The 72,089-nt window shown below is 42.4% G+C and overlaps 5 protein-coding genes across 5 annotated transcripts in view; 1 reads left to right on the top strand and 4 right to left on the bottom strand.

Annotated features, from left to right (window-relative positions):
* Window positions 1–21,705: 21,705 nt before the first annotated feature.
* Window positions 21,706–25,449, bottom strand: LOC306795915 (protein phosphatase 1 regulatory subunit 3E). Its single transcript, XM_079294622.1, has one exon. It carries the CDS (start codon window positions 25,432–25,434, stop codon window positions 24,511–24,513), a length of 924 nt encoding a protein of 307 aa, XP_079150748.1. The 5' UTR covers window positions 25,435–25,449; the 3' UTR covers window positions 21,706–24,510.
* Window positions 25,450–29,040: 3,591 nt separating this feature from the next.
* Window positions 29,041–36,378, bottom strand: atmin (ATM interactor). The gene is made up of 4 exons (XM_079287116.1): window positions 36,084–36,378; window positions 33,330–33,455; window positions 32,852–33,051; window positions 29,041–32,744 (listed from the first exon to the last, which is right to left on the bottom strand). The coding sequence occupies exons 1-4, from the start codon at window positions 36,360–36,362 to the stop codon at window positions 30,974–30,976; spliced, it is 2,376 nt and encodes a 791-aa protein (XP_079143242.1). The 5' UTR covers window positions 36,363–36,378; the 3' UTR covers window positions 29,041–30,973.
* An 8,596-nt stretch (window positions 36,379–44,974) lies between these two features.
* Window positions 44,975–49,108, bottom strand: cenpn (centromere protein N). Its single transcript, XM_079290589.1, has 10 exons — window positions 48,851–49,108; window positions 48,577–48,622; window positions 48,393–48,452; window positions 48,076–48,149; window positions 47,773–47,946; window positions 47,567–47,668; window positions 46,961–47,015; window positions 46,682–46,791; window positions 46,425–46,548; window positions 44,975–46,084 (listed from the first exon to the last, which is right to left on the bottom strand). Exons 1-10 carry the CDS (start codon window positions 49,019–49,021, stop codon window positions 45,963–45,965), a joined length of 1,038 nt encoding a protein of 345 aa, XP_079146715.1. The 5' UTR covers window positions 49,022–49,108; the 3' UTR covers window positions 44,975–45,962.
* Window positions 49,109–50,127: 1,019 nt separating this feature from the next.
* Window positions 50,128–52,149, top strand: cmc2 (C-x(9)-C motif containing 2). Its single transcript, XM_079283107.1, has 4 exons — window positions 50,128–50,379; window positions 51,106–51,223; window positions 51,313–51,384; window positions 51,508–52,149. Exons 2-4 carry the CDS (start codon window positions 51,143–51,145, stop codon window positions 51,589–51,591), a joined length of 237 nt encoding a protein of 78 aa, XP_079139233.1. The 5' UTR covers window positions 50,128–50,379; window positions 51,106–51,142; the 3' UTR covers window positions 51,592–52,149.
* Window positions 52,150–55,863: 3,714 nt separating this feature from the next.
* LOC306789291 (chromodomain Y-like protein 2) overlaps window positions 55,864–72,089 on the bottom strand; it is a 23,193-nt gene continuing 6,967 nt past the window's right edge. The window contains exons 2-7 of the mRNA XM_079285169.1: window positions 68,425–69,031; window positions 62,899–63,116; window positions 57,193–57,365; window positions 56,883–57,093; window positions 56,583–56,726; window positions 55,864–56,310 (exon numbers count right to left, since the gene is read on the bottom strand). Coding sequence (XP_079141295.1) covers window positions 56,152–56,310; window positions 56,583–56,726; window positions 56,883–57,093; window positions 57,193–57,365; window positions 62,899–63,116; window positions 68,425–69,031 — 1,512 coding nt within the window. The 3' untranslated portion in view covers window positions 55,864–56,151. The remainder of the gene's footprint in view (window positions 56,311–56,582; window positions 56,727–56,882; window positions 57,094–57,192; window positions 57,366–62,898; window positions 63,117–68,424; window positions 69,032–72,089) is intronic.

Raw genomic sequence — 72,089 nt, 5'->3', positions numbered from 1 at the left:
AAAGTGTTCAGAAGTGTTCAAAGTGTTTGTGTTCAAGTGTTAGTGGTCTACCGAGAGCAGCTTGTTGTGCAGCCTGACAGCAGCGGGGAGAAAGGACTTGCGGTACCTCTCCCTCAGACACCGGGGGTGAATCAGCCGGTGGCTGAAGGAGCTGTGCAGAGCTGCCAGAGTGTGCTGCATGGGGTGGGAGGCGTGGCTCATCAGGGATGAGAGCTTTGCCATCCTCCTCCTGTCTCCCACCACCTCCACAGTATCCAGTGGACACCCCAGCACACTGCTGGCCTTCCTCACCAGTTTGTCCAGTCTCCTCCTGTCAGCTGCCGCGATGCTGCTGCTCCAGAAGACCACCATATGCGGCCAGTCAGAATGAGGCCAGTCAGAATGAGGCTCATGCGGGCAAAGAGCAGGACTGAAAGAGAGCAAGTAAAAAGAGCGTATGAGAGGAAAGACAATAAGAGAGAGCTAGAGCTTGAAAGATAGAGCTTCTTTCTGGTTTTTCTTGCTTTCTTGGTGCAGTGGTTCCCAAGGGCCAAGACTAATCTGAGCGTTCACAAGATGATGAAGTTTATTCTAATGAAAACAAACAACACATTTTCGTTAAACAAAATGTATAAAAACAATGTTGATATCTTTAGATTTTTCTCTTTTTTTGTCAAATACTGGCTTCTTAAAAATGAACTCATGTCCATATGATCATAAGCTGTGATGTGGGATCACAAGTCCCGACACTCCCTCATTTTAATCGGTCACACATCAGAATATTTGGGAACCACTATGTCTGCTCATGTAGCGTATATTATGCTCGTCAATATACCCTTTGTATCTGTTTTCTTATGAGCTTATCATTCAGTATCTGTATCATTTGAGTCCCTGCCTATAGTTCCGATAGAGGCAGGTCATACATTTTAGTTTGATGTTAATGAAACACCAGAGACGTAAAGTACACACACACACACACAATGCAGCACAAACACATTGATGATATGAAAAAGCTCAAGCTGATAATATGAATATGGAGTGTTTGATGTCATTTATGTAACTGTGTTCAGACTCCAGATTGATGGAACCTGAGGATCTGAGTGCACATTCTCATGGTGCCGTATGCAAATCTCATGTTAGTTGAGATATCTGACGCATAGCTCTTCATACTTTGTATGGAAATTGGTCTGCTCTGACAGACCCGATGGGCTGAGGAGAGTGGAAGGGGAGACAGGATTGAAGGGGAGGGATGTGTGTGTGTGTGTGTGTGTGTGTGTGTGTGTGTGTGTGTGTGTTGTGGTGGTTAGCGAGGGGAGAAGGGGAGTACAGTGGGAGAGTGATCTGAATAAAATCCTCTTGTTGAGTAGTGTATAGGGCCTCCAGGAGGTTTGTTGGAGGGAGGTGATGACAGGGGCAGGAGGAGGGCATGGGCAGGACGCTGTGGGTGTATCATAGAGTGAAGCCCCTCCCACTGTCGTGGAGGATGTCCTGGCCAAACTCAATAGACAGTTGGTTGACAGTGGAGGGTCCTCAGTTGATTACGCTTCACCTGGGCGGTTGGGCTATATAAACTGGCCCCTGTGCTTCCGCCTGCCTCTCCTCTCCTGAAGCTGGCATCCACTCTGCATCACTTAAACTTTCAAAAATACAAAGCCTGCATGCTTGAGCGCACACAAAACTGCCACACAGACACAATGAACCTACGGATGTGTATTGTCACAGTCCGGCTCAGAGATTGAGACAAAACAGGGAGACAACGAGCTGGCTGCTAAAAGGAAGCAATTTAATTTGAACAAACATAAGTAACCCAATTTGACATAGCACTCAAACATAAACCTGTGTTAAGCCAGTGACACCAAGGATCTCCCTCCCAGAGAGCCAGGCTGCCAAATGAAGAAAGCCTTTTTAAGGCGAGAGCCACACCAGCACAGATGTGGCTCATCCAGCTGATGATGCTCCAATCAGCACCTGCAACAGATTAACCAAAACAGGGACACCTAGTATATGAGAGGAGGAGGGTCGTCACAGTTTATGGAAGTGCTCAAAGGTTTAGCCCATGTGTTCCTTGTTTGTTCTTGATATTTCAGGGTTGTGACAGATACAGCAGGTCATAAATACAGCTGATTCCTCCACAGGTTATATACTACCACTGGACTGTCTGGAGTCAAAAAGCATGAGGTGCATGTGCAGTATCAGCTTACAGTATGCCATCCTGTATGTGTCTGGGCTTTCGGGCCGTCTGGGAGGCATTATTTTACACCACAGGACTCCAAACTTCACCAGAGATCTCCTAGGAATTGGACATGTCAGAGAGAGTATACCTGTAAGATGAACTACTTCTTTCAGTTTTAACCAAAGTAAAACACACGATATGAACAGATGTGGTATCATATAAAAATATTAAGTCATCATGCTCAAACTGGAAAATAATTTACAAAAAATAATCACTTGGACAAAGCTTAGTTTTAACAAACTGCTTGTAGGCCAACAGCTGTGATGGTGTGATATCATGTATTAATCAGAAGTGTCAATGCTAAAACCTGCCCTGTACTGATTAAAATACGAAGACTAATAAGACCCTTAATGTGCTTAATGCGGGGAAAGCAGAAGTAAAGATTCAAGATTTTAAACGATTCCATGAAGGAGCTCTATCCAAAAGCAGACTCCAAAGTCAGTATTTACAGAAGTTATAGCTGAAGCCACTCTGCAGATCATGTTTGATAAGGTCTGGTGTTCAAAGGGCTGAAACTCTTCGATCAGATCCAACTGATGTTATGACTCTGATTTCTTCACAGAGACAGGTGCAGTAGAGCCACACAACACTGTGTCTATCCAGTGGCCTTCTGACCTCGACTTCATTATGGTCCTTCCATGAAGGTCCTTCCTCTGATACTGTGAAATGTGCATTTTATAAGACGTTCAACTACACCTAACACAGATGTTTTCTCTCATTTTGCCTGATTAGCCCTCTCCCCCAGGACTGTGTGGACTTATATCAACAGGAGAGATGTGAGAGCAGGAACACTGCCGAGTCCTCTTTGTGTCAGTGAATGTTTTTAATGTCTATTGTTTCTTTAGAGGTTTAAAAGCATCTGATACCTTTTGATGCCAGAAATAACAGCCGCGCAGAGCTGCCAACCACAGCTCTACATCCTGCCAGGCAGGAAGTGAGGGTGTACATGGCCATTTCAGGGAGGTGACACAGGAAGTAAACCAAGCCAAAGTGTCAGCAGTTCAGTTCCTTGACAGGGAGTCAATTCTGTGGATGAGAAACACATTTGCAAACAGTAAACAATGTTGAAATAAAAAAATAACCGAGCTTTTCAAGGTTGTGGGTTCTATCAAGGATGACTTATCTAAAATGTGACATTACATTACTGTCATTTAGCAGACGCTTTTATCCAAAGCGACTTATAATTCAGATTCTATCACACCGTAGGCACAGCTAGGGAGACATTTTAGCGGTTAAGTGTCTTGCTCAAGGACACATCGTCATGCGACTGGCCAGAACCGGAGATTGAACCGCCGATTCTCTGATTGAAGGACGGCCCTGCTCGCCACTTAGCAACGGTCGCCTACACTAGTTAACTGCAACATGATGCCACTCAAAATCTATGTCAAAAATATATATATATGGTATTATCCAGCAGTGACGCACGGAAGAGAGACAGAGGGAGAGAGCGAGAGAGAGAGAGAGAGAGAGAGAGAGCTCAATCTCTGGAGAGAAGCCTGGACTTTCTCCATGTTGTTTATTTATTCATTTATTTCTGCAGGATCCCTTCCCTCTCTCCAAGGTCAGAGGTGAAACTAAGGAATGTGTTTCCTCAGAACAAAAAAAAGTAACACGTCCAGTTCATAGAGTGTAGACTGGGCCACAGTTCAGTCGGTTTTAGAAATTACAGGTGGCAAAGCTGTGAGCTCAATTGCGTTGATTTCAAGGCATAATCTGACCCTATCTTCAGTAAAATCAGTGTCAGAAAGGATACTCTCCACCACAAGTATCGGTGAACAGGAAATGCAAAATAGAAAAGACTGTGGGCCAAATTTTAGATAAAATAGAGTCATGTGACATGTGTGGGTGAGGGAGCTTCTACTTTCTCTTGTAGCAAACCTCATCACAGCTTTAGTTGACCCCTAAACCCTTTCCCAGAGATGCATAGCCTGGCTGGAGCCTGTGAGTGTGTGTGTCCTCACTGACACAGGGTTGACCTGGACCTTCACCTGTACTTGTTAGTCAGTCACGAGTCCCCACCCGGGCCTGAGGCTCCAGGCCCCTCCCATCAGAGACCTTGAAAAGTCTCGACATAGTTCTGATGAGCATTCCTCCCGTCTCAGGTCACGGAGACCCAACGGAAGAAGGCTCCACCAGTGGGAAGGAGAAGAACATTTAGGAGGGGAGAGGAGGCGACGAGGAGAGAAGCAGAGACCAGAAGAGAGAGACGTGGATGTGTGGAGAAGGAAGTGATAAGAGGCCCTGATGGTGTGTTTCTCTGCTGGGTCATCAGTGAACCACATGGAACTGAAGTGACACCTGTTCTCTGTTGCAGATGTTAACAAACTGTCCTTGACTTTGTCGTCCTCTCGGTTACAGTGTCCTGCTTGTAATCAAAGCAACTTTAGAAATAGAAATGTAATAACTGGTTTGCTTTTTACAAACTGTAGTGGTTTGAATTTTGTCAGGATGTAGTTTTAGGAAGAGATGGACATTCAAAATCACACAAACACACACACACACACACACACACACACACACACACACACACACACACACACACACACACACACACACACACACACACACACACACTCTGTAGTAGCCCTCCAGTCTCCTTTGCCTCCCTGCCCCTGCTTTCTGACACATCACCGTCTTTCACCTCAGCAGCGGCAGCTAATAACCAAAAAAGTAATGACGAGGATGAAAACACAGGACATCAGGGGCGAGAGGAAAGGCCAGCCGAATCCGGGGATGGTGCTGCTCGTAAAGAGACGCCTGGAATAATGGGAAAGGAATGTGGTGTAACGACTCCCCAGGGACTGGCCCAGCCAAAGGCCTCTGGCTCGGAAACAACAAACGGGAACGCTTGAGGAGCGCAGGGTGCACACATAAGGGCTTTAACAGCACCCCCCCTCCCTCCCCCCATCCACACACAGATCCACACAAACACACACTCACCCCCACCCCCCCTTCCTGTGCCGACCTACTGGAGTCGGCTGCTGTTGTTGGCTGCCTGCCACCTTCGGAAGAAGCTCGCCCTCAGCCTCTCCCTCCTTCCCCTCTCTTCACTCCCTCTCTCGCTGCGAACGAGCTGCCAGGGAAATGCTGATGACATGACATCTTCAGAGAGGTCCCTGGAAAAAGTGATGACCGCCCACCCTCGTCCCTATCACATAATCCTATTCAATGTCCACCACCCCACCTTCTAGTCTATGCAGCACTCAATCTCCACCCCATCTCCCTCTTGCTGTCTCTCCATCTCCCTCTATCACCTTTCTGTCTTTGAATGTGTATGTGTGTGTGTGTGTGTGTGTGTGTGGGGCTGAGCATGTGTTTATGCGTGGGTGTGTGGTCGTGTATGTCTCTTGGTATAGCAGCTAGATCACCCCGGTCAGGAGTAAATGCATTTATTCTGAACCCCTGGCAGACACACATTTACGCACATACAGTTGCAGCTGTCGTTTTCTTCCCAGGTTCTGCCCTTTAACCCGCGTAATCCTGTGTGTGTGTGTATGTATGTGTGTGTGTGTGTGTGTGGCTGTGTGTGTGTGTGCGTCTGTGAGTGAATATTCAAGCCAGGTAGGAAAGTCTTCTGTTCATTTTGCTCTGGTAAACAAAGGTGCTTTCTCATACATTAGGTACCTGACATACACACAACTTGCAAAAGGGTTCTTAAATTCCCTGCACGCACGCACGCACACACACACACACACACACACACACACACACACACACACACACACACACACACACACGCACACACACACACACACACACGCACACACGCACACACGCACACACGCACACACGCACACACGCACACACGCACACACGCACACACGCACACACGCGCACACACACACACACACACACACACACACACACACACACACACACACACACACACACACACACACACACACACACACACACACACACACACGAGCACACTACACACAACATCTCCTGGATTCCTGGGGTGCGTTGGTCACGCGAGGAGCAGTGTGAGTGCTGAGTGTGAGCCAGTAGTCAGATGAAGAGAAAAAGTTCAGACGGGAGGACGGATGGAGGCAGACTGGGCCGCTGCGTTTGGGTCAGAGACATCTTTACATTCAGTACGTTGACTCACTTCTTGGTCCCTGTTGCCTGAGCCATTCAACCATCACGAACTCTGAAATTCCAGATGACAGCGAGCAAACATATATTTTTGGAATATACATGTGATAAATGATGTGCTGGCTCTTCCATATACAATAGTGTTTCTCTTTAATGTGGTAAATGTTACAATACTTTATTTGTCTTTCAGTGTGCATTTCCCAGAGATTACTTCATAGTTCTGGTGTTGTACTTTGTATTTCCAGTGGCGTGGCTCGAGGAATGTCAGCTAAACAGTCCACAGACTGAAATATCTCAACAAGTACTGGATGAATTGCCATGACATTCAGCAAAGACATTCATTGTGCCCTGACGATAAATCCTACGACTTTGGTGATCCCATGACTTTTCATCTAGCACCATCAGCAGGTCAAAGCTTTCACTCATTCAGTGAAATATATCAACATATACTGGAGGGATTAGTGCAAAATTGTGTTCAGATATTCATGGTTCCTAGACGACAAATCCCAATTACTTTGGTGATCCCCTGACTCTTTTTTTAGTACCACGGTGAGGTTTACATTCGTGGTTTTAAGTAAAAGGTCTTTACAGCTATTGGATGAATTCCCATTAGATTGGGTTCATACTGCAAAACTAATGACATTCAGCCTCAGCTGTCCTTTGTGTTTAACAAATATCAGCATACTAACACACTAAACTAACACGGTGAACTTGGTCAACATTATAATTGCCATTGTGAGCATGTTAGCATGCTGATTGTAAGCATTTAGCTCAAAGAGGCACACTGTCTGATTGCAGCTCACATACTTGGCTATAGACTCTTACTGTTGTTTCTTGATTAAATCAATTTAAAAAAATGTTTTGCTACAAGTTATCATGGTTTCTGTTGCTCATCTGAAATATCTATACATACAACCCTTTGTTGCTGCTTCTGCAAAGTGCATCACCTAAATGTAGGGGTGCAAAACATGTTATGTATTTGTTTGAGAATGACGTGTTACTGCTTTAGAATTTTGAATAAGTCACTTTTCCCCTTTCCTTCAAGTTCCTTTTTTTATGCTGAGCCTATAAAGTAGAACATTCAAAGACATCAAGTGCCCAGCATTATGCCTCTCCAGAGAGCAAATCTTTTCCTCTCCTCTCCTTTTCTCCCGCTCTCCCCCATGACAACCGCTTTCACAATCCCCCTTTCCCGAGCCATCCTGGGCGAAGGGCCAGAGAGTTGTGCTTGAGAGCAAAAGAGCCCGTCTTTCTTCTTCTTTCTTTCTCTCAGACAACACAATTCCATCACATTGAAACGTCAGTCTTCAGCATACTTCTTTTTCCTCAAGGCACTCTTTGCAGGCAAGATCATACAATAGACATTATTAGACAGTGGATCAAAGGTTATCTGTGGCAGTAGAGTAACATAAGAATAAAAGCATGTTGATCAAAATCATTTTCAGTAAGATAAGAGCCAACCAGAGCATCATTTTACAGGATTGATGTTGAATTTCCATGAGACGGCTCAACTAAATTCAACATATACATCCCTTATTTTTCTGTTTATACCCACTTTGTACAACAGGGCTCATATCTCTTCTGATAAATACACTTGCAAATAGAAACCGGCACAATTGTTTACTTTGGACGATAAGAGAAGTAGACAGATTTGGACACAGATCTCGTTTACGCCACTAGATGACTACCATATTGAAAAGTACTGTATTGTGTGCTGGACGGTGTATGTGTGTGTTGTCAAAACGGTCTGTGATGGATAAAGTGTGCTGTGTTGTATTTGTTCCAGAGTCAATGTCGTAACACTGTTAGTGTAACTGACTCATTTGGGCTCTGGCTTTGTCCGCCACATCCAGGAATTAGCTGCTGTGTTTTGCTATGTCCGTGTGTATTTATGTGATATGAATCATAAGTGTGATTGTGCGTGTGTCTGAGTCTGCATCTATTTCTGTTTGCACAAGGAAGTGTGTGTGTGTGTGTGTGTGTGTGTGCATTGCTCATCCCCAGATGTGCCGAGCAGGTGGCCATATTACTCTCCTCTGAGCTGAACGGCATGCAGGGGAGGCCACTCACCACAGAGCATGTATTAATTCTCATGTATCACCATCTACCTGACGACAGAAAGAGCACAGAATCAAAAAGCAGCCTCTGTGCATTTAATCAGGTTTCACCCTGTTTGTACATACAAGTCTGCGTGTTCTCGTGCGCGCGTGATTGAGCACATGTGTGTTGATCATGATGCCTCACCTCAGCTCTCCCACAGGTTCCCAGCAGCTTCCCGAGGATGAAAGCGAGTGAAACCCCAGACTAGTGGGGCTCCACAGCCAATTAGGATTGTTTATTTAGCCAGCCACGGCCGCCTAGCAGAACAGGAGCACACAGCCAGCCACACAGCCCTGCATTGGAAACCTCTCCCTCCCTCTTTCTCTCTCCCTCTTTTTCCACTCTTTTAAACTCCTTTGGCTCCATCTCCCCTCTTGCTTCTCTCTACCCTTTGCCCTTTTTCTGCAACTTGTATGACACTCCAGTCAGATGCAACCTTTCCAGGATGTTCCAGAGGTTCTAAGCTGATAATAGGTATCAATAACTCTGAGATTATGTGGTTTGTTTACTCAGCTGTTTCTTTATTTGCTTAAAGATGCAACTGTTGCTCCTAGCATTTGCACCCATAATCAAGTCCTCACACAGTACCTACAACACACACATACATGCACACACAGACTGGATAAGTTATTTTCTCTCTCAAACTCTCTGATATTCATCATCTGGTAACATAATAGGCTAGTTGTGGTTGGGCCTGTCATACATTGTTGCATTTCCAAGCCGTCCAGCATCTGCATTTATCCAATCTTCTATTGTTGGGGTCAGATCATGACAGTGCTGTGGCTTCTCAGTGTCTGAGTTTTAATGATTTCTGACCAGCATAAATCCTCCAGCCTTTTCTCTGATGTTGTCACGATACCACACATCCATGTTCACGCACACACACATATACACTTATCGCAACCTCACCCCTCACCCTCTACTTCTCCCTCCAGGTTTCCTATGTCCCTTCACACGCGCCATCAGCCAGCATCCTCTCCCTCATCCAACACCATAATCAAGGCTCTACCTCTTCTCCCCTTCCCCTCTTCTCCCTCTTTAACCCCATGTCTCTTACTCTCTTTCTCCCAATGCCGCTCTTTTTTTTCCTTTTCTTCTCATCAGCGCAAACTTCCCATGATGGATTGGCTCACTGACTGATGCCTGAGGGTTTTTTTTATGTTGTGTGTGCATTGGGGTGTGCTTTTAGGGGTATTGGACAGAGGCCATGTGCTGAGGAGAGAGACAGGGGTGAGCAGGCGACATGATATCCCACTAAGATACATTAAGCTTGCATTGGATACCTTCACAGGGTAAAGTAAAGTAATTAATGAATTAACTACTCCAATCAAACATCTAACGCACGCATACACTCAAACACAGGGATTGGGTTTGAGGTGTTTTTTCTTGAAAAGATCAGCTGGTTGCTCTTAGTCTTCTTCAACTTCCCCTCTACTGAAAACACCCGGAGGGTTCCAAGTGTTTATACGTATACACAAACGTGCACACAGTTACACCTACATGCATGCGTGCATGCATTTGCGCACACACAGGGCGCCTGGGGCTTGTACTTCCAGGAGAGTGGAAAATGTAAAAGGATCGTTGTGTGCTTCTGCCTGCTGTGCCAGGGCTCCTGGATAGGTGGGGAAGTACCTGTTTACTCCGGCACACAGTCAGTAACCCAATCAGTGTGTCAGACAGGCTCTAAGGGGCCAAATGGGCTGTGCAACCCTCACTGGGCAGCAGGCCAACTTGAGAGAGTTCACTCCAAGGTCACGGAGCAGAATAACAAAACCCTCCAGGTAAGAGGGTCAGCATGCAAGCCGGACATAAGCGCGAGGCACGTTCAGTGCATTGAATACCTTTTCATAGAGCTGGTAACGAAATTACTGAGTAAAGAGGAGAGACACACAGTTTGACAGTTTGAATGAGTTAGTTCACTCACAGAGTAGCTCAGTGCAGGGATAAAGGTCTGTTCACTGACTCATCCTATGTGGGGGCCTGTGGTTTGGGCCTGTCGTGACCACAGTGTGTGTTTGTGTGTGTGTGCCTTCTAACTCTTCTTCCACCATCACTCAACAACGTGGGTATGACTGTGGAGAGGCAAAGATCATGGAAACCAACATCATTCGACAAGACCTGACAGCACTTTGATGAGTAAACCTGGTCGGAGGAGAAAATAGACATTTTAAATATTTATTAATGCGTCAGTTTTGTTCAATAATTATGATATTCTCTCTCCTCTCTGTCATTATTTGCCAACTGGCATCCAAAATTAATTTTGTATTTGAACAGCTATACTCGTAGATTTCAGTGGGAAACATTTGTCTAGATTTAATTTGTAAACTATCCCAAAACCTTCTATAAACCTTGGAACATTTGAGTAAAATTCTATAAAATAATAGATTTAAAGATCTTAAAATAGCTTCCGTATTTAATTGGTCAATAAAGTACAGTCATGTTACCGTAATACTTAATGAATTCACCATCTATGAACTAAATAACACGATCCAAGATCTAACCCTAACCCGGAAAAAAATATTGTGACCTCTGTTACCATTCTGGGCTCATGTAAAAAGATAAAAGTTGCCTTCCATCCAACATGCAACATGTTGACAAACAGAGGGCCTGATCTCTCTATTCTCTGGGTTGGTTAGACAGGTAATATGGTCACGCACAATCAATCTGTTCAATTCACTGCCTGTGTGAAACATCTTTGAAAAGAAAAAATACTGTCTGGACACTGTTTGGTACATCGCCAACCAAACAGTCTCTCTGACTTACTGTCAGGTTGGCCGGGCTGTTGCTGGCCTGCAGACTGGCAGGGCTATTGTTTTCATTTCCCTTCCATTAAACACAGCCATGGGAGAAATGAGAGGGAAAGTAGGAGAGGAGGGGTGGTGAACCATCTTGGGAGGATCTGTTGCTACTAGACAGCGTGTTTATCATAACAGCTGCTGTCCACAGGGGAAACTTGGCAGGCTACATCAAAGGCTCATTCACAGCCCACCTCTGCCATCTGACACACGTACACAATCATGCATACAGGCATACACAAAGTCAGAGGGCCGTGCTATCTTCCCATTCAATGTGTAAAATAAATTGAAAAAAGGACCCCATAAAAGGCTCAGTCTCAGGTTAAAGGGAAGTTGTGTTCCAGCCTTTATTACCTAAACTGTTAGCTCTCAGCAGTGAGGGCTTTTTACGATTGTTCTGGTTTTTGTGTAAATGAATTAAAGTTCCATTTGAGTGGCGCCCCTTGTATATGCCAACACATTCTTCGGATCGAGAGCTGAGCTGGCCTCGCTTCAACACATCTCTCTCACAGACTCTTGTTAATAGGCAGCAGTCCTTACAATCCCTCCCCACAAGACAAAGAGAGAGAGAGAGAGAGAGAGAGCGAGAGAGCGAGAGAGAGAGAGAGAGAGAGAGAGAGAGAGAGAGAGAGAGAGAGAGAGAGAGAGAGAGAGAAAGCCAATGAGTGTTTTTATGCAGACTATTTTACCAGAACCCTCAAAGGCTTAGAGGATGAGGTTACTATTTATTTCCTTGTTAAGTCTCCCCCTGCTCTGTGAGAAGAACCCAAGCATGTCACTCTGCTGCCATCATGAGGCAGAACAAATCAACTGCAGACTATTCTTAGATATCACAGTTACGTCTTGAAGGAAAGTTTTGATTTTGGGAAAGTCAGACTACTACTATGACTCCACTACGCATCATAATTCACATGTTATTGTGGCTATTATCAGTATTTAAAAGGAAAGGGGAGTTTGAATTGTGCCATAGTGCACATGCGCACTGCACTTTTCAATATACAGATTTGAATTTGTCTTATCAATGATGGAATTGTTACAAGTTTGTACTTGTGTTGCATGCTGTCCTAAAGTCAACCATGAATCACAAAGAAAACACAAAGGCATATGAAAAGGCATCTATCATTGTGCGCCTAGGCAAATAATATGTTTTTAGCTATATTTCTGCATTTGCAGTTTACAATTTCGCTGTATTTTCCATATTATGTTCACTGCAATTCAGATCTGTGTTATTGTTTTGGATAAAGTCATTTCAGCATGTTGCTTATCTAGCTTGTTTATACCTGGTAGACCCTTATACCCTCAGTCCCCTGAGCCACTACCAAGTGAAACAAGCAACATAACGTACTTAGAACAGCAACATGCATTGTTCTATTTCTAGTGAAGGGCATGTCTGAACAAACATTGCATGCTGCATGTTGCCTCCATAAATGTTCAGAAGAAGAATCGTGATGTCTGACACACACACACACGCACACACACACACACACTTTACAGCTGTTCTAATCTATAGGGTAATGTTATGCAGGCACTGTGATAAATATATATTACATCGTTTCCACTGTGTTATAATCAATCTTTCATGACTGTGGAGTGCTTTTTGCGACACAGCAAGAACAAATTACCGAACATCAGTTTACTCAATTGATGTGTCACGACAGGAAAGAGCAACCTTTCAAAAGCTGGTATACATTACAATGAAACAATGACCGCCATTTGTTTCTGTTTAAATGACTTCATAAGCTCTGCTGTGAGGGAAACTGGAAACATATCATTTCAGCTAGACACCCGACAAATGTAAAATGATATGAAATGAATGCTCTCATCTTCATTTTGTTTCCACTGAATGAATACATCAATAATAAGCAGCCCGGTCGTGGCCACTGAATACAAACAACAACATATTGCCAAGCTGCTTCTGTATGACCTGCGACTTCACTCATACCAAGTCACAACCTCTGTTTCTTTCTCATTTGTATGGGTTACAATTAAACATGAATGCAAATGCTCCTCACATGTCCAAGCCCCAAATACTGTATAGCTCACACGCAACCCGTTGGGGCTTGTTATCCACACCGGCACACACAAACACACACAAACACACACAAACACACACACATGTCGAGCCAAGTCATGAGTACATCAAGACAAAGACTGACGTCAGAGCAGCAGCGCTTTTCAACTTGCGGCCATACTTCATCCTTTTATCAGTCTGTCAAGTTTGAATGAGGTCATTATGGCTTCAACACATCTGATGATGATTGTGATGAATGGAGGATGTATCGTTTAAAACTTACAGTAATTATTGATTTAACATCTACACTTTTGGACTTTCTTACAAGGTTTCTTACAAGGAGTGCTGTTTGTCATTTTGTCCGTCCGTCTGTCTGTTGTGTGTGTTGTTGAAATCCTTCCCTCTGGATCTTTCTCGATTGTCCCCGAGGCTCCTCAGCTGAAACAACACCGAGTAGAGGAGACTTAGGAGCCCAGCTCCATCCTCTCTTACACATTCACACAGCGCCGCCAAATTCATAAGTCCTCCCACTCATCTCCTGCCAAAACCTCTTCCTCGTGGCACGGAAGTGTCAGCTATGTTTGACAGCTGCTGTGAAGGATCAGCAGAGATTCTTCAACTTCGTTGTTTGTGTTAACCTCTCTCCTGCTTTCTGAAAGTAGAAAAAGAGAATCTGCCAGTATGACCACATAGTATATATCCACCTGACACATGATCGGGAAGTCTGGGCTCTCTCCCACAATGTTGTAGTCGGTCACCATGGCAACAGTCAAGTCTTTGGCGAGATGAAAGCAAATGAGTGAGATGGAGAGGGGCAAAGATTCAGCACATCTGGAGAATAACGAGCAGCGAACTTGCTGTTGCTGATGGGCACATAAACATGTTCGTACATCACAGTGTGTGAGATTCATTTTCTGTGCATGTAGTTTGATATACAGCAACCTGCAAGTGACGTAATCGATTAAAAATATACAGTAGAACAAAGTTCTGAAAGTATGAGTGTCATTGGCCTGCACTTAGTGGTGATAATGATCATGGTGACACACTTAACAGTAGAAAAGAGTTCAGATGAGAGGGGCGAGAGAGTGCTGTCCTTCGGACAGATGGAGGCAGTGATGCCGTTTCTGATGACTGGGCCCCAGAGACAGCTGCCAGCAGGCTCAAATTCTGGGCTTTGTTCTCTTTCATCTGCTAACCTGTGGAGCATCACGACAGATGAGACACTTTAAGAGAGCTGTGAGCAAGAACACAAGCCTTCAGATGGGGCACCAACAAAGCCTCTTTCATTAACCTGACTTTCCTGAGGACTCAAGGATTTAGCTGTGTGGGTGTGTGTGTGTGTGTGTGTGTGTGTGTGTGTGTGTGTGTGTGTGTGTGTGTGTGTGTGTGTAACGGGTAAATTGTGTTGAGCAGCAAATGTGTCCTTTTTCAATATCAACAGCAATGTAGGATTAAAGACAGTTATTGATGATAAGGCTGTCAGTTGTCAACACGTAAGGATTTACATGAGAACAGATTATGAATTGTCTCCCCGTAGACAGTCTCACTGATATGCTGGTGAAGTCTGAACCTTGACGTTTCTCTGCAGCACTTGAGGTAACACAGGTTACAGACGGACACTATTGTTTTAACATGATTGCACAAAAGAGGGCAGCAGAGAGTGAGCTCCGAACCTCAGGAGTAAAAGTCACCACATGCAGAGTCTCGGTGCACACATGCATGAAGCACGTTGGGTTGGTTCACCACACAGAAACACTTTCTCTTGTATAATGAGGCTGTACCAGGACACACTGCAAAAACAGAATGCACAGAGAGAATGACAATTAAAAGAAGTTGTAAAATTAAATAAAAAACTAAATTGTTAAATCAAAATGTTGAGCTTGATAGTTCCTTCTTTTTCAATCACATTTGCTGTAACATATGTAAAGTTAATAAAATGATTTATATAGAAATGGGTCCTGGGAAGTGAGTTCATTGGAAGTCATTGACTCAGTCAGTCTGAGCTTCAGATCCGGCTGGTCTCATCCAGCATTGCTAGCGATACAAGTAAGGCGGCGTAATTGGTAGATGGTAGACACATGCACACTCCTGCACTCATGGGCGGATGTTCAAGAGTGTGAAGTGCGTATCAGCGGCTGAGCTAAAGGTCACTGGCAAAAAGGAAGACTACAACACGTCCAGTCACACATTCGCTCCATGTGACCTGCACTGTCTGTCGGAAAGAGTCAGAGACACAAGAGAGTGCTTGGGGATTGGAGACAGCCACACAGAGAGGTGTGTGAGAGTGCAGCAGCATCATTATTTCATGAGACCTGTTGTGAGTGCTCTGCACCCAAAGGAAACAGGGCTTATAGAGATGTAGCCACCAGTAATTTAATGTTCATGCGTGACCGCTTCTTTCTGCCTGATACCTCTCCAGCACCCATCTGCAGGAAGAGACGTGCCCTAACAAGCAAACAGATATTTCAACTGAAAGCAGTCACGTTTTGCTGAATCACTCACGCGCCCTCTCCTGCTCCTCAACAAGCCGACAGGGTTTTTAAATGAGGGCGGGGACGAGAGTCAGTGACGTCATTCCTGGTGACAAATGGCCCATGACACCTCTGCAGAGGAGACAATGGTGCGGAGAGAGGATCGGGGTGATAAAGTCAACCCATTGAGCATGTACAGGGACACACAATGAGAGACTCCTGTTACAGACACACTGGAGAGACACACCAGGCTGATATATCTTTGAACTGACGAGTATCGTTAAGGGTGACCTCCATTTGCTGCTGAGTGTATTCTCTCTTTCTCTTTCTCTGGTGGGCACCTATGACTCACAGGCAGTAATGTTGCTTGTATACCTGGTAGACAATTATACCCTCAGTCCTCTGAGCTGCTAAAAAGGGAAACAAGCAACATAACTTACTTGGAATTGTAACAGAAGTTTTTATTTTTCTGATGAAGGGCATGCCTAAACAAACAGGTTCATGCTGTATTTTGCCTCAATAAATGTTCAGGAGGAGAATCATCATGTGTGCACTCACGCACACACAGTGTGTCAACCAGTTATCGAATCGAATTAAATGGTTTTATCCATAAAGCATGCATTGAGTGCAACTACCACTACCTGAAAAATGACATGCCCGGCAAACCAGTGCAATAGACAGCTCAACCAACTCTGACATTTTAATATTATATAAAGCTTAAGAACTCAAAAGTCAAGAATTTTTCATTCACTCTGTCCTATCTCTGCATTCATGACACCATCTCAGCTCCACCTCTTGGCTCCTGTCCATTCATACACTTCTCTGCATCTCCTTTCATCCATCCATTATCTGTAACTGCTTAATCTTTTGGGGATTGAAGAGGGGCTGGGGCGAAGGCGGGGTACAACCTGGACAGGTCGGCAGACAATTACAGGGCTGTCACATAGAGACAGGCAACCATCCACGCTTAAATTCACACCTACGGCTAATTTAGAGTCAACCATTACCCGCATGTCTTTGGACTGCCACCCACCATCTCCTTCCTGGTTCACATTATCTTATCAAATAAACCCAATGCTGCTGCTTATATGCAACATAAAAACACCACCTTCTAACCCTGTTGACATACTTTCTTTGTATTGGTAAGTGGCTGCTTCTCGTCGTTTTGGCCCTTTAGATTCTGCTGAAGGAAACCTTAATGCTCCAGCATGTAATATTATTTAGACAACTGTGTGGATCCAACTTTGTGGCAACAGTTAAAGGAAGGCCCTGTCCTGTTTTAACATGACAATATCGCTGTGCACCAGGTCCATAAAGAGATGTTCAACAACCACATATTGGTTATGTGCTCACCTACTTCATCACAATATCTTTGTAGCATTTGCCACCACTATTGACTGAAACGAAAATCCTTCCAATGTCCTTCGTAACTCACCTATCTTGGGGTTTTTAGAGTGGCAGCGGCAGACCTGTCAGCTGGGAACTGATGCTAAATGTTCCGCTGATTATCTCCTCCCACTGCATGGTCCTTCAGTATGCATTCACTTGAATGTAAGCTTTAAATAAGTGCAGACCAAGTTGGTCTTTCCACCCGTTTGTGCAGACTGACATGATGCAGAGCTGACGAGAGAGTGGAAACAGTCTGGTTCAATGGATTATTTATGAGTGTGCCTCTGGCCGAAAGTTCTGCCTGTGCAAGAAATTGACTGTGTCTGCTGAGGTCTGAAGGTCTCGTTGTGTTATTGGAAAACCAGATACAGTCCAGAAGGACAGTGAGATCACAGAGAGAGGAAGGACAGTAGGAGAGAGAAGAGAAGCAATGAATAGAATGGGCAAATAAACATTTCATTGATTGGGGAGCATCAGCAAATGGATGGACAGGATGAAAAGCAGATAAATGTAAAATCGCTTGAGTGTCGCGTGAATAGAAAATGAAAACAGAGGAGAATGAAAGAAAAGAAAGGGTTGAAAATCTAAAAAGTAGTACAACTGATGTAATCCTATAGTTTTATTCAGAGCAACAATACATAGTGCTGAGGCCTGCAGATGTGACAGGTCTAGATTCTAGAAGGCGAACAGCAGCACACTAAACAGTTACTGATGGTTGAGATGACCACCTAGTATATAGCTCTTTGGATTCACATGTCTCATACAATTGACAGGAATACTTTTCAGGATACGTTTAATTTAATTTCAGTTTTTCAACGTCAGATGTGTTCCCTTTGCTGCATGTAAAGTGTTTATTTTGTAAAACCTGCAATAACTGTTTTGTTTTGCCACTTTGGAGCAGCGGAAACAAATTGTGTAGTCGAAATTGACATGTCATCACTTTTTAAGTTACAAACAGTGACTTGTTTACACATCGAGCCGTTACAGAGCAACATTATCATTCATATGGAGTTGTGTTTCTGGCAACCTGTAAGTCCACGACTCAAATATGCTTCAGTTTTGGTCTCTCTCTCCCAACTCTTGAGGGAAATATCGGGCTCTTGAGCTGCTGAATGCTCCAATGCTCTGCTAAACGCTCACCCTGTACACCAGCTAGTCGTTAACTGTGCCTCTCTGCAGGTTGTGAACAGTGGGGCTGAAAACTGCCTGCTGCAGCCGAAAAACCAAAACAGTTTTGGATAGTTTTGGACAGCAAAGCAATGAGCGAAGCTTGCTATGAGGCACAATCCCTTTGATTTTGATTGAGCGATCATAGTTGCTAAAAGCAGAAGTAGAACCCACATAGTCTACGCAATTTTCAAGCATCGCTGCAACATGAAGAAAATGTCCACAGCATTAGCGAAGGACAGCAGTAACTACACATGGGTCAAGTCAGGCAGTGCTGTTATAAATGACAACGCTTATTGGACTTAAGTATGGTATGCAGCCTCGGCACAATGCCATTGTTTTGTTGCTAAAGCATTTCCTGTGACTTCCTTTACCAGGTCTAAATATAGTGTGTGGGGGAAACAAATCATCTGTATGTCTGATAAACTTTTCAAGATAGTGGAAACTTCCGCAGAGAGCTGTAAGTCAGGAAGGCTTTCCACACATACAGACGAACCCACTGTATGATTTCTATTTTCTTGGTTATTTGTGTGTGTGCTCATGTTAGTTTATTTGTCTTCCTTTACCTAAAAAGGCAGAGTTGTAGTGAAACTGACTGTTAGGGTGTCACATGAACGGGACAAAAGCTAAACCTGCATCTTCGTCAGTCGACTGCAATTCCTGCCGCATCTTTGGCTGCCAACTCCATCAATATTTCACAATATACACTGAATGTCTTTGTGAACGGTCAGACAACTCTAAAAACAGCACATTGGATCACAGCACACAAGTGTATTTTGGACCCTTCACGTGTGAAATGTTTGGGCTTTCATGAAAAATGCACACAATTCCGGCAAAAGACATGAAAGTATATTACTGTTAGGTTGCAGCAACAAAAGTATGAATATGTACATACAACAATTCGAACTTCAATATGGCAATACACACTCACGGGATCAAATGAATTAAGACAATAAAGAAATGTATACTGATAACAAAAAACCTTTTGAGCAAGGAAGAGTCAGTGGGGATAGGTAAGATAAGAAATGTGGCGTAAAGGTTTTACACCACAGGTTTAAGGTTTTGGGAAAAGCACACAATTTACACTTAGGAGGAGAATAAAGAGGAAGAATGCACAGGAAACTGTTGCAATAAACGAAACAAGGAAGTCATCTTGGTGCGAGTAGACAGTTCAAAACAACAATCATTTTCCCAAGTTGCAAAAGACCATTTAGCTAATTAAATATTTAGGTCCAGTGCTCGCTGAGACGAGGTTATGCCAGGACACTACGCTGCAGCCCTGGATGGTGCCTGAGTCAGGATCAATGTCACGGCACAGCATTTCTCTGAATGACTCACATGAATTTTTTAAACTGGAAACAATTAGTTTGCGTCGACTCGGCCACATTATTAGAGCCGCAGGCCGCAATTCGAATGTGGCGGGAGAAGCTACACGCAGTTGGGATGAAAATGTCTCTGTGGTTGCAGTCTAATGAAGCCCGACGCCTGAGGGACAGAACAATCCGAGCGTCATCATCACATGTGCACGGCTGTTATATAAGCAGCTGTTGGTACACAGACAGTGATAACACAATGTTTCCTGATTACCACAGTGAGGTAATTACACGGACAAGCATACCACATGTGCACTTTGCTCATGTGCTTTCAGTGATTGGAAACATACACACGCCAAACGTTTGCTGTGAAATGATTAGTTGATGTTTATACAGAATATCTCATGTATCTTACAAACAGTCAAATAAAATCCAGATAAGACAAATGTGCCACACGGCAGTCTAATCAAACTGTGCATGTCTTAATTTCCTGCTTCACCACTCACTGACATTGGATATTTGAATCTCTTTTCATCTGTATTCTGGGTGATTATGGGATTTTCCACTTTGAAAAAGATGCCGCGTAGCTCTGATTATGGAATTAAATTGGAATCTCACAGCAGGTTTTTATTGGCCGTATGTATTTCACACTGACTGGTTGCTGGCATGCGGAGCAGCTACAAACTGTCAGGGTGCCTTCAACACGACCATCCTCTGAATGTGGGTCAACACAGCTCAGTCATCACTGACATCAAGATTAAGCAGGATCATGTTGCTAATCTGACACAAAGGCTCCCGAAGACACCTACACAACATACAGCTGCTATACATGCACAGACAAAGCTTCATATGCAGCACACATTCATTGTTAGTTTTCCAAATAAAACAACTCAGACTTTACTTTCCATCAGTCAAGACCGCATAATATGACAGTGACATTATCAGCCATTTAATTCCTTTAATGAAAGTGGAGGCTTTGTCGGTGGACTCTGGAGACTGTGGCTTTATTTAATTGCATGCCAGTTGGCTTATTCTTTATAATATGATAATATGCTATTTAGAGAGAAAGCAGGTATGCTTGTTAGAATTAGAGATTTTAGATTTAATGTATTTTGATTTGTGTTAACCAGAATACTTTAAGCTGATAGAGGAACAAGCAGATGCATTGTTAAGTCCGTCTACAGTCAAATAGATGGACAAACTATTTGGGCCTTTAAGAAATACTTTTTAAGGGGGTGTGACTAAAAGTGAAAAAGATAACACATACTTTGTTTACATTAGCTTTTTCTAAGATATTTTACATTCTGCCTCTCCGGCATTTCTTCCTGCTTCAGGCTCCAACCCCCTCCCTTTCCCCAAACAGAAGGGGGCGGGGTGTCGATTCAAGGACATGTCCTCAGCCATGAGCGATGGCCCACTGCAGTGTGCTGCTTTATGAATGGGCACCAGCAGCAGCCCTTTGAAAACTGTAAGTACTGGTGGAGCATTTAGTTTCCATCACAAATGCCTTTATTAACAAAATAGAGGTCACATTAAAAACTAAACATGAAAATAAAGGTAAATGTTAGACATGCAAACATGGTGCAGCAAAAAGAGAAAATAAAAGACAGCACACAATATAGATGAACACAGACACATGACTGCAGGTGTTACAACAGAGGGTTGCATAGGATGTACGAAGCCAAAAAACTAACGATGTGGCACACAGTTCAGTGCCATACGATGGATATTAATAAGACAAGTGATTTAGGCTTTCCACAGTGACAGAAAAGAGCAGTGAAACAGGACACAGAATGGAAAACATCTTGTTAAGTAGCTATTAACAGAAGATGATTTCATATGGTGACTTTCAACCCTGCCCCTTTCCTTGTTCTCACTCAAAGTGCATTAGATCTGCTTTGACTGAGTCTGCTCAGTATCAGCTACAATCATACGTCGCTCATACGTGCATCTGGCCTTACCTGTCTTGCCCAGATATGTTCCAGAGTCCATGTTTTCATCCATCATCAATCACAACTTTTTAACAAACAAGCACTTGCATTCTTCAATCTTTCCAGCTTCATGTCACTAAGTAACTTTTATTTTCGTAAGGCAATGTACACAGCTGTTTCCAATGTATTAATTTCATTCAGATACACCGCGGTGCATATTTCAGGGGAGATTCTGCAGTAAACATAATTTTGAGACAAATGATTGCAGTTTGTTACAAGCAGATAGTATGATATTGAAGACATATGTATATATATATATATATTTCTATATATTTACAATTAAATATAATAGCAAGTGTGCTTTCGGATTTCATTAAGTTTGGGCTCATACGTTATTTTCCAACTTCCCAGGATCATCTGAAGACAACTTTTCCAATTCATTTCTCAATTTTGCTTTGGAAATACTTCAAAATACACACAACGTAGAACAGCAACAGGAAGACATTCAATGTGAAACATTAAGACATTTATATACATATCTATATATATCAGTGAGTTGTGATGCAAAATGTCATGTGTTCATTGAGGTGAAAATCTAATCAGACCAGAAGCCATTCATGTTGTTTATGGTGAGGATGCACCAACAACAGCCGTGTGGGGGATACCAGGCTAACACGTAGCACTGGTATCTTACACTTTCCACATCATGACATGCCAATGTCATTTATGTCAAGCAAACTAAGCAATCTCAAACTGTACACTGTTGTAGTAACTCTACATCGTCTGTGTTGGCAGTGATGAATTGGTATTGATGCATCTCGGGATCCCATCAGAAGTCTCATCCTGGATAATTAATGCTTTCTGGTATTGCACAGCATGAATGTTTGAACAAAGTTGACACAGACCACATGCAAACACCCACTGATTTAACAGCATAACACACAGGAAGCTCTGCCGTGGCCAGACTTTTTATATCCACAGTGTACTTAAACTAACAGGTGAGAAAATGCAGGTCTGTGTGTGATACATGAAGAGAGAGCAAATATCACCTCAGCGCTGGCAATCTATCACTTCAGCAAAACTATTCGGACAACATCAGCATTGACAACATTGCCAGGTTTAGATACAAACATTACTGATGGATTTCACAGTGGAACTGCTCCAAAAACTAAGTGGTTACAGGAATAGTCTTTTTCCACATCCCGACCTGATGGCCTCATTAGATTGAGCGCCTCGCTCTGAGGCCATGCTGATGTCAACAATGGACAAAGTGATGTTGAGATTACAGTCAGAGCACTGGATTTAAAAACATCCTGCCTGTTGTTTGTCTACTTGCTGAACTGGAGTCTCAACTTTCTACATGGCCAACAACATTTATAATATCACACACTTACAAAAAGCATGAAGAATATTTGCATTTTTAATGAAACTCGTTTTCCTACGACATGCACGCCTGTTTACCACAAAGGACACGATCGCATATGGTCTGGAGCAGGTTTGGAAGACTGACCGCCAGTGGATTACTTAAAGCCGCACGGATTAGCTGTTGTCCGGAAATGGTAGACTGGTTGATCAACATCACTCATGGTTTATGGTATGAAAATGAAGTATCAAACAGTCAGGTGGCTTCAACCATTTTCGTCAGGTGTAAGAAGCAGCACTATTCATGCACAGTGGCGACTGAGGATATCATAATTTACTTTTACAGCCAGTTCAACACATTCGTCCGTGTGATAGCTACTTTGTTAAAAACACTGCCCTAGGAAAATCAGTTACACGGTGCAATCAATCACCAATAGAAATGAATACACACGGTGTTCTGTATCTGTTAGAAAATAATTACTGTGACAAAAACATCTGCTTTGTAACGATCAACCTGAAGAAGAAGAGAAAAGGTCTGCATGTAATCTGGCGTCAATTGAACATGGCAAACATTGCTACTAAATATCTTTTCCTTGGTGGGACAACAACCACGCTCACGTGGTTCCTTCTATCACAGTACAGTATGCGAGTGTTGAAGCACATGCTTTATAAACCTAAACTTTATGATTCGATGGATGATGCTGTTATAGTTAAGCTATTGTTTTTCTAGAGAAAACATTTTCATTGCCTTTGAACTTTGGTTAGGGAAAATATTTTTTGCAATAATTCAGCAGATAAATATACAATGTGTGTTGAATAGGTGCAAATATATGGCTGGTTTATGGCTAATGGTGTCTCTAGATTAAAAGCCTCCGTGAGGACACTAGCTAATACCCAATGCCTCTATACTTTATTTTTTTAAGTTTAAGGATGATAGCCATCAAATGCATTTAGTTTAGTTAAGCCAAATGAAGACAATACTGTATTCAAAATATTCACTGCACAACGTCCCACATCAAGGCTTTAAATAAGGCATTTTCAATGGCATGACAGTGGGGAAATTGTTTTTTGTTTATGTAAAATACCTGCCAATGTTTTCTGTTCATCAACAAGACAATGTGTGTATGTTTCTCCCAGCCTGCAGGAGACTACTATATATAGTTCGCTTGATATCCATATCAGCCAAGATGCTTTCTGATTCCCATCAAGACAATATATTCGCACGCAAGCAAAACAAACTGATAATTTAAACATCACCGTGCCACCAAATCATTTTACAGCATCTCCTGAAAGGAACAGTGATGCCCGAAGTTGGCATTGTCCAGCACGTTTCCCGTGGCACGTGTTTCTACATTACATAACGTGACCATGCCCTCCCAAAGGGCACCAAGCTGTACGCAGAACCCTGACATCAAGGCAAATTATCTAACAGGATCCCTCTCCGGGCACCCATCAAAGGCGTTTACTGTCTTCGACCCTAAATCTGTTACTACAGCGGGGCAAATATTTGAATTATTATGGAAACAATTTTCAGTGTTACAGCTTTGTGTGTAGCTGGCAATGGCAGAAAAGAACATGTTTAACAAGTTACAGTCATACTTTAGATATCCGGGGATGAGTAACGCGCAAATTACGCACGCAGACGGAAAGTGCGACACAGCTCAGATAAAGTGAATCCATCCATTCTCCCATTCCCGCGGTGGGGACATCTTGAACCGGTGACGCCGCACTTTGTAGTTGTTCCCATTATTATTGTCCCAGAACTCTTTCCCACCGACACAGTATTTAATTGCAAACTGAAATGTGCCTCCGCTGTCGAGATAGGTGGGCATCACTATCTTGAAAGAGAACTTATCAGTGTCACCGTCACTTGAGTCGGGAACATAGGACGCCAGACTGTCCATGAATGTTATCCAGTTGTTCAGAGAATACCGCAAAGAGACGCTCTTTTCGAAAGCCGTATTTAACACGCGCACAAACCCGGAGAGGCTGAATTCGTCCGCCTGGACGGTCTCTAACATGACTTTCACCTCCCTCACTTTCTGCTCAAAGCCGGGTACTGTGCCTGGGTTGGTGAACTGCAACTCCATGCACACAGACTGCGCAGGGGCACGCGGGAATTTTGTGTCCAAATGATTAAGGTGGAGGTGTCCTTTGGTTAGTTTGGCCAATATGCGCTCCGGCACCTCGGGCTCATCTGCATCATTGAAGTGCTTCACTGAAATGAGCTCCAGGCCAAGGGAGTCGGCGAACCGGACCTTTTTCTGACTGGTTGGACTTCTGGTGCGGGATATCTCTAACTTTGCTCTCTCTGTGGATGTAGGCAGCGACTTGCACCTCCGACGCAGATTTGGACTCTGTGGCGGCTTCAGGAAGATCTCTCTGCCCCGTGGTCTCTCTTCCACCACGGGGATCTCGGTGCTTTCGCAAGTATCGTCAACCATATCAAAATCGTCCCCATCATCAAGCCGCGGGTTTGCCGCTGCCAGGCTTCCAAACAGTCCGGCAATGCAGCTGTAGTTCCTCGGCAGGCAATTCTTTGGGGGCAGCATGATCACGACTGGATGCACCGACTCCGTTTCCATAAAATGCAGCAGCTCCTGCACTGCAGAGCCGAAGTGGTCGTGATGGGGAAGACGGCGCGTGGAGAGATGCAGCCGTCAGCTGTCAGCGTCTCCCTCGCGGATAGGCGCTCCGGCTGCGTCAGAGGCTGACACTGTGCCGCTCTGGACCAATAAAGCAAGCGGGTGTTTGCTCCTGTAGATCCGTCACTTTAAATTTCGGTGTGTGAAAAAATAGATGTCACACTGTCTGCTTATTGCAAAAATAATTAAAAGGGAGACACGTCGTCCTCGGCAGCGACCGTCGCTCCTTTTCGTTTTCCATGTGGGGAACGCGCAGTGTCCTCTCACAGCTGAGTTTGACGTCTGCAGTCAGAAGCTCTACGTGCAGAACTGAACGTTGCAACAAACCAAAATGGTTTCCTCCTTCACAAGAGACAAACCGGTTATAACTTCCTGTATTTCACAATGTGGCGTCTAAATGACATTATCAACAGGACATGAGGAAATAAAGGACTGATTTTAAACACACTGGTGTTTGTATTGGGCATTATCTGTAATGTGGTAATACAATACGACTTGATAGTTCCCTATCATGAAGAGTCTATATTCTGTTTTACTGTATTCTATTATATTACATGCATCACATGATTACCGTGTAAATTAAAACGTATTGCATAACGCAGATGTAATAATTCATCTGGAGCGCATTCAGCCCCCCCCCTCTCCTCCTCTCTTTTGTTTAATCTACGTCACTTCTTCCAGGGTTGCTCTACGGGTTGCTATGTCGACGGTGTTGCTGCTCGTCTCTAAAGGCATTCACCGCTTCTGTGGAAAAACTCTGTGGACCGGAAAGACACCTCTCCACGATGGGTAGTGGCAGTTGTTGTTTGTAAATGGTGCTTTTGGATATGGGAATAGTGACAGAAAACATTTAAAATGCTACAGAGACGGAGGATGGTGAGTAAAGATTGGTGTAACGTTTCTAACGTTTCAAACTAAACTATTTGACGTGTGAAGCTTAATGTACCTCTTACAGGTTGTTTTGGTATATTCTTGTTGTTTTTCTTCCAGATATCACCATGAAGCACATGGGATAAACGGCATAATGGCGACATTAAAAGAAGTGGATCACATAGTTGTGAATGGATCAGAAGAGGAGCTTCCAACACAGGAGGAAGCGGTTGAGGAGCAGACACCAGAGAGGAGACATGTTGATGTCCTTCTAGACATCAGTGAGGAGGACTTCATGAAAGAACTGGAGCCACATGAGTGTCATTGTTACTCTGGTTGGGAAGACGCAGTAAGTGAATGAATATCTTCTGACAGCAAACCTTGCCTTAATCTGATGAAGTGAAGTAGGTACCAACAATGTATGCAGGTGTCTTCTACAGTTTGGAGTCAGCGGCAAAATCATTTTCAAATGGTCTGCTGCAATTTTGGATAAATGATTCTATTTTTCAATATAGAATTTCCCCCTTATATGAGTAAAAGTTACTCACTCTCACCCACTGTCATTATTAGCATCGTTTTTACTTTTAACATCTGTCTCAATAAGTAATTATGTTGGTGCATTTTTAGTGTAAACATTTAAAGATCATATTTATTTTGAAAACAGGTTCATGGTTGGGCCAGAGTTGCTCCACTGAGCTGCATACTTTTGACTCAGAAGAAAAAACATGCTGACAACCCAAGGCCCTTGACTGTTGACCCAACGATCCTCGATGCTAACAGCTCAACCAGCATTGCAGAGCGCCGCTGTGAGTCTCATGTGGGTCTGCATAACAGCTTCAAGAAACCCATCCCATTAAACCAGCACACGGGGTCCTGGGGTAACACTGCTGTGGAAGCTCTGCAGAAAGATGGTTCAGAATGGTCTGCCCTCAATCCTTTGCAGAAAACCACCTCAAAACTTCCGCTCGAAGAAAAGATAGAGAAGGAAGGGACGCTCAGGGACACGTCTTCGCAGCCTCAAGATCTCCCCTCGAAATACTCGAACAACGGAGCCACTAAGCCTCAGAAACAACGGTATAGGCCCAATAATACGGTGGCTCCTGTTAAAAACATCACATTTTTGCCAGCAATTATATCAATACCCCCGATTCCTCAGACAGTCAGTAGCCAGCTCTGCGGTGGCAGGAAGGCTCAAGAAGGAGAAACCATAGAGGAAAACTGCTTGGTCTTGGATGCGAGGAGCAGGACCAGAGGAGCTAGAGTGGACCGTACTGCTAACCCAGAGCCTCCCTCTCACTCTGCAGTCCTGACCTCCAAGTACCAGACATGTCAGCACAGCCCCCACTTGTTCTCTGCTGTGAGTGTTCCTATACACAAGAGGTATCAAGTACCTATGTCTTCCAAACCGGACACAGTGCACCGCACTAGCTCCTCAACGGCCGAGAGCCTCACGCAGGCCCTCCCCTCCAGCACCGCATCACATGCACAAGGCCATTCGTACCCAAGCAAGACTGTGTGTATGTAGTATGCGACCATTTGAAATGCTCAGGTTCAACAAAGTACAAACACCTTTTATCTTTTGTTTTTCATAATGAATGCCTCAGACTCACATTTGACAATATTTCCATTAAATTGGTTGTAAGAATAAATCAAGGTGAGACACGTTCATAAGAGCAACAAATCGCTGAGGTAATTCCTTTGGCATATTTCAGAACATACTAACCGCAACAGTCGAGTGAACAGATTAAATGTGAAGCTATTCGTGTCATTTGTGCTTTTTTGTTTTGTTCGGACCAGTTCCTACAAGTGCCTTTTCAGCTGTTCTAGTTACCTAGCAACGGTGCAGCTACCTCATCAGAAGTATAGCAGTGCGCCTGCTTCACACTTCCTTCTATTTGAAACCTCAGCCCCAAGCTACAGATCTGTCACAACTGAAGCGTTGCAGTGTAGCCTGTGACCATACATGATGACACAAAGTGTTGCCAAACTACTGCCTCTGCTCTGTCAAATGTAACAGTGCACAAGTGAGTGATTCCTGATGGATTCTCAGGGTTATCAATGCATTATGCTGACATCCGTCATGTCGGTCTCCAAAGGCCAGCCAACATTATTTACAACTGGTATGATCTGGTTACCTTGCTTTATTGTACTACCTCTGTTGTTTAACTGCCCTGAGTAAATGATCCACTTAGTGGGATTGTTCTATATTCAAAAGAGATGTCGTGTAAACCTAAATAGACAAAACTTCAGTCTTACCTGAATGTGAATGTAGAATGAAATGGTCCCTTAACACAGACATGTAAAGAGTTGCTATATTCAGCACAAGCCAGGATCCAGCATGTCTATATTCAGTGAGATGTCGCTGCATCAATGTGAAAAGATATGATTCATGTTGTTCTATAATGAAATGTACAAAGAAAAAGGATTTGTACAACTAAATCATATCTTTAACTTAGCTTGTTTATATGTTTACTACAGGAGAACTAAATGTATTACACATTGAAGAAAGCATCACCAAAACATCTGTGCAATGTATTCCACTGTGCTGAACTGAGACGCTCAATTAAAGGATCAAGCTGACTGATTTAGGTGCGTCTGTTTTTTGTATCGTTTTGAGTGCAAAATGTGTTTTTCTTCCACCTTTGTTGTAATGTAAGTGACAAGGAGCACAATATACACTTTCCAGCAGTTTATTAACAACATCTGTAGTGTAGCTTCAACAATTAATCAAGGCAACCATCAACTCTACACACATAGGCAACAAACTCAAATTATGCTGAAACAAATATTTTGTGCTGGGAAAACATCTGCATGCACTCCCTACAAAGAGAAAATAAAGCACTGGCATTGACACTTGAGTCCGACTTCTACATAGCTCTGTTTAAAGCAAATCAAACCCCCGAGCCACTCAGCCAGCAGGGAGACGCTGTGGAGAAAGCAAAGTCCTTATAACAGGGAAATGATCCTTCAACTGTTTGGACATGGTGCGGGTTAAACCGGGGCAGTGTCATGTTCTGTACATCCTTCAGTTTGTAAAAGCTTAAACAGCATTAGCCACCCTTCAATGAAACCTGTCAAACTACAATAAAATGCTGCAGAGCATTATTTTCATGTGACAGAACAGAAATCTTGACGATAAGGGGACAGTCCAATACTTCATGCAAACATGACGCAAAATACCAAAATTGTTTGATCGTTTTCCAAAACAAAATGAAATATGTGAAAGCAGCACGTTGTCTGTAACAGAACTAAAGCTAATACTTGGGTTAAGGCACCAACAAAACATAATCAAGGCCTTTAGCTCTAGCTTCTAGTGTGGTGCCTGTGATTAATGAGGTAACTCAGTGCAACAATATCATGACAGCAAAACATTAAGTTAAGTTACTTGGAGACATTTAAAAAAAAATGAATAAATTAAAATTTGGCAGCCGATAAGGGTGGAAAACCTGATGATTTTAACAGGACTCCTTTCAGTCAACATAAGGTGGTGAATGCATACGATAGGTCTATGTGTTTCTGTATAGTAACATCACTGGAGTACTGCGACTGTATACACTTACACCCAGCTAATGAACAAGTCAAACACAATTACAGCAGAGTCTGCTTATTGACTTGAACAGACTGCTTCGCTGGAGGCCCAGACACACAAAAAAGAAAGTGTTTTACGCAACATCAAACTTCACCATCACGTTTCAATGAAAGGTGCGCAACAACTTACAAGACAAAACAATTTTTTTTATTTATTTTTTTTACTTGTGCCACATCTGTATGTGTAACGCTATGTTTCAGAGGCTTTGAGCAAAGCCTTGTTCACCGTTAAAGGCTTTACGGGGTTTTATTTTGGAAAACATGAAGCCGATTTCCACCGGTCAAGTTTTCCACTGGCGGCAAAGCTTACAGGATGTTATTAGAGTTTATAGTCTTGCTGCCGCTGACAAGGCAACACCAACAAGGCAGCCATTAGATGCACAAGCTGAGAGTACCGGTAGATATATTAGGTTTCTGTTCTGCTGACCAAGTCAATGCTTCATGCACATTTCCAGACAAACTAAATGTACAATGTTATTTGTTGTACACCTAAGATGACATTGTTTCCATGCAGAGTATGCATATCTGAGAGCTGTCACACAGACTAATACATTTATAAGCCTTTTTTTTGTTTTTTTTGACAACCACGTACAGCTAAAGATGTCATCCCTTTTAAGTGCAGATCTTACATTGACAAAATGTTGAGTCATTTTTAAACTGCTAGTAAGACCAAACAGTGAAAACCAGTCATAGCGGTTGTACATTGAAATATTAACGTAAACTGGCATTTCAGACAAAATACACATACAATATATATTAATTTATGTGCAAATAAATATGTAAACTGTCACAGGAGCTGATGAATCATGCCCGTTGAGCAAATAAAGTGCAGCCGAGCTGTCAGGGTATGGACCTGGAGAGGCTCTGGGCATCTCCAGTGGAATGTTGAAAGACATTTTCGCAGACTTCTTACTGCTAAGACGGTGGTCCGCTGGACGACAGCGCCGACTGATTCCTCACACAGGACCAGGCAGGCGTGAGAAACCTGTACTGCAAAAGCTTTAGAGTCACTGAGAGGGCTTCAGCTGTTGGGTTTCTCAGGGTGCTGAAAGAGAGCACACAGCTCCTCACACGTCTGCGTTTCCACAGAGCTGAAATGGGACTCCATATTCCACGCCAGGTCTGCTGACAGGAAGTCGTCCATGACCGTCTGCGTTTCGTTGCTCGTTAGGAAGAGGTGACCAAGGCCCTCCGCCTGGCTGGTCACGGTCTGTGTCTCTGTGCTGTTCAGCAGTCTGGCTTGCTCACACTGACTCGCGGGAGTCTGAGCGGAGAGACCTGTGGCGAATAAAGGGAGATCCGTCTGCGTTTCTGTATCCGAAGACTCTGTGCTCATAGAAAAGCTTGAATGTCGCAGAATGCTGCCCAGGGGCATGTGGCTTCCGGCGTTCAGCAGGAAATTGAGGTCAGTCTGAGTTTGAGTGTCGAACAGCTCCAGGTCGCTGGCCTGGGTTCGACTTGGTCCCTCACTTTGGTCCAGTTCATCCATCAGAAGGAAGTCCGTCTGGGTCTGGATGTCCAGAGACTCCAGCGGCGTGTCATCACCCAGTCCTCCCAGCTCACTCTCCTCCGTCTGTGTCTGGATGTGCACGGCATTGAGAAACTCCTCGAAGTCAAAGTCAATGCCGTTGTGTTGCTCCTGAACAGATCCCAGAACTGACCCGCAGCCTTCAGATGCCACCGTGAGCACCTGGTGGCCCGACATGCTGTCAGACAGAATGTTTTCTAAATCACTTAACAAGGTCATCGTTTGGGTCTGATTATCGGCCATGTTGTTGGAGTTGAGCTCATCTGTCTGCACCCCAAAACACATACCACCAGCTGACTTAGAGTCCTCGTATATACTGCTTCCGGTGAGAGTGTCATTTACGTCCAGAGCGGTCTGAGTGGAGACACTGAGGGAGTCGCTGTCGAATAGGTCAGAGCACATGATGGCCTGCTGCTGAGCCTTATCATCCGATTGTGGCAGGGAAAAATATGTCTGTGTCTGCCTGGTTTTGTACGGGTGTACAGACGAAGAGCAACAAGGAATTTGCCCCACGCACTGGCCATCTGTCTGCGCTCCAATGGAGGATGTGGCTTTAGTCCGGGAGGAGAATGTCTGGGTTTCAACACTGACTGGCAGGAGGACTTGGGCACTCACGCTAATGTCTGTTTGGGAGCAGGACGACACCGAGGAGTCACCCACTGAGCACAACCCCATTCCCTCCCCGACCCCCACTCCTGTAAACACTTTCGACAAGTACGACTTGTCCGTCTGAATGTTGGTGGAGGTGCTTCTTCCCCGTTGCTCTGCCAGGCTGGCTAAGTCATCTGTGCTGGCGGGGTCCAGACTGACCTGCACCCCGGTGCTAATGGGCCCCAGGCTGGAGCGCGAAGTAGGCATGCTGTCCTTGAAACACAACCTCTTAGCATCCAGTTGGGGGACCACAGCACCATGTGGCAGGAGGTGAAGGGTGCTGACGGAGCCTTGGCTGTCCACAGCCAGCACTACAGACCTCAGAGCCCCGCTTTCTGTAGACGGAAGAAGGACCGGCAAGTGGGCCAGCTGCATCACAGGAATGCTGACCAAAGCCATCTTGGGCTTTGGTAGCAGCAACTTCTGGAAGCTCCTGCGGGGGTTGGAGTTCTGATTCACCGAGTCTGGGATATGAACCGTTGTATCAGAAGGGAGCACAGCCTCCGTCAGCTCTTTACTGGCAAGCATGATCTGAAAGGTTGACTCGATGGTCTTAAGCTTTTCGGGACCACTTAACAATTTCTCCATCTTTCGCTTTTTTACTGGAGGGATCCTGTATAAGAAACAAAACAGACACAGAGAAAGCCAGCCACATCAATGTTTAGCCAAACCCAAACCCAAGTTTCAATAGAAATCACTCTGGACCATGCGGGTACATGCCTGTGTTCTGTAGGAATCTCGTGACCCGTCCTGTAGATGTGCGAGAGTAGAGCAGCCCTGCTAGCATAGGGGCAGCCACATGTGCAGTGGTAAGTCTTCCCACAGTCTTCTATGTGCCTCTTTAGGTCCCACTCTGTGCTGTAGCCATTGCTGCACTTGAAGCACTTGTGTTTTTTCTCTGCATGCATCTTCATGAAGTGCTACAATGAAACAGACGAAAGACCAAAGAATGTATCGCATACACTTGCTTTTATTTGTGTTACTTCTTTAATTGCCAGTATTGCGGGAGGGGTTAAAGATCTTTTATCCTCCTTTACATCACTCCTGTAAGATTGATTTTTGAAACATATTTGGTTGTGGAGTTATACATTGGTTGTGGAGTTATACATTAGGAGCCATTCCTGCAGAACTGAGACCTCATAATGTTATGTAATTGATCACGTGGATAGGATTACATGTCATTGGAGGAAAGGCTTACTTGCTTAACCAGGGAGAACTGGGAGAAGGGTCTGTTGGGCCCCCTGGGACATCCCTCAATAGGACAGCAGTAAAGCTTCTGAGAGCCCTTCATGTCCTTTCTGACTGTAGGATTCACAATACCGTCCTGAGGGTGACGATGGCAGCGGACGAGAGAGAGCGCGAGAGAGCGAGAGAGAGATTAGCATTTTTATATCATACCCATACTCAGCGGCAGTGTTAAAGAACACTGCAAATTCCTTGGTCACCAAGTAAAGAAAGGCCTGTAAGACATTCCAAGATTTAAGCTGAACTGAGGTTTTACTTACAAACATACAAACATTTCTTACAGTAACTGCTGTGAAAAGGTACTCAATGTCAACTATGCTGTACAACTCCAAAATGCTGTCTTTTTATTCCAATTTCTATTCATTTTTTAAAAAGGTGTCACTATGACTCTGGAAAATAAAGTGATGGTTGTACATGGCGTACAATAAATATGATATTGTGTATTCAAAATGTTCCCATATTTCTAGGCTCTGCTTCACATGACTGAAAAATAAATGAATGAGCTTGCTTGGCAGCACATGGGATACAACAGTTTGCTGTACCACTGCTTCTCTTGTAGTCCCGAGGCACACTTGCTAAAGCAGCTGTCAGCACATTGTATATTTAAAAAGGTGCTCAATATGGAATTCAGAGCATATATTGCCTCCATACTGCTCTCAACACAAAGAAGGCTAAGGTAACAGTGCTAAAAGCAACAGCGGTGAAAACAAAGGCAGCAGTGGTGAAGCTCTGAATCCCACACAGAACCTTTCAATTCAATGGATAGCATACTAAGTAATATTGGTGAAGAGGCCCTTACCATTACTTTAGAGTACACCTTTTATTTCTTACACCGTTTCTTTAATTGTTTTAAAATCTCCTTTTCTTTTGCCTCATGTTTTGATGCTTTTAATGGTTTTATGTGAAGCACTTTGAATTACCTTGTTGTTGAAAGGTGCTATACAAATAAACTTGCCTAATACAGTAACAGCAGCTGCACTGAATGAACGCTGAAAACAGACAACCCATCACCCTCCATAACAGTCATTCATGCTGAAGCCTTCCAGTGGTCAGGGTCACCTCCATCTGCTGTAGCACTGGAGCTAAAGCTGACGGACACCCTCTGGTTTATCACGAGGAGTTAGCATAAACAGACAATCTGCTAAAAATAAATGTTCTTGCAGTTCGCTTTGGTGACATCATCTGGTCGTAGGCTGAAGCCTGAGTCGTGTCAAGGCAGTATTCGTCATCGGCCAGCAGCTGGCTGTGACCCAAAAGAAGAAGAAGAACTCAAGATTCACTATCTTTGCCAAACCAGGTTCAGTCCATGACCCCTTAAGTGGCCATCGCCGAGGTTAGTTCCTTTTTCTGGCAGCCTGTTCAATGCAACGATAAGTCAGAATAATTCTGCTACCCCTGCTGCTGAGGTCACTGATATAGACAGAGAGATAGCTGAAAGATAAGCCCCAAGACCAATAAGAACCAGGTTGTGAGTGATTTAAATCATTACTTCTGTGCATTGATGCAGAAAAGCTACAGTGGAGGTAAGCAGACGTAATAAAAATACAGACAAAGCATACAGAGTGAGCATTATGTCAAACAGGATATCATTACCACTGCTGACAGAAGTCTTGCAGAGCTGTAAATTAAAAATAATACGCAGCTTGTATGCTCCTTATCTCTCTTTACACAACTTAGAAAGTACAATCTGTGGGCAATGAAACATCAACATACAGGATTGGAATCAGCTGTTACTCTCAAAGTAATCAACATGTCTTTCAGTAGGCCTACAAAGATGAATGCACATGAACAGCAACTAAATAGACAATCAAAGTTACATTTAGATTAGGACCGACCACAAAACAGACTCCAACTTTCAAATATACCTGATTGTACCTTTAATTTACTATAGAACCCCTGATCGGGCCTTTAAAACACTCTTCTAGCTGCGCAACATGAACTACTTGTAAGACCTCATTTAAATTCTCACATTCACCTATTTTAAACAAAGAGCTTAGTCTATTGCAGGACAAAAGGCAGCCTTTCCCAGCAAAGAACTGCATTCATGGACGGGACACAGTGAAATACCGCCTCCCACGAGAAGCCCAGGACCAGTGAGGACAGAAGAACCAGGGTCACAAGTAAACGTGGGTCCAAACGTGTTGACTGACTGTTTAGTATTGGGAGCAGACTGTCTACAATCAGACAAGCAATAGTGCTCGTGTGGTCGTATTTTAAAGAAGGTGAAGAGGCCCTTACCATTACTTTAGAGTACAAAAAGAAAACAGGTTTAACTAATCAATGTGTACTCTAGCACAGCCAAATCAGATACTCCACACATTCATGTCCTCAGCTCCAAATAGTTCAAAAGGGCGAATCTAAGAGTAAAAACAATGCACTGACGTTAAACCTCAACCATCACATGCGATCCAAACCATCAGCGTTCATTGGTGACGTCAGCTAACTAGTTACAATGTAGCTAGCTCGACAGCAAAACGTCCGTTACGGAGCTCCACTCGCAGAAAAACTAACTTTTATCAAACGTTAAATATAACACCGTGTTTGCTAAGAATCACCAGTGTGTACCGTTAGCTAAAAATAAGTTGTGACGGATGACTTGCGTTTTCCATTTTTTTTTCTCCCCCTAATAATGAGTTAGCAAAGTTAGCATTGCAGTTACGTGAAAGCCTAAGTATGTGAACATTAGCCAGGTTTAGGACGCGTTTACCTTTATTCTGTGTGATTTAACGAGATGCATGTTCAACGCAGGTGTGTTGGGGAGAATCTTGCCACATCCTTCCACGGTGCAGAGGATGTTCGTCCTCACTTCTTTGGTCAGCTCCGTGATGGTGGGTTTTATTATGTCCCGTGACTGCGACAGAGACTCTTCGTGACATTTCGGACTGCCAGTAGTTGCGCTCTCTCTGTTTTGCACCTTGCTCGTCGCGGAGGCAGCCATGTTTCTGTGTTGACGTCTATGTTTGGCAGAGAACCCCAGTAGCAGCATTGAATGAAGAGTAGAATAAGGTCCTCCGTTTTGTCTGACAGGCTGCTTCGCCAAGAGGGCTGGGACGTCGACAGCTGAGGTTACGTCATATCCGGTATACTGGTGTACTTCCGTTTGGTATACAAAGCTGTGTCCCAATCCAGCGGCTGCATCCTTCAGAGGCTGGATTTGTAGACCGGTTGTGTCAAAGCGGCTGCGACTAGGCTGTCCCATTTCGAAGACTCCTTCAAAATTATGATGGTGATGTTAAGTAACAACACTACATTTATTTTTTAAGCAGCAGTTTTTGTTTTTATGTGTTGCTAAGAAGATGGATCACTTAGGTAGAGTTCCATCATTGTTCAAAGTAAAAAAAAACACTTTATGATGTTATAATGAATAAATATATTTTAAAATCAAGGACATTTCTCTGGAGTTTCTAGTTTTCTGCTGTGTTGAAAACGTACCGAACCATGGCACCACTGTATCGTATCGAACCGTGAATTTTGCGAACCGTTACACCCCTAATATGCACAAATAATGTTCACACACGCCCACTGAAAACAAGCACACATGCACTGAAATGTTGACACACACTGAAAACAAGCACATACACAGTGAACATTTTCACACCAAGCACACAGGAGACAGCCTACTTCATTGTGGAGGGGTATCTGAGTGTTTGCGTGTAAAATAACTTTGGTACGGCTGGAAGTTGTTGCAGTGTAACAGGAAGGCAGGTAAATATAACTTCCGCTTGCAATGCAACGATGCACGGCCCAACCGAGACCCAACCGAGGTCACTTAAGGCTTAAGTAACCTCGGTTGAGTCTGTTATATGGTATTTAGGGACATGCATGTGTGTGAGCGCATGCGTGTGATTGTGCAAGACAGAGAGAGAGAAATAATAATAATTTTCTTATATTTGTCAAATATATTTTTTATTTGATTTGTACAAGTTATTTTTATTTTATCTTTCAGTGCTCTGTTACCATTCAGTACATTTAGTATTAGGACATTTTGCCATCTTGTACTTGAGGTTACAGTAGCTATCATCCTCAATGAAGCCTTTACTAATAGCACAACCAGTAGAGAGGACAATACACTTCTGATTTGTTGTTGTTGCTGTCACAGAGATGATCACCTTTTTCTTTGATTTATACAATAAAACATCCATATAAATGATTTCTGTGTGCATTTGTGTATATTCTGTTGTGTAAAATGTGTCAATCTTCTAAGTTTGCATCCTTGTGTTAGCATTATTGTTAACGGTTTCTCTTTTCATCATATATATATATATATATATATATATATATATATATATATATATATATATATGTATATACACCGTATATGTATACATATAACCTTCTGAGCAGCGATCCTAGATCAGACTGTCTCTTTTCAGAGACCGCTCGGTCCAGCCTTCACGTTCCTCAAAGGACGCGGCCGACGTGGACCGCGAAGGCCGGGTCCTCCGAAGGATGCAGCCGCTGGATTGGGACATAGAGAAAGTCTATATTTTAAGCTGGAAAAGTGTATTTAAAAGCTAAACATGTCTCATTACTCCATCCATAAGTGTTGGTCAAAATAGGTTCATCTCACACAGAAAACTAAGGCTTTAATTGTGCAAACCCATAAACGGGCCATTGTGGGCTGTCTTATGAGAGCCTGACCAACACACTGCCTGAGTTTAATTATTATCCAATATTCGCTAGTCACAGATCTGTTGGTTATGAACCAATAGATCGGTCTTATGTCTTAATAGATCTGTCTTAATAGATCGGTCTTATGATAAGACTATACTGACATCAGTCATTGAATGCATGCTTCACATTGTTACACCATGCCTCTGACACCTCAGATGTCTTTGTCCATATCGACACCTATGCTGCTGAAACCGGAGTATCTCGCTTCTTAGAGCAGAACAGAAACTGGAGGTTAGTGTTTTCGTTTTGAACGAAAATCTGTCCAAAAATAATGCACCCAACATTACCAGTCTTTTTTTTTTTTTAAACAGATATGACAAACGTGAGGACCTGAGTCTCAAGAATCTCGACATGAAAATGTACACACACCTGCTGATGGAGGCGAACGTCACTAAGATACAACTGGTCCAGGACACGCATCGGCCTCTGGCCTTCATTGAAGGCTACAGCAACATTGCCTTCAACGTATTTCACGTCCCACCTGTTAGTGTGCGGTTAGTGAGAAAAGCTGTGCTCATGGAGAGAAAGACTGCAACCGGACAACAAAGAGGGACTTTAAGTCAGCATTTCCGATGCAGGTGAACAACACTTATCAATACAATAAGCATTTTGTTACATATATGGTTTTATGGAACAGAAATATGGGTAAACATGGTCCATTTATACTATTTATTATAGTGGGAATTCAAATTAAAGACAAGACTTGTCATATATTGTCATATTATTTCCAAACGTTGCCGCTCAACAAGACTAGTTTTGGGGAATACGATGCAGAATTTGACCAATTTGACCGACATACTACTGTTATGCAAAGGGTTGGTATAGCGCATCAGCTGGTGCTAACTGCTGTTCAACAACACAAAGAAGAAGAAATGCTCCATTCATGAAACAGGACTTGTGTAGTGACAGTCCACCGACCCTTCTGCACTGTGTTGTATGTCACGAGCTGGCATTGCTAATTAAAGCGCTCTGGAGCTTTTCTATCTTTTTACAACAACCAAATGAACCGAACAGCTTAAAGTGGTCCTGTGGACAGAAACTCAAATCCTCCCTGTGGACTTTTCCAGCTCTTTTGCGGTCACCTTTGGACTCTCCATTGCCTCTCTGATGAATGTCCTCCTTGTCTGGTCCTTGGGGTTTGGCCCTCTCTTTAAGCTTTGTTTTGTTGTCATATTCTTTCCATTTTGTAATAACGGACACTGATGTTGAGCAGCTATGATGTTGACCACCAGTTTGTTTCAATTAAAATGTTGCACGGTGTTTAATTTAATTCCTGAACTCCAGAGTAGTAGAAGCTGGGTTCATTTCACTCTCTATACAGATGATGAACCATTTGATCCGAGCCAGTCTATTGGAGTCAGTAGCTTGTGTCTCAATTCAGGGGCTGCATTCTTCGGAGGACCCAGCCGTCCTTTGAGGACCGCGAAGGCTGGACCATGCGGTCTCCAAAATGAGACGGCCTACGCTACAGAGGACTTCCTGTTTCCTGCCTAGAATGCCTGCTCAGAAGGATTACTGTATACAGATATTAATATACTTTAAAGGTTTTAGTTTTAATCAGTTTTTCAATCATATATTCAATAATTCATTCATAGTTCTTTTTCATAATATAGTTTTTCTAAATTAATAATCAGTTTATAATTCAATCAGTTGCTGTGTTAAATAACAAATTTTCAATCATTTAGTTCTTGTAAATAAAATGTATTTATCAATAACTTTTTTATTTCATTCACACACCGATATACATACATTCATAAATGTATATATAAATTATCATAATGATATGAATAATTAAGTTCCCACATTGTTTCCCCCTTATTCATTAACGTCACATCTTGTTCCCTTGCACCTACATGTATGAGTCATCAGTTCTGTACTAGTTAACAATCAGTAAAGATTTCAATTATTTATGATTTAGTTATAATTAAATTGGCAAGAATTATGCTGCACGTTGGGGCAGTAATCTAAAGCTTTCCCTATTTTATTTATGTCAACATGTAATATATTTATCAATCCTTAACAGTACTAACAGCCTTTGAGTCAAATGAAAATCAAAAAGATATAAAATGATCACTTGCACAACATTTATTGTATATTAAGTGTCGTACATTGTCAGATTTTTGAATTATATCAGAAATATGATATTGTTTCAAATACAAAGACATATTTAGAAAGTTTGTCACACATTTATTTGTATTGTGCTCCTCTGTAAACAGCATACATACAGTACATACAGTTTACATGAACATGCTGTGTTCTATGTGACAAATACATCTGTCTCCTTCTTGACTTGTGAGCAGATGCAAAGAGCTGCTGACGGCTTCCTGTGTGTGTGAGGAGCTTCCCAAACCCACCAGCACAGAAGAAGCAGATGGAGACAAACTACATCCTCTGTGCCAGTGGGGATGGGACGCCCCTCCTCCTCCTCCTCGGCTGGTGGGTGGAGCGGGTGGCGTCGGAGGGGGGGGGAGGGGCAGGGAGGACGTCACTGTACTCACTGGGTCTCGGACTCACTGGGGTGCTGAGAGTGGTTCAGTGGTCTTTGGTGGGTCTGGGTCTTCCTGGGATGATGGATTTGGAAGACGTCCACTCTCAGTTGCCCCAGGAGTGAGAAAAAAGCACAGAGGAGTCCTGCCCTGTGAGACACAAACACAAGAGATGAATACTTTTAACTCAACTATACAACCTTTACATTGTTCAATGATGGAATCTTATTACTGATACTTCTGTCGTCTTAGTGAGGGATTACTTACTCAGCCCACTGAAAGAAAGGCGACCGCCGCTCTCCATCTGGTCCTGTGGTCATCCGTCGTTCTCATCTGGTCCTGTGGTAATCCGTCCTTCTCATCTGGTCCTCCGTCCTTCTCATCTGGTCCTGTGGTCATCCGTCCTTCTCATCTGGTCCTGTGGTCATCCGTCCTTCTCATCTGGTCCTGTGGTAATCCGTCCTTCTCATCTGGTCCTCCGTCCTTCTCATCTGGTCCTGTGGTCCTCCGTCCTTCTCATCTGGTCCTGTGGTCATCCGTCCTTCTCATCTGGTCCTGTGGTCCTCCGTCCTTCTCATCTGGTCCTGTGGTCTCTGTTGTCTAGGAGATCCAGGATGTTGCTTCCTGTGTTACAGCCATCGATACCTGAGTAAAAGAGACTTGGAAAACTTTTCTTCACGTTAGTAATTTTTACCATACCTCTGTCTGATACAAGCCAACATATGGAGGTCACAGCAGTACGCCATCAAGACCAAACTTAAATTGTATCAGAGCAGTGTTCTATTGTACGGTTCTGAATGCTGGAGAATGACACAAGAAGACCTCAACAGACTATCAACCTTCCATACCAAGAGTTTAAGACGAATACTGCACATTTTCTGGCCAAACACTATTTCAAATAAAGAACTGTATGACAAATGCCAACAAGAATGCATGGAGACCATACTAATGAGCAGAAGATGGGGATGGATGGGACATGTGTTGAGAAAAGATCCTGCTGATATTACAAGAACAGCCTTACATTGGACACCAGAAGGGAAAAGAAAAAGAGGCCGACCAAGAAACACACGGAGAAGAACTGTGGAGAAGGAGATGCAGAGCCACTCATGGGGCACCATCCAGCGACTCGCCCAGGACAGACAGGAGTGGAAGACTTTTGTTGGTAAAATAAAATCTGTTTTACCAGATTCTGTGTCCTGTAGTCTTGCTATTGGGTCCTGATCTTGAACTCCCGTGACAGAATCTTCACTGCTAACTTACCTCTGGTTTCTGCGTCGAGCATCAACCATTTTTCAAATAGAAAATCAACAAGGAAGAGATATTTAAAAGCTCTGCTGCAGGATGCTGCCTATCGCCAACCCTGCCAGACGCAAGGGAAGGCTGTCTGGTGCTTTATCAGTCCTGCCAGACGCAAAGGTTTTATAATCCTGCAGCAAACATGCTGTCGGTCTCAATCCGAGTCGCTGTCTTCAGCCGGCTGCCAGTATCTTCTGTATGGGGGGAACCTGAGGCCTGGAGGGGAGGGTGGAAGACGTATGTAGTCATCTGCCCGGCTCTTCTTTGTGGAGGGACCGAAGCCTGAAGTGGAGGGCGCCGACTCCCTGTCGTCCTCTTCTCTGGTCCTCTTCATGGAGGATCCGAGGCCTGAAGTGGAGGGGGTCGCGTCCTCGTGGTCGTCCTCACCGGTCCTCTGCCTCTTCACACTCGCCTGCTCCGTGCGGTCCTCTTCCCTGCTCCTCTTGGTGGACTCTTCTGACCTCTGGGGGACTGGGGGCGGAGCATCTTGAGGACGTCGAGCGAAACGAACACGGGCCTGTTCATGATCATCTTCCTCCTCATCATCCACTTCCGGCAGGTCATCGCAGGAGTCTTCGTACCCGGAATCGTTGCCGTCCTCGTCCTCCATATCCTCGTCCTCCATGTTCTCCACGTCCTCGAAGAACATCTGAATCAACAACCGCACATGGTGGAGCTCCTGAACTCCACCCACAACGACGAGCCACATCTGACCTCCACCCACCACAAGGGGCTCCAACTGACCTCCACCCACCACGCCTGGCTCCACCTGACCTCCACCCACCACGCCTGGCTCCACCTGACCTCCACCCACCACGCCTGGCTCCACCTGACCTCCACCCACCACGCCTGGCTGCCTCTGACCTCCACCCACCACGCCTGGCTCCACCTGACCTCCACCCACCACGCCTGGCTCCACCTGACCTCCACCCACCACGCCTGGCTCCCCCTGACCTCCACCCACCACGCCTGGCTCCACCTGACCTCCACCCACAATGCCGGGCTCCACCTGAACTCCACCCACAACGCAAGAAATCAGGATCGGGAGATCACATACTTGGTCATCGTCGTCGAGGATCCTGATGACTTCAGGGAGGCCGTCTTGTGCAGGACGTTCCACGACGTAGTCGACACCAGCTGAGAGGGAAACATTTAAACTGTCAGGATTTCTCATAACATGAAATATTTCTGGATTACATGAAGCAATAATCAAAGTTCAAATTAGAAAACACGACAGAGCCATAAAGTAACTGCAGTACTACACAACTCACATAAAGTCCCCAACACACAAGAGGGTTCACCTTTAAACATTTATAGCATTTATAGTGCAGCTCTGCCTCTGTTAGTTTGAACACATAACACAACTATATTAATAATGATAAAAGCAATAAATATTATTATTGTCGTTGTAGATATTATCCTTATGACTGTTATTATTATATGTCCGAAACAACAGAGTAGGGTGAGAGGAGCAGCTGGCCACGCGCTTTTACGTACGGGCTTTTCACTCGTTGCTGCTAATCAGTCAGTCAGCAGGTCAATTAACGACTGTTGAGTACTCGTGAGCTCTGGACAAAGACGTTTATTTTGCATTTGTGTGGACGAAACGGTCAATGGCTTGCAATAAACAGCGTGAACGTATTTGTTGAACTAGCGAGGCACAGTGAAACGTGTCTACATTCATCCAACATGACTAACCTCTTTAGTTCATAATTCATTATTCTCCCTGTTTATGAGTTGCATATCACAGCGCGTGGAGGAGATGCAGCACGCGCACATGCAGCCCCGTAGTTACTTAACGGATCGCTCTCTTGTCCCTCGAAAACCAAATACCACAACAACGAGCAAAGCGCATCTCAAAGCTAAATGTTAGAGAAATAGTTTATGGAATATGATAACGTCAAAGGATCAGATGTTTGTTCAATAACTCAGGTTTCAACAGTCAAACCCACTCTGGGTCGCATCGTGTCCTGGTTTGATGACGTAGGCTACGTCCTGACACGCGCCTCTAATCGTTCCATATGGTTACCATGGTGCACAACTTCAGCATTTATTTAGCATTTTATGAAGGCATTCTATTTTCAGAAATATACATTTTAATGTTAAAATAGGAAGATTTGATGCCTTCAAACCAAAATAACGGTGTTTAATTAAACATCTACACTATTGTGAACACATTCCACAGATGTCCGCAACATTTAAGACATTCTGTCACTCGAATAATCAGTTTACACGAGTGTCTGTTTCCGACAGGCCTGATACTACAGTGTCAACTGTTCACCTTTCACTGATTTCTAAACGGAGAATGCTTTAAATGCTTTGAAGGGGGTGAATCAAAAGAAAAATGCTAAAATAAATGAAAAAGTGAACTTACCGGAAGAGGGATGGTCCATCTCTCACCGCACACTCCCCGCAGGTGCTTCTCCTTCAGCCGAAGATCTTTCAGGTGCTTCTGTTGTCCACGAGTAGCGATCCAATAGTTTCTCCAACAAGTTTTGTATCAAGTAGCTTTTCTCAAGAAGTTAAAAACTCAACGAGTCGGCTCTCCACGGTATGTCCAAGAGGTGTTTACGCTCAGGTCCAAGTGCAGAGTGAGCGATCAGAACGTTCTGAGGCCTCAAGTAACCTCGGGTCGGTCCGTTTCCATGGCATTCAGTGACGCGTGCGTGAGTGAGTGCGTGCGTGTGATTAGCCAAGACAGAAAGAGAGAAATATTAATTATTTTATCTTATATACAATATATTTTGTATTTGATTTATACTAGTTCTTTTTATTTGATCTTTCAGTGCAGCTATGAGTTGTAAACATTACACAACCCGTCTCTGCTTATTCTAATACAAGTATTGGAAACGAAATTGAGAGAGATTCAGTAAATATATATAGATATACATTTATTTATATTTATTTATTTCTCAATGAATCTTTCTAATAGAGACAACAGCCTGTACTGCAATAAGGCAGAGGACAGTTAACAAACACAACAGCAGCAAAACAAATGTCAACAAACGTGTTTATTAACTTGCAATAACACATATGCACATACTTTATATTTTTTTGCTTGCAAGGCAGTCACCCTCCCCTGCAGGATTATTTTCTCCAAAATTGTCCAAATCACATTGAGTAAATGATGAAAAGAGAAACATTTATCAATAATATTCACACAAGGATGCAAACTTAGAAGATTGACGAATTTTACACAGCAGAATATACACAAATTCATATAGAAATCATTTACATGAATGTATTGTGGGTTTAAATAAATAAAAGAAAAAGGTGACAGTCACAACGGTCATCTGTGTGACAGCAACAATAACACATCAGAAGTGTATTGTCCTCTCTACTGGTTGTCCTATCCAAGTAATAAGAAATGGTGCAGAGATGCCGGGAGTTAATTGGAAACAGTATCACCATTACACACCTTGGTTATAATTATTTTAACTAAAAGTATAGGATTTATTTTATATAAAATTATTTGGATTGAATGTAAATACATTTTTTTTTAATTCTTGTGTTTTCACTTTTGTGGTATGTTACAAATACATTTTAGAGCAGAACGAGTGGACTCTTACCCAATCTCTTGCAGTGTAGTTGTGTTGGGAAGGGAACTCTTTGCTGGTAGTTTTGACAGGAGGAACCATAAACTCTTTAAAAGTACGTATGGGCATCTAAGTATTGTTTAAAGACAGACTTGTAAAATGTGCACCTGTCATTTAAAGAGTTTAATGAACCCTGAAACAAGCAACTTATAAAAAGCTGGTTTACTAAAGTTCCCTTCCAGCAGACCTTTATACAAAGCCAATACTCCACAACACATTGTAGTAACACTGTAGCTCATGAAAAATACAGAAAATATGTGGGGAAAAGTGTGGGGATCAAATAACATGAAGAGAATACAAGAATATTGAAAATCCTGCTTTTATATTCAATTTGTACATAGAAAACATTTTGCTACTTAAAAAAACAACTAAAAATAAATGACAAAATGACAATAATCTATTGCCAACTACTGACATGGTTGCAACTGCAATCACACGGAGAGTCTTGAACAAGGAATGATAAAAGCAAACCCCGGGGGGACTGGACATGGCGGGCCACACTGTGAATGCTTTAAATGAAGGGCCTGTCGGCCATCAGTTCTGTGGTTGGTGCGTTTGTGAGGAGGGACCAGGGCCATTGTCTGTGATGACAAAATAATTTCTTCCTTTTAAGGGGATACATGAGAGGAGAGGTGTGACAGGGGTGGAGGCAATTCCTGCAAAAAACAACATTGAAATTAGTTGATCATACTTAAAAAAAAAAAAAAGAGACAAATTACACTCGCTTACGATTTTGTTGGCATTGTTAAAAACGTAATAATCACAAATAACCCATGGGACAGTGGGGTAAAACACTTTGAATGCACTGACAGACATATTCATGATAGATTATGTTGTAGGTCGGAGCATTACAGAGGGGCTATTTGCTCTAGTCTAGAGAGTGTGTGCCCTCTTGTGGTCATTTATGGAATTGCCAAGACGATAAAACATGTTTACAATCCAAGTATTGTTTCCTTGCTAACACACATAGGGTTGTAGCGAACACATTCTTGATACCTGAAGATGCACAGTGTCTGAGTGACTCCAGGAGGTTCGTGCTTGCAAATTTGACAACACATCTGAAGGGTTCCTCCCGCTCCGTCATGGTCTTGTTGGAGTGGTCTCTGAACTTTGTCTCCAGCTGAGGAAAGAACACAAAACATAAGATGATGGCAGCACAGAGCGATACTGACCTTTTTATCAATCTTTGAACTGATATAGTGAGACAGCGACTTAAGGCTGAGACTCAGTATCATCGAAATGCCTCTGGATACCATGTAAACTGCAGACTGGAGCTGAGGTAACGCCCCACCACCAAAGGCCTTGCAGGCCATGTGAAGTCTGTTTGCTGCAGGCTCAGCTTGTTCTTTTTCTATGAGCGGGTCTGTAAATAGGACAGAAGCCAAATAAACAGAATTACAAAGCAGAATTCTTCCAGAGGAACGCATTAAGGCCAAATACATGAGGGTAAAACAAACAATGTTTAAGTGTGTGTGATCTTATAAAAAATATGAAAGCAGCTTTGCTCAGATCAAATGATTTGATTAACATACTTGAGATAGTTTGGTTATTTGCTGCAAGAGGACTTGGATACTTGGTGGGAAACACCTAGAATTAAAAAGTTAAAACAAAATTCCCAATATAAATCATGAGACCAATCATTTTTATAACAAAACTCACGGGTTAAAATAAGTTAGTCGTAGGCTCAGAGTTCCTCTTTGTTCAGTGGATCTCTAGACATGAACTGTGACATTATGTAATCAAAGATATTTTGCATGTGCAAAGGTCAAACCTGAACCAGGAAGTAGTTTGGCAGCATGATGGATGTTTACAATAGATATATATACTGTAACATCTTTAACAGAACTTCTGTTTAATGGCACAGAGGGATGAAGACAATGTGCGATGCTTTTCACAGTTCATTGTTAGGATTGTAAACTTTTTGTGTTATGAATATTAAACATAAGAATAAACCAAGCGTCTACCACAAAAAAGGTAAATATGTAAGTGTAGTTAAGGTTCATAAAGGGTGAACATCGCAACTTACATTCTTCCTCAACAGGTGGTCATTGAGTTCAAGGGTTCAATGCCTATCAGCAATCTTTAATTAAGGGGGGCATACAGAGCTTTGTATGGTGGTTGTAGTTTGAACAGCCTACCTGTTGATATTTCCTCATCAGAAGGTCCCTAATGGCAGTGAGTTTCTGTCCACTAAGGTTAGCATCCTTGATAGCGTGATGTCTGGTGGACAGAACCATGGCCTGCAAAGTACATCACTTACTTAAAATGAAAAAAGACAGAAGAAACGGCAACCCGGCAACTGTGCGAACAATGTCCTGGATTGAACATGAAACTCAACTCTCACCTGGGACAACAGGGGCTTCTGCTTGGAAGTCAGGTTGGTCACAAAGACGTACGGGGTTTGGAGATAGTGGACGACGTATGATGGTTTCAGGTGGTTGGGTCGAGAGAAGGCGTCTCCCCACGCAATACGAATCCATACGGCTTGGTCTGTGTGCTTCTTTATTTTGATAGACACCTTGAATGCAATGTCAAAAGTATACTTAGAATACAGGATGTTAAACACAGAGATGCCAATACAATGTGTATCAATGATGCAACTTTATAATTAACTTGTGTTTTGCGGGGTGGGGGGTATCTGGCTTACATGTCTCACAAGCTCTTTGAGGTGGGATTTGAATTGTTCCTTGAACTGCATCAGCTCTACAGAGTGAGCATCATCTGGAAAAATTTGACATTAAAAAAGGGACAAGTAATAATAAGCAATTGTAAACTCAACTTTATCAGAACAGCTTATAATTACCTGGAATAAACAGACAATAAAAAGTGAAAAAAACACCATGATGATCCAGACACCAGCAGAATATTTGACTGACTGCTGCAGTGTTTGACAGCTGCAGTGTTTAGGTTAGAATGAAAAGCTGCACATTGTCTGCCCTCCATGGTACAAGTATTTAAACATACCTTCAGGGTCCAGGAGCTGGAGGACATACCACATCCCCTGGTTTGGATTGTCCATCATATCTGAGAGACAATCACACCAACGTTGAGGGACACAGGAAGCGTTATTGGATTGGCATGGTACGACTGAAGTTAGCTAGGTTGCCTTGGCGTTACAGAGTAGGTTAGATAATGTGACATGACTTACATATCATCTCGAGTTCTGTGAGGTGTTTCATTGCCAACTTGTTTTCCTGAAACGTTACAAATAACGAGGTTTAAAGGAGAGGAAACACAGAGCAACGCTCGCTAAATACAAACTGATTCCTATCGAGGAGTGTTCGTTAATCAAGTTTCGTGACATTAAAGGCCTACTGCCTAATTTTTAACGTGCTGTTATTTTGGTTAACTAACTGCCATGCTTTTTTACACTGGGTTCAATTTAATACAACAACTCATATTTCAGGAAAGGCGCGGTTTACCTCGCAAATGGTCAGTACCGCTTCCGTTAACGCACATTTTGACTGAGTCAAATCTATGGACTTCTGCTGCTCCGCAGTCACGCGGCCCCACTTCTCCAGCGTTGTTCTGAGCATGTAAAACGGTATCCGTCTCATGATTCGCTGCAGACCACGTTTCGTAGAGTCATCCATTCTTCCCCAGACAGTTATGATATCTAGCTCAGCAGTTGTATTGGAAGATTTAAATTAAACCGCCGGCTACGTCCAGCTCTTATGGTAGCAGCAATACCACAATCCAAATAAACCACCAACAAACGAGCACACGAATTGACCAATCACATACTGACATATAATCTCACGCGCTTCCTGCTTCCTTTATCGCCCTCTGTTGTGTTGGAGTGGTAGTACATCTAGTACTGTTGCTGCTGATACTACAATAATACGACCTACAATTACCAACTGCACAGTGGCGGAAGAAGTATGTAAGACCCTTTACAAAAAAAATCCCCAATACAACAATTTAAAGGCATTTAATTAATATAAACTGCCTGAATTTCAAATCCTATTTTACTAAAAGCAGAGAGGTATTGTCAGTAAATCAAATATAAGTACTGTTTCTGCAGCACAATGTCCTTTGTCATAACATTGTGAAAACTAATGTATGAAAGCATTGTGCTGCTATAGCTCGTCGAGATGGAGCTAGTTTTAACTACTTTATATAGAGTTAGGTAAGTAGTTCTTTATCAGTCTAAATCAAACGTAACTATATACTTAAAGAAGTTAAGCATATATCCTTCCCTTTATATTTAACCACTGTCAAGATACATTTAAATTATTACATTTTCTCTGCTGCTTCTCTTTGTGTCTGATGTTCATAACAAAGTGTTCACATGATCCTCAAACTGCAGTCACCATAAAACCCATTGGTTAAGTAAGTTAAGGTCACACTTTGTCCACAGGATTGAAACAGTGCAACATATAGTGGAATCAAGCATTAATGTCCATCGCGAATATTCGCCATTATATGACCTTTGACTAAAATAAAACAGGATACACTAAAGTTGTCACAACAGCACTGTACGAAAACACTGTAACAACTGTCTAAAGTTAAGCGCATCCATAAGCAAAACCGGAAGTACGTTACGGGGAACCGTCTTGTGTCTTCCGCAAACCTCCGTCATCAACTGTCCCGCCCCTTTGTGAGAAGAACGCACATCATTGGTGGATGAGTAAAAAAGGCGGATGGCGATTCGCTGTTTACCATTGTCACTCACTTCTCCAAACAGTTACGAAAGCAGGCAGCGTATACTGTAGGTTACATTCATGTCAGTACAAGGCCATCAGATTTAGTCGAAATTGTTGAGGAATTATAGCAACCTGCGTCGTTATTCTACAGGGACATCGACCCGTAGTTCCTCCGTGGTTGCATGAATTAAACCTGCTGTGTTACAAACGGTTAACGTTAGCTGAGGCTTAGCAGTTCGCTAGCTAACGTGACATTTCACCGAGGCTTGCTGGGAAACTTCTCAAATGACACAGGCTTTCCACAGGTAAGGGTCTCACAGAGCACGCTGTTATCAAATAGGTTGTCGTAAACTAGGATATTTACAGCATGTTCGCTCTGTTTTGTGCATATTAACAACATTATTGTGTCAAAACAATGGTCCAAACTGAACTCGTGGGCTGTTCAAGGGAGCATGTACCCTGACCTAGTGTCCTCTCGTGAAGGGTGGTTTGTTACCATTATTCCAGAGGATGCAGGGTCAATGCAGGTAACGTTTTCACATTGTTGTATACTCTCACTCACTCACTCTCTCACTCTCTCATTCTGCCTCTCTGTGTTTGCAGGTAAGTGTCCACCGGAAAAAAACAAAACAATTCCTATCATCTCAATGACAGCTCAGGATGGAGAGGGATGGGGAGGCATGAGTATCATTTTAGAAAACATGTCCTTTGCTCAAGTGTAGCAATGCCAACCACAACTGGTTCCAGATATTCGACTATATCCTGCTTTTCTTTATTTTTTCTATCATTGTTGTTGAATTTGAAGATGTCACATTTGGCTGTCATCTGGTAAATTGTGATGAGACTTTTGACACATTTAATAGACCAAAATGAAAATAACGATTTGTTGCAGTCTTAACATATTTACAGCTGTGTTTGAAGGCAAACTTGCAAATATGTTGCCACCAAAGAACATATATTCCAGTAATATTCAACAGTAACTCAACTGAATCCCCCTTCAACCAGTGCTCCTCTTGTTTGTGGGTTTTCAGTATTGCCGCAGTGGTACAGTAAGCCCTTAACCTCAGCATGCACCCTGACCTGTCCCCTCACCTGCACACGGCTGAGTGTAATGAGTTGATAACTCGCCTGATGCAGTGCCACACGGAGGTAAGTCACGCTCTACATTATTGTATCGCTCTGCGCTTCATACACACGGAAGACAAAGCAATGTAAATCTTGTTTCCGCTCACCCGCAGCACAATGTCATGAAGTTCTTTGGCACGTGTAACGATGCGGACCACGCGATGCGTCACTGCCTAAAGAAAGAGGTGTGTCAGTTATTTGTATGCACTTTGTGAATGAGATGCAACATGGTCTCTGACTTCTGAGCGTCGGTATTTCAATAATGGCTTCTTTAATCAATACATCCTTGTTTCCTCATGATTCAACAGAGACTGGAGAAGCGTGAGCGCAGCAAGGAGCATGCACAAGCGATGAAAAAGAGGTTGAAAGGAAAACCCATGGAGCAGCTCTGAAGGACAATTCAACTGAAATGTTGCCACTGGAACTGCAATTTGAAAGTGTTCTGAAAATGGGACATTGAATTAAGAATGACACTGTGTAACATGCCTCTCCAGAGGAATGTTACGACTTCTGTCTCTCTGTGAATTCAGAGGAGTGTGGATTGTATTAGCATTGAAAGATCTCACGGCCTGTTATTTGTGTAAGTTCTTTTGATATTTTTTGATTGAAACATGAGTAAGAGGCAGTACCTCACAGCTCCATCAAAGAGATAAGTGTAGCTGCTGGAAGAACCTTTTCATCAAACATTATTTATGTTGGCAGGACACATCAGGAATATTCTGGTAGCTGTTTTATTCATGGGAACGGGGAGAGTCAATTTCAGGGTATCAGAAATGTATGTAAAAAAAAAAAAAAAAAAGACCCAAAACAGGATGGCCAGTGGTTGTTTTACTCTCAAAGTAAACATGCAACCATGGCCGTGCATATTGAACACACTCATATATGGTTAAAAAGTATATTTGAATGGGGAATTGTATTAATTTGTCACAATTTTGATTGCTTTTTAATAAAGTGGAATCAGTAAATTTAAGAATCCATGCTTCGATGTAATGTGTCAATCAGGATTTTCATGTCTTGAAAAGTCCTTAAAGGCAAACACTGCTCATAGTGTAAAGAGAATCTAAGCTCACAGGTCCAGTTAGTATTTTAGAGTATAAATGGAGTACAGTGCTATACCTGCTCTATATGAAAAGTGTCAAGATAATTTGGCACTATACAAATAATTGACAAGTCATATGACCCCTCTTTGTCTAAGGATAGTGTCCTCGATCTTTCTTTGGCTGTCTGCTCTTGTTCGATGACCTCGGTGTTCACGTGACTGAAAGTTCACATTTAGGTCATGAAATGACACCTGAGCCATCTCCATTTGCTGAGTGAGTACCAGGAGATGCTGTTGAGGCCTCTAAATGATTAGTAGTTGGACCTTTAAGCTTGGATCCTCTTCCTGCATTATTAGGTATCGTTTCCAAAGGTCTTTTGTGTTTGTTATGTTTCTTTTACTATTTTAGTTATTTCCGAGTAGGCTTCAATACCAACAATTGATTGTAGCAGGCCTGTGACATCTCTTACTTCCTCACAATCAACACAGGAAACATCAAGTACCTCTGTCCAGCTACTGAGGTAAAAGACAAAGATGTTTTAACAGAAACCAGTTCAGAATGAAGCTCATGTTCTTTATATCTGAATCATTTATAAGATATTGCAATATCACATTGAGAGACTGACTCTCAACATGCATTTTCTTATTGAGAAAATAATTTTTGCTTGATAATTATTTCGAGGAGGTATCGTAGGGGTTCGATATGTGACCTCACTCACAAAGTCATGTTGGGTATGGTTCTGACTGGAAATTACTACAGCTCTATCGACAGATGCCTAGATCGCGGTTTGAAAAACGTTGAGACAGAAACACATGGTGAAAGCACTTTTTCTTTATTTGAAGCAGCTCACTCTACCCATCACAATGTATGGATCAATCTTTGACATATATTTAAATTGTAAGGCACCCCAAGGTGTGCTTTGAGACAATGTGGGAGGGGGGGGGGGGCATGTGTGATGAAACACATACATGAGACCACACGATAATGTGTTTATAAAAGACTATAAATCATTGAGCAATAATGAGCAGGTTTTTTTTTTAAATTATAGCTTATTTACTTCAAATTTCAAGCACACTTCAAACATGCTGAGGTGGGAATTTGGATAACAGAAACTAAGAGTTCAAAACAAGTAAATAAATGCATTTGATATCTCAGGTGACACACTGAATATAATTTGTAATATTTGACATACTAACTAAAATGAATAAATACATAAAGACCCATGTGTTAAAGGATCAGCGATGAACGCTCAGTGGGCCTGAGAAATGTACATTCTGTGGCCACATTAAACAGGTCACTGTTTAATGTGTTTAACTGTTTAATTCATCCCGCAGCACCAGTTCTGCTTACCAAAAGTGGCCCACTAGGCGGCTCTTCTTGGGACCCTAAAGCCAAGCAAGAGCTGTTGTGGCCCGATATAACTATATTCATTTTCTGTTGGTAAATCACACTTAATACCAAGTGTGATGCCAACAGAAAAGGAATATAGTTGTAGAAGCAGATGTAGGAACCCCTCTTGTAAAAAAAATAATCACCACAACTGAGAGATTATTTAAACCTAGTCTTTGGTCGCCAAACTGCCTGTTTCTTCAGGTGATTATAGATCTGGCAAGTTCAGATAAATGACAACTTCAGGCGCACTAAGATGCAACCACAAATTATTTAGTTTTTCATGAAGTGAATGTTTAAACAAAATGTATTTTAGTTGAGTACTCAATGACCTAAATGTGATAAATGCTTCATCAAACCATTGCAACTATTCCTTTCACCCGGACAGAAAATCATTAAACAACCCGATGGAGCAGTAATGATCCAATATGCTTGAAATTGTCAGTTCTGAAATACAATAACAAACATTTCATTGATCATCTGTTCAACTTTTAAAGCTCGGCAAAATACAATATTATATGTTAAATGATCTGACATGGTTCTGATCATTTACAACTAAATACTTCATCTGAAAAGGTAAACATTCAAGTGACAAGAGTGTTTACACATTTGGGTTTTGAAATGATATACCGTAGGTATAAATGATCTGACCCAGTTTGTCCATCAAAGTTTTGATGGTGTAATTTAGAAAGGGTGATGTAGAGAGCCGGGCGCTAAGGAAACCACGTGGCACGGTTATCTCTAATAAATACAAAAATATACTGCACCATTTCTAACAATACTTACAATGTTTGTACAAAACATACCCTGGTATCCAGGCAGGCAACACATCTATATGTACATGTATGTTACATGCAATTAGTAACACATAGAGTCTACATTATATATTATTCTGTGCTGCATGTGTACCACTGCAAAAATGGACAAATATCTTCTGATTTTTACAAAACAATTTTCACAGACCTACATTTCTTTGGAGTAAAAAACTGAAAATAAATAGATCCCTACATATAATGCACATTGCAATACACAAGTTCTTTAACTCTTGAATCATCACATGCGGATAAAGTTGACTCCAGCTACACGACTGGACGGTTGCATTTCCACAATATAGAACACTGATAATAAGTGTAGTCACAATGTGATTAACTTGAGGTTTATCATCACTTCTGAGCGCTCTAAAAAACAACTAAGAAACAATTGCCAGGTAATACCAAGATGATGATCACACATTTCACACAATAGCTATCTGCATCGACAACTAAAGCCATGTAAAACATACATGAACCAGCACAGCGCTGCATGTACAGCGACTATATGTCGCTGAAACTTTATGGGATACAATCCATTGCTGATCCTTCCATGTCGTACTTTAATTGACTCCTCTAAAGTCACTTTGTATTCAACATAAAATGCCACTTAATTAAGAATGGACACAATTGTATATTTAGTGCCGGCATTCCTGTGAGGCTTCCAGCGTTCTCCATTTCCACTTCGCGTTCCGATCTGCATTTCAATTCAAACAAGTCTCCCTTGAGAGAAAAGTCCCAACCTAAATGATTTTTAATTTGTATGAATAAAAGATGAATCAAACGCTTGTGGTTTTTGTTGAAGTTGATAACTAAAGACAGAGCGATGTTGACAACAGGAGGATGATCTGTTATGTACTTATGCACTAATCACCAGACGGTCTCATTAGTACATGGGCATTCATCTTGGTTTCGTATAACAGAGCAAATGAATGGTGATTATGATAATGATAACAAATTTACTGGCAAACTAGATGTCGGATACATGTAATAAAGACTTTAAATGTATGAACAATGACTCGTATGATGAAAAATAACTAAGCTTTTCTTTCAATTATCCAGTGTTTCATGCGATTTCAAACAGTGACTGAATGTGATCCAGGGACATGAATGAGCGCGTACTGTATGAGCATCTGGGGCCGGTTTTCTTCTGCCCACAGAGAGGATGGAATGTGCACGTAAGGATCTAGAAACAGCATCCTCATGCAAACTTTGATTTGCACTTCAGCTCAAAACAAAAAGCAACTAAAGAAAACCCTTATATTCAGAAAGTTACTCTTTTACACACTTCAAATGAATATATATTAATATATTATCACGTGCTGTACATTGACTTCATGCCTCCTGATCATTTCATAAACACATCCGTCGCGCATATGTACAGAAACACTCTGTACCTCCCTGAAGAACCTCGGGCAGTGTTTATTTAAGCCGTGCACATTTGGCCCTTTTGCTCTTAGAATAAACATCTGGACAGTTTCTGGGTCCAATAAATATAAAATACAAGTTGATGACAAAGGAAGAAGATAATGAAGTTGTTGTTGGTGGACATGTAAGCAAACAGAACTCCAGAGAATCCCCTCTGCCGATGGATGGAAACAAAGACCCTCAATGCAACTGTTCCTTTAGTATGAGATCACGCCGTTGTCATCCTGGATATCCGTCTGGAGATAACCTTTGTCCCACATCGATTCAGCTTTCCAGGTGTGGATGATCACTTCTCATACGCCTTGTTCTGCAGGTAACTGAAGAGGGCCTCGAGTCCTTTGGTTGAACACCACAGCTGCTTCAGCATCTGGCACTCTTTCTCGTTCACTTCCTCCAGGACTGACATGAGGATACTCCTCACCAGGCATTTGGATTCTTCCAAAACCTTAAAAAAACACACACACACACACACACACACACACACACACACACACACACACACACACACACACACACACACACACACACACACACACACACACACACACACACACACACACACACACACACACACACACACACACACACACACACACACACACACACACACACACACACACACACACACACACACACACAGAAAGGGGAGAATGTCATTTGGTTACATAAAAAAAACAAAAAACATTTGCCATCTGGGTCGTCTAGATCAGGACCTACCACTGCATTGCATGATGCCATCTCCTTCACGCGCAGCATCACTTCTTGGTTAAATGTGGTCGGCCAGAAGACCTGCGACACCAGACCTCGACTGCATGCTTCTTGTGCTGTGAGTTTTCTTCCACAGAACAACATCTCGTTGGCCTGTCATTGGGGACAGGAGGGTGACTTCAATATGGCATGCAATCCAAATGTTCGATTTGGGTAAATGAATACAGGGCAATCGGGTGGTTACAGGAAGATATCGATCAATTAGATAAAGTGGGGTTCGCCAAAGGCCTTGATGTTGCTGTGACCCACCAGAGCTACACCCAGGATCTGGGGGAAGGTGTAAGAGGAGCATCCAGAGGGGGTGAGGTGGAGCGCTGCACATGGAGTTTGGAACCAGGCCCTCTCACTGGCCCACACCACATCACACAGGGGCAGGATGGAGGCCCCTAAGCCCAGAGCAGGTCCGTTTATTGCTGCCACAATGGGTTTCTTGAAGTGGATGAATGCCAACACAAACTCCCTAAAGGGGCCACAAAACAATCAGTACCAACTCTGTCAGGTCTAATGGCAAGTGAAAAGAGAGTCAGTGTTCATGGTGGAGAGATTTCTTTCTTCTTACCGTACGGCATCTGCTATGCGGCTGCTCTCTTTTCTGCGGTCAGTGGACAGACGGCCAATCAGGTACGAGGGCTCCAGGCCACTGCAGAAAACTGTCCCCACAGAGCTGAGCAATAATAATTTACTGTCATCAGCAGCTGCATTACCCAGGGCTCGACACACTTCCTTCATGATCTGAAAAAGAAACAGGAGATGCAAATTATATTCTAAACTCTGCTCACACATGAAGCAAGGTTGAGAAATAAGGCTCGACATCCACTCAACAAAAAAAGGTGTAGAAATAATGACAAACACCAGGAATGCATGAATGCTTGTTGCTTAAGAAAACACCGTTGGTAAAGTACATGTACATGGTAAATATATAACATTTAAAAGTTAGATTTTGGTGTTTCTAGCAATGTTAACGTTACTCTCGGAGCAGCTCTGACTGCAGATGAGATGTTTACATGACAACTTGCTGGGCAGCTCGTTTCCTTGACAGCCTGATTGCGGCAATTAACTTGTATGCTGTAGTGGGAGACCAACTGGATAAGTAAGAAAAGTTGTTCATCAGATGCAATAAATTACTCCAATTACTCTCTCTTCATTAATTCTTAGGAAATCATCAAAAGAACAGCAAAGAAAAGCAATCAATGGCCAGCACTTGCAGTATGATACCTCAACAATATAGCATTCTGTGCAGACGGAGAGAATTCAGCAGTTCAGCATCAACAAACAAGTTTGGCCTTCGTCTCATGTGAAGGAAGAAGAGCAAGCCTACATTGTCAGACAGCCGACCTGATAAGAAGTCTGGAATCCCAAACCACCACATCACTGTCTGCAGTCAATCTGCCCACACTCTTGCTGCATTTTAATCAGATTATAACCCTTGACCCATATTAACCATTCAGCCTTAAAGTGAATGTAATGCTAAATGTCTCACAAAGCACATAACCTGTCCCCAGTGTTAACTGGATGTGAGAGAATAAGAGTGACATTGTTCAAGCAAGGTGAATTAAAAATCCTGCCCAGATACAAGGAGCAGAGATGGGCAGATGCTGGTTCCAGTCTGTGAAACAGAGGGGAAGAAGAGAGCAGTGAAAGTGACGCTCGTGCGCAGTGAGCAGATGTATCAAGGACAGTCATAGACAAACAAAGGTGTTATCCGCAACAAAGAAACTTGCAGCAGCAAGCATCAGCTCCCTCAAAATGAAATCAACACCCTTAGGGGTGGGTATAAGTCAATCAATCATGTTTTCTTCGTGTTTTGTTCTGTTCATTGAAGGACAGATTGTTGTTTTCAGTTTCAGTTTTCTACAGTTAAGATAATTTATGTATCTTTTGAATTTTCTGTAGGGCAGTTTCTGATTTCTCCAAGCAGACTTAGCTCGTCTTTCTCTGGTGCTACACCCGTAACCACTCCCTCATCCACTTATTCACTGCTCCCTATAGAAGAGACAGTAGTTTGCTCCAGAGAGCAGTAGAGTGCCATGGAGATGCTTGAACTCAAATAAAAAGAATACAATTGCAGACAGTGAATATGATGCACTACACAGTGAGTGGGGAATGATTTAGGACACAGTCAAGTCTCAGAGAGATCTAAGCAATTTCCAATTTGATATAAAAATAAAATAATAGTCAAATACTTCTCTGTTCATTCATACGGCAAAATATAATGGCCGGTTATTGTATTCATTGTGTCGCTCGATATAATCATCAGAAAGTCACACAGCACAGGAATGTGTGTTAAGCCAGAAAGAGGACAATTTAAGAGCTCAGGTCAAGGGAGTGTTTGGATAAAAAAATGTTCAGGGACATTTTTGAAGATTTTCGAAAGCCATTCAGGAGGCACGTCGGCAGGCTCTCTTGTTCCTGTAGCTTCAAAGACTGAGCGACAGAGAGGGAGCTATCGGAGCTGTTTGATAAGCCCACAGCTTACCGGGCTTACTGTCACACATGAAAGTACACACATGTGCGCACACAGACACAGTGTAGGCCACTTCATTGCCTGTGAAGGACGGCCTGCCGTGCACACGTCGCTGTATCAAAGCAAGAACCCCCCTCTAAGACACATCCTACAATCTGACGGGGGGGAAATCCTGTTCACTTAGATTTATGATCCAGAGGTGGGTGATTAATTAAGACGTATTCCATTATCAGAGGCTAAACTCACTATTATATGAACAGACCTCGAATGAATCTGTATAAAACAAACCAGTGTTTTCTAATTGTCAACTCGCAGTAGAATACGTTTTCAAACTAGAACTTTCTTTATGACATGCTTAATTATTAAATCAGCAAAGAAAATTGTACCGTAAATATCGACCTGAATGACAAACGGCCTTTTCACTTTGCAGGATCAATACCTAAGTAAGTAAGTGCAGAGGAATTGCAACATAAAGGCATGTTGATCGTGAAAACGTCATAATTCATAAATCATATCTTTATCAAATTAAAAAGAATACAAAATGTTGCAATAGGTACCATAAAAAGTCCCAAAGCAAAACGACTGGGGAAAGCCTCGACTGAACTGTGAAAGCAAGTGACTGAACACTTCTAGGGGGAATTTAAATGGAGCAGCTTGTTGTTGATTGAAGTGTGGAAATGAGCAACCAATCACCGGCTGGTAGTTTCCTGCAGGCAGCCTCTACAAGTGGATCATCATCACAATGCAAGAAGCTGCAGCATCAGAGCGGAGAGACATTCAACCACACTCCATGTTGCAGACATCCCAGCACTATCAAGCTGTCATTGTTTTTAACCTTTTCATTGAGAATGGCTCATCTAAAGCAGCACATTGTGACAGTGGCAATCATAAGTCGACACGTAATCACTCAGAAATAGTGTTAGTTACAATTACAGGCTCCGATAGACCTTGTACATCCCCGTCCATCACTGTGACAGATTAGAATTAATCACAGCACAACTCCTGAATGAAGAATGTACGGTTTGTTCTGCCACTAAATCTTTGATTGATATGGAGTTACCAGGTGATCGACAGATTGCTGAGGAGACAGGAAGAAAACATGTCAAACGCCAATGAGCACAGCTTGTAGATAACTGTTGAGACTTCACCATGTGGCTGGAACAAAGAGAGGTCTGCATGTAAAATTCAAAGCCTAAACTGTGGAACGGCGCCAACTCGCCGTCAGGCGTTACAATCTCACCTGTGTGTGAGATTTGGTTCAAACCACAATGCTGGTGGCCTCATTGGACGAGAGCCACGGGAACCTTAGGGAGTCCCGGTGACACGACCATGACATCACCAGGGCTATATAGACCGGCGCATACCTTCACCCTGTGCCGTCCAAACAACGTTGGTGCCTTTAAATAAAAAAAACCCGAATAGTTCTAAATTCGCTGGTCAAAGGTCCTTGGCAGGAGAAATTTTGCCGAACAAGTCCCAAGAAACCACTACAAAGTGATCTCAAGTAAGAGGCTTTTGTCTGGGCAGAGATGGGTCATAGTGTGTTGGTAACAGTGTTTGGTTTCACTGTACTATTTACCGTGTATTGTGTATGCTGCGGTCCGCCGAGTCCCGTTCAGTGTTGTGTGACATAACTGATGAGCTTCTTGCTGCTGTAATAGTTTCGTTCCACACTGCTGAGCTTTGTTTTGTTTAAATCCGCCACCACGAGTAAAGTTGGTAGACTGCATTTTATCAGTACGATGAACAGAGTTTGCCAGTTGGGATCCTGTGTGATAAAACTACAGTTACTGTGCTTTACTGCTGCAGTGAGGATCGGTCTTGTTTTGAGTGCTTTCTTCTCCTTTTCAAACTAACCCACACATATACACCGTTACGGTGTGTCATACACACGTGTCGTGTAAGTGCGGCCTCCATTGTGTGTCTTATTAGCCATTAAATAATCGCAGCCGCTCCGCCATTGTTAAGTCTGGCATGACGGGACCGCGCACGCGCACGCGCACACGCACACGCACACGCACACGCACACACACACACGATCGCTTGTTGCTTTTAAGTAGCATCATCGATGTTTGTATATTTATATTGCTGATATTTGATCGGTATTGTTAGAGATAAATAAACTCGGTTATAGTTTCAAAGAGCAGTTTTCTGTGCTTATTTGGTGTATATGTGTTGTGATAATAGCTGGTTGTTTTAGTCAGTGCTCGGATTCAAACCTTCACTGTTCACTCTGAATGTGGAATAGTACCGGTACTTCTTTGACTATTGACATTTTGAGTGAACACAAATTTTGAGACGTAATCAAGTTTGGTTATTGCTCCCTGATCTCAGGGTGGTGACCTGTTGTTATTAATATATGTTAATAATCCTATTGATATTAATAATTGTATAAAAATCAATAATTACATTGTCATACTTAACGATAACCAAAGCCGCTCCTGCCAGATCCCAATATTACACACCCTAAATGCCTGTGGAGAAGACTCAGCTGGTCCACCAGCAGACCTAATCTAAAAATAGAAAGTCCATGTTTACACGTAAGGCTGGGCGATTTGGAGAAAATCAAATATCACCATATTATACCTTGCATTGATAATGCAACAATATTGTAGGGTTGACCATTGGTCCATTACAAAATGAGATGTAATGACGGGGTAAAGGCCAATAACAGAACATCCTGGTAAACTCAGAAAATGACATCACTTTACTGAAATGCAGCCTTTAAAACCAGGAGAAGACAACAATTCTGCCATATTACCATATTAAGATATCCAAAATCTAAGACGGCATCTCGTCTCATATCATTATATCCATATACTATTGATGTATTGCCCAGTCCTATCTACATGTGTTCAATGTAACGATACATCAACTATCCATCAATCATTTACTGAACACTTTTTGTGCGTCAACATTTCATCAAGCACCAACATTTGTTTTCAGTCCTCATGGCATTTTATTTACTATCGCACAAGCAAAATGAATCATTGTATTTTAACAGCTGTGTTCGTATCTGGACAACATTGTAAAAGTGGAGCAAACAAGTGGTTGAATTGTTTGGTCCTCTTCTTTACCATGTTAAATATATCACATTTTCATGATTCTCCATCCTTCTCTGGCAGCGATCCCTAGATCTTGTTGCTCACTGCCCGTTTGTACCAAATGATCCGACACCAATTGGACAAAACTGAAAAGTTAGCGTCAAAGTTGTAATCCCTTGCAGAGACGTCAGTGTTATTTCTACATAGCAAGCAGTGGCAATGTTTAGAAATCTGGCCACTTCTAAGGGCTCCAGTTCTCTTGAAGAATAATGACATAATGCTCTATGAACCTTCTGCATCATTTTCTCTAGTTCAACTGACATAATGGCTGCAATAACAACAGATGGCATATTGCTGGATTACACGTACCGCTAATTACTCTACTAGTTTTGAGGAAATTCGGTGTCAGTATTAAGGACAGAGCCCAGGAGATATTTCATAACCTTTTTTTGCAGAGTACACACGCTCCGTTTCAACAATGCCCTGTGTAGGATTAATCCAGCTAAACATATTCACACCTGGCAGCTGTCAAATAAAACCACAGTTTTCTAAAGTTGTCTCTTAAAAAAAGCTTCCCTGGAGCAGTTGGGGAGTAAGTGCATAGCTCCAGGGCATGTCTGAAACACTTAATGAGGAAACTTTTCTCATTTACATTTCCCAACCAGAGCTCCATGGCAACGATACATACACTTCATCCATTGACGCATACCAGAGAAACACAAAGACATAGGGGACAAACGTACATTCCGGATCTCACCTCTGGTGTCAGAGCGTTGTTGTCTGTTGTTTGGCTGGCGAGCAGGACGTGCGTGAAGCCTTCCTCCTTCCTGACCACGATATCTCGGAATCGACAGTTGCTCTCGTTCTGTCGCACGTTGTACCGGAGCCGCTTGTCGAACACGTAGCCTTTCTCCTCGGCCAACTTCCGCTTTACTGAGCTGTGTAGATGCATCTTGCCATTGGCCAGAGGGGAGCCTGAGACAATGACACAACAGGTCAGAGTCTTTTCAGACTTGTGTAGCTATTAGACACCTTCTGATAGAGTTGAAAATGAACACCCCCCCCCCACCCCCCATGACAGAAACATAATCAGAACTTCTTAACTTATTGGAAAAACAGAAGTTAGGATCTTTTATTTGCAACTAAAATTCGTCATTAAAAGAAACTTTGAATAGAGTCAGATATATGTACATGCACACCAAGTGTACACTGTTTGTACCAATTCAGTTGTCTTGTTTTCCCAGGGATGTTGATTATTTTGAATTTGATAGTTATTTTCTATATTAAATTTATCTTTTCAAGGAAATTTACAGCGGCATGTCACTAATTTACCAAGATAGCAATCACCTATTTCTGAGTCACGTGACAGTATTTCATCTGCATGACATCTTCGCTGTCACTGCGGGATTCGTTGAATTTAGACTTTTGTTGATTGCATTCATATTTCAAGCTTGGATACCATACACAGTGCTGAATATATTTTTGCTGTTTTGTGAAACTTTCACATTTGAAGTCATTACTTTTCATCATTTTCAGGCCTTTTCGCACAGAGGAACCTTGACTTATGGGTGCAGTGCAATCTCTAGAGAACCATCATGAAAACAATTCACCTACATTCCAAAAAAGCTTACTGTGAAAGCTGAGTAACCCAATCTCTCTGCACTGCCATCAGCTGAATGGATGAAAGACTAAAGAACCATGAGTTAAGCAGTGCGAGTCCTTCATCTAAGATATAATGATGCAGTAGTAGGAAACAAAAAACCCCAAATAAGCCACACATCACTCAGGAACACAATCACAGCTTTTCTCACCGGAGCTAAGTGATGAGTGATGCGATGCCTTTTTTAAAACTTTTTTTCCGCTAACGTCAATACAAAGGTGGGTGTGATATGTAAGAAAAAAGTCATGTTTTTGTGTTCTGCTACAGACTTTAAACTACCAAATGCCTTCAATGGGAGCCTCAGTCTGTTTTTAACCATGAGTGATTTCAACATGAATAATGCAGTGAAGCTTCAGTCGGCCCTTCAAAAATCAGTAGAACTTCACTTTTGAGTTGGTCGCTGATAGAAACAGCAATAGCAAACTGAATGAGAAAAAAACAGATAATTTTCTTCGAGGGTATTACAGAAACAAGTAATGGTATTAAAGCTGAAGATATGAGAAATTGCCATTAGATGTTCAAATTCTCAATAAAAGTTCTGCAATGTATCATCCCTCTTTCTTAAACTGAAACATATAACAATTCAAATTACAGTTAAACTCAATAAATCTGGGTTTGTTCTTCTAACAAACAGAATTATCTGGGGTTTGACAAAAGGGAATTTCAGATGAAGAGTGTTTCAATTCATGTCTACAAAGGAAGACCATGAACAGAGATCAGCCTGGATCCATAAACAGAGATCAGCCTGGATCCATAAACAGAGATCAGCCTGGATCCATAAACAGAGATCAGCCTGGATCCATAAACAGAGATCAGCCTGGATCCATAAACAGAGATCAGCCTGGATACATAAACAGAGATCAGCCTGGATCCATAAACAGAGATCAGCCTGGATCCATAAACAGAGATCAGCCTGGATACATAAACAGAGATCAGCCTGGATACATAAACAGAGATCAGCCTGGATACATAAACAGAGATCAGCCTGGATACATGAACAGAGATCAGCCTGGATACATAAACAGAGATCAGCCTGGATACATGAACAGAGATCAGCCTGGATACATGAACAGAGATCAGCCTGGATACATAAACAGAGATCAGCCTGGATACATGAACAGAGATCAGCCTGGATACATGAACAGAGATCAGCCTGGATACATGAACAGAGATCAGCCTGGATCCATGAACAGAGATCAGCCTGGATCCATGAACAGATATCAGCCTGGATACATAAACAGAGATCAGCCTTGATACATGAACAGATATCAGCCTGGATACATGAACAGATATCAGCCTGGATACATGAACAGATATCAGCCTGGATACATAAACAGAGATCAGCCTGGATACATGAACAGAGATCAGCCTGGATACATGAACAGATATCAGCCTGGATACATGAACAGATATCAGCCTGGATACATAAACAGAGATCAGCCTGGATACATGAACAGATATCAGCCTGGATACATAAACAGAGATCAGCCTTGATACATGAACAGATATCAGCCTGGATACATGAACAGATATCAGCCTGGATACATGAACAGATATCAGCCTGGATACATAAACAGAGATCAGCCTGGATACATGAACAGATATCAGCCTGGATACAGAAACAGAGATCAGCCTTGATACATGAACAGAGATCAGCCTGGATACATAAACAGAGATCAGCCTTGATACATGAACAGAGATCAGCCTGGATACATGAACAGAGATCAGCCTGGATACATGAACAGAGATCAGCCTGGATACTCAGCGTTCTTAGCGGCAGCAGTGATTTGAAATGGTCGTAGCACAAGAGGATGTGGCTTTGGTCTCACCGACAGTGGTCCAGACACGTGACAACAGCATGCTTTACATTTATGGACAATTGGTGCTTTTAGAAATTGGTGCAGAGTGCTACCATTAGCTAGCTGACTGTCACGGAGACGCCAGCATCTCAATCATTGTTGTAAAATGAATGACATTTGCAACATCCATGCATGTGTTTCCAAAGCTTATTGAAAGGTAATGGTATCATGGCAGTATGAATTGATAGCCCCCTTAGGTTATGGAAATTATGTTTCTGTGATGAGACAGAAATTTGAAGGGAACGTTTCATGAACTAAAGTCAAACAAACCAGCGTCGAGAATGACACCTGCTTGTCATATATGGCACTCCTTTTCTTACAATCCTTTGCAAAAAATAAACAAATAGTTTGAGCTTGTGTGCACATTCTGCTGCAGTGGACAATCACAGAGACACCCTCTGCCAGTGCGGCAGATTAATGGGTGGAGCTGAGGGTGCTGAATGAGGTGAGCGGGTAGTCTTTCAAGGGTTAGGTAATTAGGATCCATAATGGCTGCCAGACCAATAGCCACTCGGTTAGGTTGATAGTCCTAATGTTCTCACAGAGAGGACAAGGTCTCACGATCAAGCTGTGCTGCTTTGAAATGAGTGCACATCTGACGGACTCTTCATAGAACTTTAGAGGAAATTTTCTATTTTCAACTTCACATTCTGGCCATAAGTTGAAAACATTTAATAACATGACTGAGGTTCATGGGAGTTTGGAAATAAGAAACAGCGTCACCAAAAATCATAGATAGAGCATCATAAGCACATAATTCATACCAATATACACACGCTCTCTGTATCTAAAAAGGAACAGTAAAGGTACCCTGCACCAAGAGGACAAAACATTCCTTTAACGGGTATTATGGACAGTGAGAATGGACAAAGCATATTCATTTTACCGCTGACATGAGTTTATTGTTATTCGGATATGAATGAAAACCGTTCTGATCTGGATTTTCTGTTAAACAAGCCGGGAATGACTTTTCTAACACGCATGTAATGATTAACTATAGTGGTGCAGGCCATGGACTGTGACCCAGGAGAGAAATGTAAAGGAGTTATCAGCTGCTCCTGTAAAGAACCGTAGCGGGAGCTTTTAAGAGCGTGGCGGCACACGTCTCTATAAATGTGCACCTGATAAAATATACAGAATTTATCCATCATGAAACAGAAAACACTCTTCATGGCAATCTAATCTAATGTAGCTGCCTCATATATGAGGAACTTTTATATAGAAAAGTCCACCTTCCACTACAGTTTCCATTAAAAACGAGCCGGTACATCTGCATGGTTGATGTTAGCCAATACTTTTAGCTTACCCCGGCCCAGATAAATCAAGATGTGCCTATAAATGTATGACAGCTAATAAGCAACAATACATTGCAGTACAGACAGGCCAACAATGTGGTTGAGGTCATTTAGAAACCATCGTCACCATTACATCGATTGCTCACAGTTTCACTGAACTATAACAATCGCTGAAATGATGAAGTTGGAGATTCAGAGTTATGAAATGAGACTGGGAGGGCTCCGGCAATTGTTCCATGTTATAATCGTAAACTCACCCCTCATATCTTCACAATTCACAGTTCTTTATTTACTATATTTAAGTCCACATTTACGATTAGAAATATGTCTCTATAATGGTAATTACTGGTGTTTACTTTCCATTTTGTAAGACAAACTGGCAACTACAGCAGTTGCTATTTGAAAATTAAACCTTCGGGATTTCAACAAAGTTAAATGATTTCTTCATGAGAATGCAAAAAAAACAACTACAAACCAGGGTATTTACGTCATTGTCGCATGGTTTTTGAATATCCACCAACACTCTCTTCTTATGTCATTTTGGCAATGTTTCAACTGTAATCGCTGATGTCTCCAAACTACCCATTTAGTCATCGCTGTCATGCTGTTATTACAGAAATGTCTGAACTAATGGTGGACATTAGACACACGCCTTCTGTCAAGCTGGGGCCTTTAAAAGGGAGACCATGTCACCTTTAAAAGAAGAAAAACATATTCTCTTGAAAAAGGAAAGCAAAAAAACCCAAAGCAAACACCCACACCCTTGTTCAACTCAGTAGACTGACAGCTTTACGTGGTCCGGTATCTCGCTGAACCAGTAGCTTATGGTGGCTCACGTTAACACACTTTAGCTAGATATTGCTGTGTAACTAATGAGTCAGTTTGCTGACTTTATGACTCCTCTACTTGTGCTACTGTTACATTTTATTTTAGCATTTGACATTATCCTGTACCATTAATGTCACTTTCCTGTACTGTAATTGTGAGTCATTTCAATGTGTGATGGTTATGGGAGATGGTGTCTGTTAAAGGGTGCTAAAATACAAATATTGGATAAATACAAAAGTATAAATTATCATCCTTATCCAAACATGCGGAATAAACTACTTGACTGTTGAGTAAGGTTTTGTTCCTGAGTTTGATAAGTAGTTATTTGCATTATTATCAAATATTATTGTCTTAATTTGGTAAGAAAACTTAGGAGTTTGGGGTTCACTTTGGCTCGCTATAATGTTATCATATTTTCTATACACACACACACACACACACACACACACACACACACACACACACACACACACACACACACACACACACACACACACACACACACACACACACACACACACACACACACACACACACACACACACACACACACACACACACGTCAATATCTGTCAAAAATAAATAAATCCAGCACCACCTGACCTGTATTTTTCATTTCATTCAATCTTTTAACAACTTACCTTGCTCAGCGGTGAACTTCTGTCCAGTGGTATCCATGCCTCCCAGTTCTCTATCCAGTCTGTCAGAGGGCAGTCTGTGGGACCTCGCTGCAGTCCTGTACATGAGAGGATCCATCTCTCCATTCTGGAGTCCGTTATGAGGAACCCTCGCAGGAGGAACAAAGTGAGGCCCTCCCGTTGGAGGAGCCTTATACGTCATGACTTTGCCAATTCTGTCCCCTAAAGCATGTTTCCCAGGTCCAACACCCACCTTCCTCTGCTTCTGAGTGGGTACTGAGCCTCCACTTCCAATCCCTAGAACAGCTCCGACTCTAACCCCAACAGCCGGGCCACAAGTCCTTTTCTTCTTTCGGGCCTCAGACCGAGCTCTGGAGTTTTCTGTAGCAGATGGCTGGCTGGTGATGAGGAGCTCTTGGCGGTTTTTTGGAACCTTGTGCCGTTTGTGTGAGTGCAGTCTCAAGCTGTTGAACTGGTCAATGAATTCCTCGCAGTGCAGTAGGTGGTGCTCTGGCTCCCATGTGTCTTCCTTACTTCCATAACCTTTCCACCTTATCAGGTACTCCCACTTACCCTTCTTGTTCCGCCTCTTGTCCATAATCCGCTCCACCTGAACATAGCACACATAAAGAGACAGTATTGTCATTACTAAAAACATTTTTATTAACCAGAATAACTCGTTTTTTCCAATCTCTAAACACTGCTGTGTTTAAGAAATAAAGAAACATGAACTGTATGTACTGATTACCCTGATGAGCACAAATGTTCACAGTGTATTAGACAAAGACCGTTACATGTTAAATCATTTCTAAAAACAGAAAATGGCATTAATATAGTGTATACAAATTAAACAGCTCATAAAACAATTTTGCTGAAAAGCAGGGCTCTGTGGGAGTGTGCGGCCTCCGGGTGTATTTCATTTCCAAGCACCACACACAGCTGCATTGTGGGTCTGGCAGCCACAGCATTGAAGGATGATTGTTTTGGGCAGTAATGGCACCAACAGGCTAAACTTTATACTTGGGATGATTATTTATCATATTGTTTCATGTGGAATTGTATTTTTGTGTTGGATCATAGACATTGCTTGGGACTGTCACATCTTACAAAAGGTACATTTTGTGACATATATGTCAAGTTTAAGATAATAGCTAATTCCCTGCAGAAGAAAGATAAGAGACCAGAGCTGAGCTGCGATGAGCTGCAGGCTGCTATCATGAAGAAACCTTCAACATCAACTTTTTGAGGTCAAACCCAAACTGGAAATGCCTGTGTATTTTACAATTATATTAGACCAGCAGACAGCACAACACATCAGCAAATGTTACTATTTCACACAGTCACTTAAAGGGATGGGACGATACAGATGACTTGGAAAAGCTGTCTAGTTCTCGCTATCACGGTAGAAAAAGAGAGAGAGTGAATGAAGAGAGCGAGATGTGTGTGTCTCACCCCCGCTCTGGGTCAAACAGACACACAGACCCACAGCTCATTACACATCCATGACACAGACAGAGAGCAGAGGAGAGACGGAGACAGCAACGTGACCCGGTCGCTATGCTTTGATTCAGACCTCACCTGCGCACTGCTATTGGCTGGGGGCTTCACACCCACTGCCCGAAGGCTGATGCCCAGAAATAAACACAGCAAAATAAGAAGCAAAGAGAAACTACTGGCACTGGGTCTCTGCAGATACAGACATTGACACACACTTGTGATTATTTTTGCATCAGTCTATACATTGTTTTTAGGAAAAAGCTGCAACATATAAAAGTACAGGAGTTATCATGCAAGAAAGAACAGAATCAAAACATGTTTTATTTTATTTTAAATGTATTTATGTATTCATGGAGACTTGTTTTTACCTTATTTAAGATTCTAATATTTTTACTAAAAAAGGATGTTCTCTACAAAAAGATGTGTGTCCCATGCAATAAAAAAACATTAGTTTCTTAACAAATTGTAAGTTAAAGTGATGGCTGTATGTTTTGCCCATTTTAAGAGCTTTAAGCATATTTTGATGATTATCGGGATAATATCGCATTTATTTTGTTCAGGATAACCATGACATCATATTGTCCCATGTCAAACCCGGTGTAAAAAGTGACAGTAACCGGAAACTACACTAATTCTTAGCTAAAGGTAAAGCATGAAGTAAGAATAGAAAACAATTTGAACCTAAGATCTCCAGTTCAGTGGAAATGAAATAGAAATAGTCCGGGTGTCTTCCTCCGTTTGTTTGTTTTGTTGGTAAAATGACTTAAATTAGATAAATGTGTGTTTTAATTAAGGTAATAGCTGTTGTTGCATTAAAAACTAGGCAATTACGTATTCCATCATTTTCTAAAAGACTTACTATGATAGTGTCATCTATAAACTTCACATAATACGTGTGTCTTATCACTCAAATAATCATGGTTTATTGTGTTTAGTTGGTTAGATTTGCAGTTCAGAAGGCTCACTCCAGAAGACTCTGAATGGAAGATTTCTGGGTGTTCTTAAGTACAGACGCCCCTCTTTTAGAGTCTTTAATGTCAGTCAATAATGTTCATTCAACAGGTTGGAAGTCAACTCCAAATGTTAAGTTTCCATTGACTGGTAATTGATATACACTATATTGTGACTAGATGTGTTAATTCACCCATTGTACCATTGTTGACACATCGCAGACATATTGCACGCAGGTTTAGGTTGGATACATAAGGTTTCTTAACATTCCCTCACATGGTGGCACATTTATTCTGACAAACATATGACTTGCATTATAAAAGAATCACACGCAATAACACCCTCAGACCTCATGTAAGGCTCTTCGGATTTTACAGCAGTCTTTGACAGTTACTCTGACGATACATGCTGAATACAGCTTTTTAGTCTTCAAGACTGGTACGTTTTATCTGTTGAACAATACTAGGACATTTATACATCCGGGCCATGACTCTGATGGATAATGGTTGGAAGATTTCATCAGAGTCTTAAGTGCAGCTGTGGTAATAACTGCTCGTCGTGTTCTCAGATGTGCTGCGCACATTAACGGGAGTAAACAGCCTTTGATGGGTGAGCCGCAGGGCTGTCACAGAAATGAGCAGACGATTAGGTTGCTTACAGTCCCAAACAGTGTTACACGTAACAGCATTGCAGAGAGAGACGCATGCAAAGTAAGGAGGGAAGAGAAGGAAGGAAAAAGCTTGGGGTAAACTTCACACAGACTGGAGCGGTTTAGAAACACTTGATGCTTCAAGCAGCAAACTAACTGAAAAGACTCCGTCTACAATAAGCCGTCTAATTTACAAAGCACTATTATCGTGTTAGCACAAGGGATTCTGGGTCATTTTCGTAGAGACCTCTGCCCATAGTGAAAAGCCTGAACAATCAAACGCGTTCTTCCTCTTTACGAATTAGCAAAAAACAAAACTGAGCATCACGGCCAACATATGGTATGTGGGACAGACGAAACAATTCTAACTGGAGGAAAGCGCCATCCAAAGACGGAACAGACTGACAACAAATGAAGAAATTGTTATTTTATGGTCCTTACATCGACGGACAGAATTAGCATAAATACAGGTTATGACAACAGATATGCTGTGTGTTTGACTGTATTGACATTTGAAATGAACTTTCACAAAGAGAGTTAGAGTTAACACAAGTTAACACTTTGCTGCTAC

Source organism: Melanostigma gelatinosum (assembly GCF_949748355.1).
Source record: "Melanostigma gelatinosum genome assembly, chromosome: 2".
NCBI lineage: Eukaryota > Metazoa > Chordata > Actinopteri > Perciformes > Zoarcidae > Melanostigma > Melanostigma gelatinosum.
Note: the sequence above shows the minus strand (reverse complement) of the source record. Positions and strands in the feature narration are given on the sequence as shown.

Bases quoted from the DNA above. Each gene is read 5' to 3' on its own strand.
- LOC306795915 (XM_079294622.1), bottom strand. From the start codon at position 25,434: ATGGAAACGGAGTCGGTGCATCCAGTCGTGATCATGCTGCCCCCAAAG.
- atmin (XM_079287116.1), bottom strand. From the start codon at position 36,362: ATGCTGCTACTGGGGTTCTCTGCCAAACATAGACGTCAACACAGAAAC. The intron at 33,052-33,329 runs GTAAGCCTTTCC...GTTTCATTGTAG, and splicing joins AGTTCTCCCTGGTTAAGCAA to CACTTCATGAAGATGCATGC. The intron at 32,745-32,851 runs GCATGTACCCGC...TTTCTTATACAG, and splicing joins GAGATTCCTACAGAACACAG to GATCCCTCCAGTAAAAAAGC.
- cenpn (XM_079290589.1), bottom strand. From the start codon at position 49,021: ATGGATGACTCTACGAAACGTGGTCTGCAGCGAATCATGAGACGGATA. The intron at 48,150-48,392 runs GTATGTTTAAAT...AAATTTTTCCAG, and splicing joins CCAGCTCCTGGACCCTGAAG to ATGATGCTCACTCTGTAGAG. The intron at 46,085-46,424 runs GTATCAAGAATG...TGTTTTTTGCAG, and splicing joins CAGACACTGTGCATCTTCAG to GAATTGCCTCCACCCCTGTC.
- cmc2 (XM_079283107.1), top strand. From the start codon at position 51,143: ATGCACCCTGACCTGTCCCCTCACCTGCACACGGCTGAGTGTAATGAG. The intron at 51,224-51,312 runs GTAAGTCACGCT...GCTCACCCGCAG, and splicing joins TGATGCAGTGCCACACGGAG to CACAATGTCATGAAGTTCTT. The intron at 51,385-51,507 runs GTGTGTCAGTTA...ATGATTCAACAG, and splicing joins GTCACTGCCTAAAGAAAGAG to AGACTGGAGAAGCGTGAGCG.